Raw genomic sequence first — 68,662 nt, 5'->3', positions numbered from 1 at the left:
AGGAGTGCCACAGATTTCCTGTGGGCATCTCACAAGCTTGGGTCATCTCTCTCTGCCCAGGAGCAATGAACTGGAAACTATCTTCCTACCGCCACCTCTCCTCACCCCGTGGGGCTGCAGGGTCAAAAGAGCAAACAGTCCCCCACTCTGATCTCCTTGCCCCTTAGCTTGCAGCCTCCGGGTCTGGGTCCTGACACCCTGGGGTTACAGCTCTCCTGGCCAGCTCACTGGCTGCCCCTGCTATTCCTGGGGGAAGCCCCTGTCTTTTGTCTTGTCATGGTCCCTGGGGGATGAACTTCTTTTGTTTCTGCGGTCTTCTCTTCAAACGGGGAAGCCCCTGTCTTTTGTCTTGTCATGGTCCCTGGGGGATGAATTTCTTTCGTTTCTGCCGTCTCCTCTTCAAACTGGTCACAGGCGGCCTCTCTGTGTTTGTGCCTGTGTCCTGGGAACCTTTTCAGACTGGAGCTCTCAAAGGATAGTGGAGCCTCCCTGCTCAGCTCGGGGCTCCCGGATGAAAATGCTGCACCCTTCACCTCAGCCTGGGGATCCCAAAGGGTACGGCCAGGCCTCTCCTCTTAACCTGGGGTTCCTGGGGGACAGGCCTCCCCAAGGAGGAAGATTTTTCTCTCCCCTGTGAGGATGGGGCCCATGTCCCCTCTTCCTGGTGTCCTCTTCCACCTCCAGCCTCAATAACTGGCTCTGGCCTTTCTTGGGGTGTGTGGGGCCCATGTGGCTTGACTGGCTGCTAAGGAGCCATTTCCGGGGAGTGCAGATGATTGAACCCATAAAAAGGTGATTTGAGGGAGTCCTGGCTGTTCCATTTCAGAAAAGCTCTAAAAATAGCACTCACAGCCATCTGCCTGCAGGGGAGAGGGGCTGGGCCAGAGCCGGGGACCTGGACAAGGTAGTCCCTCCTGACCTCAGGGGCTGACGGGGCGCCTGGAGGCAGAGGAAGGGGAGCTGGAAAGGGCTTGATGGGGGGGCTCCCCAGAGGCCCTTTCTCTTCCCAGGGGGCACTGGGGGACCCCATGGGGCTGGCAGTCTGAGGTCCCTCTCAGAGTGGGTGGTGGGCCCCAGACTTGGCCTCTCCTCCCCTGCTTCTGAGCCCCAACGGGCTAGTCCAGGCACGGAGTCTTCCTGCCCTAACTGAGAGGCACTCACCCTTGTTTTCTGGTTTGAATCCTGAATGACTGGCTGCTGCCTCCCCTCTCAACGCTTGTTTCCTCATCTGGAAAATGGGGATCAACTCAGCCTAGCACCTGTGGTGCTGTAATCATGTGCCAGTGCACAGAAGGTGCTCAATAAATCAGTCCTTTTCTCCTTCCTTTAAAGCCCTGGGGCTAGGATGGTGGCATGTTTTTAGGCAACCCTGGTCACTCAGCCCCACAAGACAGAAGCGCCTTGAGTGACACTTGAAGGAGGGGTAGGGCTGAGTGCTTTGGGAGGGGGCTCAGCTGGCTGGACCCAAATCTGCATGTGCCAGGCGGAATACACAATGGCTAACTCAGTTGCTTGTGGGGAGGGGACTGGCTCCTGCCTCCTGCGTCCCTTTCTCCTCCATTTTAATGGAGAGAGGACTTAATGGGGCATCCAGAGAACTCATCCCCCCAGAATATCATAAGAGCAAGTCAGGAGCCAGAGCCATAAGTGCCCACCTTTGCAGCCACTAGAAAGGGACTTTCCCAACAGGTTCTGGTCACTCCTCTGCCCTTCTCCATGGAGTTATGGGGTGGGGGTTGAACAGGTGGCCTTTTTCCGGGGAAATGGGACCCTCCACTCACCCCCAGACACCCTTGGACAAGTCAGGGAAGATGGAATCTCATCCCTGGTGCTAGGGGCCGCCCCAGGAGACTGGATGCGAGTGCCTCACTTCCTCAGGAGGCCAGACCTGCTGTTGGGGATGCTGTGGGATGAAGCCGGGTTTCAGGCATCCATAGGGGCCTTGAACCTGAGCCTGGAGGCTGCCCCCTTCAGTTCCTGCAAGGTGGATGGAGACATCGCCACGCACTGGCTGGGTGTAAGCCTAGCGATCAGCGGGGGTGGAGGGCGAGAGGAGGAAGGGCCCTCCCGCGTCGGGCTCCCCCTCCCCTCGGGCTCCCCCTCCTTCCCCAGGCGGCATATAAGGCCGGCAGGGAGCGCCACAGAAGGCCGGCGGGGAGCGCGCTGAGCAGAGCAGCCCCACCCGCAGCAGCCCAGCCCTTGGGACTCCCCTGCCCTCTACCGCCTGCTCCTCTCTCTCGGGAGTTGGCGCTGTGAGTGGCGGGGGGCCAAGGAATGGTCGGGTGCCGGGGACCTCAGTTCTGTGGGGAAACAGGCGTGATGATGGTGGAAGCTGAGACTGAGTGGCGGGAAGCTGGATTGGAAGGGGGCCAGCAGAGGAGGAAGGGGAGACTCCCTGCAGCGCACGCTGCCAGCGGAGCCCTCTCCGCTCCATCCACTTCCCCCTGCAGCAGGGGTGGGGGAGTGGGGGGTGGCGTTAGCGGGCGAGGGCAGGCAGGTTTATGCCCCTCTCACAGACGAGGACACTGAGGCCAGATATAGCGCGGTGACCCAGGGCACGCAGAGAGCCGCCGCAGCCCGGGAAAGGCCGCAGGAGCACGGTCCTGGCGTCAGCGCAGCCTCCTGCCGTCGGGGGGGCGAGGCTCGGACTGAACCCAGGCTTCAATGCCGCCTCTCCAGATGGTGACGGCGCGCAGGCCGTGGCCCGCTATGGCCGCCAGGCTGCTGGCCCTGCTCGCCTGCCTGGGGGCGCTGGTAGACGCCTACCCCGCCAAACCCGAGGCTCCAGGTGAGGACGCCTCCCCCGAGGACCTGAACCGCTACTACGCCTCGCTACGCCACTACCTCAACCTGGTCACACGGCAGCGGTGAGCGCATGCGCCGGGCGGGCAAGGGGGGGGCAGCCGAGGCTCCCGCCCTCCGCCCCGCCGAGTCTAGAGGCGTGGCCAGGTCTGACCACGCCCCTCTCCGTCCCCGCCTTCCCAGGTATGGAAAACGCGACAGCGCGGAAGCCGAGCTGCCGAAACTGCCCTTCCCCGACGGCGAGGACCGTCCCGTCAGGTCGCGGTAAAGGCGCCCCCCTCACTACCCACCTTGCCTCCTAGAGCCTGGGCCTCCTGTCCCACGGCCCGCCCACCCCGGCGCCACTATTTAGTACTCCCACCCCCACTGTCACCGCCTCAGATCCGAGGCGCGATTCCTTTCCCTCCGCTCTCACAGCTCGGAAGGCGCCTACATGTGGTGATGGCCCTGAGGCTCCTGGGAGATGTGCTAACCACACCAACCTCATTTCCGTGTTTGCTCCTGACCCCTGAGCCTGGATCCCTCCGGTGCCAGCTGACTCTGCGTGCTCCCTCGTCCCCTGGGCTGGAGGGCTGGCTGTGTGTGGTCCTTCTCTGGTCCCAAAATAAAGAGCAAATTTCACCGAAATAGAATATGTGCTCGTAACTCCTGTCTCTCCTCCTTCGTGGAGGTCACATCCCTGTGGGAGTGGGGGGTGGAGGCACGAGAGCCGGGAGGGGAGAAGACACACCTCAGATCCCGGCCCGAGCGCCCAGTCCAAAGCTGGGGCGGAGGAGGGGCCTTACCCTTCTGGTGACAAGACCATGGGGATACCCTCCGGGGCTCCCCTTCCCCAGGACTAGCCAGCGAAGGCTGAAGGCACTGCGGATGTTTAACAGAGCCTAACCCAAATCCTTCACCACTCTTCATCTGTGAATGGGAGGAATCCCAGAGCCCCCAGTGCTCTTCTGGCACCCTTTCTTTCCAGCCCCTTCCTCCCGAAGTCTACTTTGATTGCCCCTGATCTGTCTAGTTCTCTCCCTGCCATCCCTATGCACCCAGCTCTAATGGCCACTGCTCTTTTTGCTGAGAGTTCTGTCCATGTCTCTGTGTCCTTCTCAGACTGCGGGCTGCCCCCTCAAATGTAGCCTTCTCTGTTTTGCGGCTCTCTCCTGAGCAACTAGTTTAACAGGCCCTGGCTGAGCCCAAGGTGGGGAGCTGCAGAATGAGCGTGAAAGAGGGTAGGAAGGGCAGGAAGGCTGGGCAGCTTGGCTATGGAAGGTAAGGGGCCTCTCTGGGAGAAGATGCTAAAACTGGCTATGCCATAGCTGCAAGGGAAGACACTTGTTTGGACATGATCAACCTTCTGGGCCATGGGGCTTTGACTCAACCCCTACACTGCCAAGGGCGAGGCAGAGGAGACAAGTGCTTGGCCTGAAGCTCTGTGCTTTGTCCAGGCCACTCCCTCTCTGCAGAATCCTTTCCTTTTCCTCAGTCTGCTGAACAACTTCAGGGTAGCAGTCACCTCCTCCCAGAAGGATTTCCTGATTTCTTAGGGTGATGTTAATTTCTTTGGTTCCTCTCCCCACTGTATCCAGTTTTGCTCTGTCTGTCTTCTCTTCTGCACCAGGGCAGGAGGGATGGGAGCCTGCAATGGCTGCCTTAAGCTTTGGCTCATTGCTGGGGTCTGAGGAGTGGGAGATTTTGTATATGTGTGTCAAGTGCCACGATCTGTTGGTCTGCCTGGGAGAACTGTGGTCAGTTTGAGGCTAATGGAAAAGAGACCTGAGATGAATTATGTATGACCACAGACAAGTTCTGTCTGGCCAGACTGTCAGGCTGACCATCTGCGAAATGAGTTTACCCGTGTTCACCCGGAGGAGCGCTGAGATAGTGGGTGGTAAAAATACTGCTGATCAGACTTGACCAATATTAGAGGTGACACGAACCTTGGATGTACTAATGATGATGAAATAGCAAGAGCTACCTTCTTTTAAAAGCACCTGCTTGTGTGCTAGCCACTGAGCTATAGCTTTATACACATATTGCTAAAGGTTCTTTTTTTAAGATTTATTTAATTATTTCTCTCCCCACCCCAGTTGTCTGCTCTCTGTGTCCATTCTCTGTGTGTTCTTCTGTGACCGCTTCTATCCTTATCAGCGGCACCGGGAATCTGTGTTTCTTTTTGTTGTGTCATCTTGCTGTGTCAGCTCTGCATGTGGGTGGCGCCATTCCTGGGCAGGCTGCACTTTCTTTCACACTGGGCGGCTATCCTTACGGGGTGCACTCCTTGCGCATGGTGCTCCCCTACGCGGGGGACACCCCTGCGTGGCAGGGCACTCCTTGCGCGCATCAGTACTGCGCATGGGCTAGCCCCATACGGGCCAAGGAGGCCTGGGGTTTGAACCGTGGATCTCCCATGTGGTAGACGGATGCCCTATCCATTGGGCCAAGTCCGTTTCCCTCTACTAAAGGTTTTGATTTGGCTTTTTAAACATGATAGAAATAATACTGGCTTAAACAAGACAGAAGTTCATTTCTCTCCTATATAAAGTACAAGTGGAATTCGGGGAGTGGGCAGCTCTGCTCCATGAGGGCATCCAAGAACCCAGGCTCCTCTTTTGTGACTCCCACGCCCTCATGCACACGGATGAAGATGGCCCACCATCATCACGTGTGTTCCATGTGAGGGAAGGAGGAAGGGATGGTGCTTGGTTACTATGGTGTGTAACAAATTACTCCCACACTTGGCAGCTAAACCATTTTATTTCCCTCACGATTTTGTGGGTCAGGAAACTGAGAAGGGCTCCCCGGACTCACTTGGAGTCTCTCACGGGGTAATAGTCAGAGTTTGGCTGGATGCGGTTAGCTGAAGTTTCAGCTGGGCTGATGCCCAGGATGGCTTGGTCGCACGTCTGGCAGCCGGTGCTGGCTGTTGGCTGGGAGCTCAGCCGAGGCTGTTGACCACAGCACTACCTGTGGCCTTCCCTGCACAATGCCCTTGGGGTAGGTGGGCTTCCTGCAAGGCAGCTGGCTTCCCCCAGAGCGAGCATCCCCAGAAGAACCAGAAGGAAGCCGCACGGCCGCTGATGACCTAACCCCAGAAGCCACATAGCATCTCTGCTCGGTACTCTATCATCCAAAGCAGGCACAGGCCCAGCCACATTCAAGAGAAAAAGACACAGACCCTCTTGATGGCAGAAGTGGCAAGGTTACACTGGGGAACTATGTGTGGGCTAGGAGGTGTTTCGGAGGCTGTCTTTGGAAAATAGAATCTGCCACAGGAGGGCACGCCCACTCCTAAAAACAGAATGGCAAAATCACTTCTATTCTCATCCTGTTGTTCGCCGAGTGGCCCCAGCCCATCTCCAGCTCTTTGGCCGTGGAAGGAGGAGAGAGTGGATTTGGGGGCAACTGTCACTATCTGCTACAAATGTGATCTCCTTCAAACTTTTAGAAATCATTTGATTTCACCTCTTCATTGAACACATGGGAATCCTGAGGCCCAGGGACAGGGAGAGGCTTGCAGGCGGCCGTGGAGTTGGGTGTAGGGCTAAGACAGTTTATTGCCAGTCAGTTGTGAGTCCACTAAACACTAAGGCTCAACTCTTCCACCCAAAACACAAAGCTCTCCACCACACACCCCTTCTCCTCTGGCAGCTTTGGCCACAGTTCCTCAATGTGTGTGCCCCTGAACTGCTCCATTCCCCCTCCTCTGCCCCGTCCCTGCTGCTTCAAGGCCACCTCAAGCCTCATTTCCTTCAGGAACATTTCTGCCGTGCCCTGAGTTTATTTGTAGCCTGGCCCTGAGCTCTGACACAGGTCTAATCCCACCACAGTGTCCCGGTATCCCTAGGCATGAGTCCTTCAAAGCCAGGAGTCCCACAGTTGGGGCAGTGGCCTCAGAGAGGGCAGACCCAGATTGGAGGGTTGTCTCTGCCACCCACAGGCTCTGCAACTTTGGTTTAATGGTCTCCCCTCACTGCATTTGCTTCCTTGTTGGTTAAACACTGATGGCAATACCTTAAATAACAATAACGGTTAAGTGCTTTACAACTGAGGACAGAAAGGCTCCGAGAGATTATGTAAATTGCCCACAGTCACACAGCTAGGTTTGGAAATTTCTCTCTTTCCATGCTCAGCCCCCATTTTCTTTCCTATCTACCTACCTCCCACCAACACTGTATTATTGGATTGGTTTAGCCTCTCTTTCAGCGAGAAGGAAAGCTCACTCTATAGGAAAAATTGGGGGTGGCAATTTTAGGATTTGCTTTTGCCAGCAAAATACTGAGCACTCATATATATAGTTTTGTCCTGTCACAGAGGAAACAGTCTTTGTCAGTGCCCAAGAAATAACAGGTACTTCATGAATATCAACCAAACCTACAGCTTTCCTTTTTCTCTTTTGAGAACCACAGATATCCTTTGTGACAGTCAAGGAGGACAGGTTGGGGGCATGCTTTCTAAATGGTATGGTGTATACAGATCTCAAGGGTGGTTCTTTTTTTAAAATAATTAATAATTAATTTCCCCCCGCCCCATTCCCCCCATTATCTACTGTGTCCATTTGCTGTGTATTCTTCTGTGTCTGCTTGTATTCTCATTAGGCGGCTCTTGGAACCGATCCTAGGACTTTCTGGAGTGGGAGAAAGGAGGCTATGCTCTTGTGCCACCTCAGCTCTCCTGTTCTATGTCTTCTTATTTTCTCTCTGCTGTGTCTCTTGTTGTGTCATCTTGCTGCGCCAGCTCTCTGTGTTGGCTGGCATTCCCGCGTGGGCCGGCACTCCGTGTGGGTCAGCTCACTGCATGGGCCAGCTTGCCCTCACCAGGGGGCCCTGGGCATCGAACCCTGGACCTCCTATATGGTAGGTGGGAGCCCAATTGGTTGAGCCACATCCACTTCCCCAAGGGTGGTTCTTGAGCATCTTCATATGTCCTCACGGTGCCTGACGTGGAGCTGTGCTTAGAGAAGGACAAGTACTTACATGCGGTCTGTGTGAACAGGACGGTGGTCCCTCTCCTCCTGGCCACCCCATGCCCTCTGGGTGGTGTTGGGATGGAGAAGAACACTCCAGAAGTGCCTGGGGTCACAGGGTGTATTTGGGTACACAGAAGCGAAAGGAGCAGCTGCCTGCCAGTCTTGGGAATGTGGCCAGCTGCGCACCGTCTGGCGCCCCCTTCTGGTTGGCCAACTGCAGTCACTCCACCACTTAGCAGTCACTTCTGCACATTTGTTCTGAGTCTAGCACCAAGCAGCTACTTACGGGGGTGGGATGGGAGGAGATGAAGAAGTGAGGATTCTGCAAGGAGCTCAAAGTCTACTGAGGAGACTGGGATACTTTTTTTTTAAAAGGGGAAGAAACGGAGGTTCAGAAAGGGGGAGGAGCTAGCTTGTGGCACGCAGCTGTTCCTCACCTGTGAACTGTACTGCAGGACCTTCCTTACAGGTGGCCTTACTAGCCCACTCATCATCTGGGGAAACTGAGGTTCAGCAAGATAGCTGGCTTGCCTAAGAGCTTGTGAGTCAAGGGATGGGGTGGCTGAGGACCAGAGCCTGGATCCTCGTGGTTCCAGGTGTCATGCCTGGTCTCTGCTTCCAGGACATCTCTGTTGGCCAGACCAGTCCCGACTTCTAGGCCGATGTCTTCTCCCTTAATTGGTGGCAGTAGCAGAAGAAGGGGAGCGGGGGGTGGGGCGTGGTGTTGTCCCCAGACGCCAGGAACAAAGAGGGTCCTCCTTCTCCTGGAGAGGCCTTTGGGCTGAGGATGGCTGTATCCTCCTCACCCACACAGACCTTGGGTCCCTTGTCCCGACCCCTCAGGACCAACTCAGGTCCACCCGGGGGCTCTGGCCTCTGCTATGGAGCCTGGGCCTGCCTCCACTTCCGTTGCCATGGGGATCCCACTGCCTCCAGGGCCCCTTGAAGACCCCCTGAGGCTTTGCCATGGCCCGGGCACCGAGTCCACTCCCAGATCCTCTGCCTGTCTGCTGGGCCTCAGCCCTGACCTGGGTATTGGCCAGTGTAGGTCCCAGCAGGCTATGGTCCCATGGAGACCAGACCTCTCCGGGTTGGGGTGTGAGCCTGGTGCCCCCTGGTGGCACAATCCAGCCTCTGCCGGCCTCCCTGGAGGCCCGCCTAGGACCAGCCAGGCACTAATGCACCCACCTGGGTTTCTGAAATGGGAAACTGAGGCCCACGGTACGGCCAGGATTTGCTGAGACAGAACGATCCCCATCCTTGCTCTGTGGAATGTATGTTGTTGCCGGGCGAAGCATTACTGTTCTTGGTACCAGAATTCGGAACTGAGAGGAACAGGGCAGGACACCGATGTTCACTGAGACCTCCTTCATCCTCATTAGGTGGGTGTGACTAAACCCATTGTACAGAGAGGGAAGTCGAGGTTCTGAGAGGCTCAAGGAATTACTTTTCCAGGCTCATACAGCTGAATTCCTGCAAGAACCTGTTTTAGAGAAGCAGAAACTGAGGCTCAGAGGAAAGTTACTGACCCAAGTCAGTGGGAGACCTGGCAGCTGAGTGATCATGGACAAGTGCATCCACCTTTCTGAGCCTTTTCCCAGTCAAAAAAAAAAAGAAAAAAAGGAAAAGGAAAATAACAGCAATACTTTAACGGCCCCACTTAGAAAAAAAAAACAAGTCCAAGCTTTAGAGTTAGACTTTGTTTCAAAACCTTGGATCTCTCACTGACTTGGGCCAGTAACTTGCCTGTGAACGTCAGTTTGTGCATCTGTAAAAATAGGTTCTTGTAGGGATTCAGTGAGGTGATGGAGGGAGGAGCACTTTGGAAAATTCGAGGCTTTACAAATGGTGCTGGCTTTGATCGCTTTCCTGGAAATGGGGGTGCTGGGAAGGTCTGGGATAGGAGGGGAAACAACTACCAGAAATTGGCACCTCCCATTTCCCCTAAATCCAGGCACTTCATTCCTCATTCTGCATCCTACACACCAGCCAAATGGGTTTCTCTCTTTGTGGGTCCACACGTTGCTTACGGATGGAAGGCCCCTGGCCCTGTTTCCACCTTATGTGATTCCCAAATTTGAAAGGTGGGCTTGAGGGTACAACCTTTAGTTCTACCTCAGAGCTGCAGCCTTGACCTTCTGCCCTGAGCAAGTGCGTCCGATGACTTAGGGTCACCCTGGGGAGGCGAGAGGGGCTGCTCACAGGCCCAGGACCAGAATCTGTTGGTCACCCTGAGGCCCCAGGAGCCTGCACTGGTGCTCAGAGGGGGAAGGGGCATCAGCGATGGGGGGGTCCCCAGAGACTTTTCTCAAGGTCCAGTTCTGCCCCTTATGCTGCGAGCTTGGCACACACACTCTGCCTTGTCCGCCTCCCATCCCTGGCCCCAGCACTGGCGTGTGGGTACCAAGGAGACGGTGGGAGGCGGGGGTGTGGGCTGGGGAGGGAGAAAGGCTGGTAGAGGCGGGGCTCTGGGGGTGCTGGGGAGTATAAAGGGGCCTGGGCTGAGGGCGGGGGACCCATCTGGTTGGAGCCAGGTGCCCGCTTGGTCCTGTGCCTGCTCACCCAGGACTCAGGGTAAGTGGGCTCAGCCTGCCCCGGACTCTGTGGGGATCTCCAAGTGGGGGGCTGGGGTGGTGGGCAGGACTTGGTGCTTTGCAGGCCTGGGGGCCCTGGGAGGGCCTGGGTCTGCTCTGTGCCTGGACAAACTTGCCGCCCGGGAAGAGCAGTCTTGCTGGCGAGAGAGTGGGCATGTGTGCAGGGAGGGTGTCGGTGGCTGGGAATAGAGGCGGCGACCTCATGAGTGACAGGTCACCAGGCAGTGCCGCTCTGGCCAGGTGGCGTGGCCAATAGTGTCTTCTCCAGGACCTGTGTGTCTGCATCTGGGGGTGTGCTGGCGAGAGGGCCAGATTTCTGTCCTTTGGTTCACAAGCTCATTCTCTTTCCATCCCACGTGAGCTGAAGCGCCCCGACTTCCCACCAGCCCCCACCCCAACACCTGCCTCCTCAGAACCGCCAGGCCCCAACATGACACCTGCAGCTCCTGCCCCTGCCCCCTCCAGGTTCCCACCTTCTCCGCGATGCTCTTCTGCTTTGCCGAGGCCCTGGCTGAGCTCTGACCATTAGGGTGCCCACGAGGAGGGCAGTGACTGGGAGGTGGGGTGGTCGGCAGCCAGCAGCCCTTCGCTCTGCCCCTTACTTGGCCCCAGGCTTGGAGAAATGGCATTGGCCTAAGGGGCTGGGCAGGTGGGTCCTGTGTTCTCTGGGCATCGGGAAACCTGCTCCCATCTTCCCGTCCTTGCTCCTTGTCCTCCAGTTTCCATCTTTTTCTCTCTTTTCCCATGCCCCAATTACTCCCCTTTTTCTCAGTCCTTCCTTCCCTTCTCCCTTCTTCCCTTTGCCCTCTTCATGCTCCTGCCTCTTTTTTCCTCTTCCTTTCTCCCTCAGCTTTCGCTTTGTTTCCTTCCTTCCCCTGCCCCGTGTCTCTGTCCCCCTCCTGTCTGTCTCCCTGTCCTGTGTCTCTTTGTCCATCCCTCACGGTCTCTGTCCCTTCCTGCCCCTCTCCCCATCTCTCCCCCTGCAGATGGCTGCCACGCGCCGCTGGCTCTCCCTGCTGGGGCTGTCCACCTGTGTGGCTCTGTTGCTGCAGCCGCTGCTGGGCGCCTGGGGAGCCCCGCTGGAGCCAGTGTACCCCGGGGACAACGCCACGCCAGAGCAGATGGCCCTGTACGCGGCGGAGCTCCGCAGATACATCAACATGCTGACCAGGCCCAGGTGTGTGTGGGGCAGGGAGAGAGAGCCCAGGGCCCCAGGAGCTGCCACTCTCCCTGCCACTCTCCTGGCCACCCCCCTGTCCTTGCTCTTGGGAACACAGAGTATCCCTACTGACCAAGCCGGGGGCCGTGCTCCCCAGGGCGGGATGGTGCTAAGGGCAGGGACGAGGCAGGTGAGCAGGCTCCTGGGTACAGTGTCTCTCCCCTCCCAGGTACGGGAAAAGAGACAAAGAGGACAGGCTGGACTTCCTGGAGGGGGCACCGCCATACGCAGCTGCTTCCAGGTGGGTGTGATTCTCTGCCCTGTCTGTCCCGCTTCCCCCATCTCCAGGGCTGAAGGGGGGAAAGGATATGAGGGGCTGCACCTGGGCCTGAAAAGGAGAAGAACAGGGGCCCCGTCTCCAGAGGGCACAAGAGCTGCTCCCCCATGCCGCCACGTCCTGCCTTCTCTTCACAGGGAGCTCAGCCCAGGGGACCTGTAGTGCCCCCTCCTGCTGACTCTGATTCCATGGGCAGCATGGCCCAGCTCCCTGCACCCTTGCCTCTGGCGGAAGCCTGCTCCTCCACTGCTCAGGCTAAATAAAGCAAAGCAAAGCCAAAGCCTCTCTCTATGTCTCTGTGGACCTCAGGTAGAGGCAGGAGCAGGCCAAGTACAAGAGAGAGAGGGAGGGGGAGGAGGGCCCCATACCATCCAGAAGGTCCACAGGGTCACCAGAGTTGTTCAGCTCACCTTCTCCATTGAACACCTCCAGACCTACCTGATTATCAGCCTGATATCAGCCCTGCCCCCAAACACCCCTCCTGTGTTCTCACTCCCCCACAGCCCTCCCTACTGCCCAGTGCTCAGTTTCACTGATGTCCTTGGTGCCGAGGCAGGGGGACAGCTCAGCTCCAAGGAACGACTCGGGCCAAGGTAGTCCCCAGCTGGGGCAGGTGGCATCACAGCTACCCTCCTCTGGGCCGGTCAGAGCACGTCTTGCTAGCTGCGGTCACAGGGCCTAGCTGAAGCATGGTGGGATTGGTAGACTGTGATGGGGGTGGATCTGGAGAGGGAGTCATGTGAGGATTGTTGGGGAAGGGAGCTATCATTATCGAAGGTCAGGGGCATCTAGCCCTCTCAACCACCCTGTGAGGGAGGTTTCAGGAAGGCAGATGGTAGAGCCACGTGTCCGAGGTCATGCACTGCCCAGCTATCTAATATGATGCCTGACAGCACGAGCTTTAGAGTTGGGATTTGAATCTGGGACCTGCCACTTTGGGTCTGTGTGCTCTCAGGCAAGGGGCATAAGCACTCTGAGCCTCAGGGTCCTAGTCTGTAAAATGGGAAGAACGGATAGTAGCCAGCACATCACGGTTGCTGAGAGTATGAAATGAAATCATGTGAAACAGAACAGCCCTTGGCCCAGGCAAACACTCAAAAAAATAGGGGTTTTGAGGAGCAGACTTGTAAGGCAGCCCCCCACCAACCAGCTCTTTCCACAGTGTGTGGGAAAGACACAGCAGACATCTAACAAGGTCTTCGGATGCTTGGCCGTATCCCTCGTGGAAGAGGGTTGTGGTTACTTCTGTGTGGCTCCAGGAGCAGGGCGGGCCCATGGGAGAGGGTTCTGGGAGGCAGGCTTGGGGTGACAGTAAGGAAGCATCTTCAAAAAGCCAGAAACTTGGAGAGAATGGGTCTTTCTGAGAGGTCCTGAGGCAGTGACGGGAGCCTCCATGGGAGGAGAGGTTGCAGGGGGAGCGGCTGTGGGGAGGAGGCTGAGTTAGCAGAGCTCCTTTTCTGGGCCTGGGAGAACCATGTGGGATGAGGGACAGTCACGGTGGGTTGGGGTGTGCAAAGTCAGAGAATTAGAGCCTGCCGGTTCCTGGGACGGCTTCCCGGGCCTCTCCCACAGGTTCTGCTTGACAGGATAGGATGCGTGGGTTTGGCGGTTGAGAAGATCCACTTCTCTGGGCTCAGCACCTCCCAGGGCAATGACACCACAAACGTGCTTTCCCTCAAGCCCTGGCTCTCTCTGGTATGTGTGAGTGACCTGGAAATGGAACTAGGCCCTAAAAAGCAAAGGACTTCGAGAGGACCCAACTGCTGGGCAAATCAACAGTGCAAGTTGGTTTTGAATCTGAATGATGGAGCCTGAAGCCCCAACATCCTTCTGGTGGCTAAGGGTCTGCGGGGGGGAGAAAGTGCAGACACTTGCCAGGATCAGGAAATATGGCCCTGCTCAGGTCGTGGGGATGAGATTTGGACCACAGGAGCTGCCTCTGCAGCTGAGCGGCTGCTGCCCTTGTCCAGGCCTCCCTGGTGGCTACTGGCCCCCAGGGGAGTGTGCCACCCTTGCCCCCAGCTTCTCAGGGATAGGCCCTGGCTGAGCTCCCACCCCTGCTCTGCTCTCTGCCAAAGGGGATGAGAGGGTCCAGGAGGTCAAGGTGGCCCCTTGTGCTCTGCACACTGAGGACAGACAACAAAGCAGTGAATGCTTGTTCCTGGGCCAACACTGATATCCAGGCTGGCATTTGAAGCTGCCCCATTTTGTGTAGAAATTTGGAGGGCGGTGTGTGGAGGAAGCCCTCCTCTGAGTTTTCTGGGACCGGCTTCTTGCATCTGTTCTCCTGTGGAGACCTGGCAGTAGTGAGCACGTGTGAGGTGGGAAAGGTGGATGGGTGCAGGGAGGAGGCAGAAAGAACCTGTAACTGAGGTGATTTTCCCCCACGGCAGGAGCTTCAGGGCCCCCTCTCCCTCTTGAGACAGGGCCCCTCCTGCCCATTGCCCGCACAGGTCACCACAGCAATAGAGACGTTCTCTTTATTGTGGGAGTGGGGAGGAGTTGAGGCACCTCGCAGGATAGGAAGGGGTTGGCAGGTGGGGGCCGGGTCGTGCATCTGGGGGTCAAGGTCCAGCCTGGAGAAGGGGGTCCCTGGGGACCTGTTATGCCTCCTGGGGGCTTCCTCTGGCTCCCACTCAACCTGCCCCCGGCTCTGAGGCCCTGACCTGCTCCAGCAGCGCCCCTGCTCTCCTACCTGGGGCCCAGGGAGGAGGTCTGCGGTGGGGGTTTCGGTGGCAGGGGCTTCGTGGCGTTCGTGGCGTTCGTGGCGTTCGTGGCATTCGTGGCATTCTTGCTGTTAACGCCTTTTGAGTTCTTGGTGTCCTTGGGCTTCAAGCTGGGGGACACATCCTTGCGGCGGTCACAGGATCGCTGTGCCCAGTGGCGCCCTTTCCGCTCCCGCCCCCTCCCTTCTTTGTCCCTCCGCCCCTCTGCCGGCCCACCTGGTGTTGAAGATCTTCCCCACGTATTTGTTGAGGTGGCCGAAGTTCGTGAGCCAGCTGGCGGCGCGGGGCCAGCGGGGCTCCGGCACTTGCACGTCCTCCCCTGCGGCGTCCTCGGGCCGCAGCAGCAGCGCCAGCAGGCAGCCCAGGGCCAGCGCGCACGCGCAGCGCAGAGTCGGGGTCTGCAGGGGGCGGGCAGACAGAGCCGCGGGCTGGTCACGTGACGCCCAGGGGCTGCTCGGACCCCCGCGTCGGGCGAGGCCCTGGCGTCCTGTGGCGGGATGGGCAAGCTGGGACTTCCGGGCTCTCACTTAGGCCAAGGATCGTGTCTGCTCCCGGGACATGCACAGGTGCATGAGCGCCGTGAGGGATACCGAGGTGCCCGGGCAGAATGGTGCACACCTGGACGTGCAGAGTAACGCAAAAAAAGCCCCAGGTAAACGGGGACGACGGTGCTGTCCGGTCACGGGCGCCCTAAGATGGACACTGGAGGAACGGCAGACAGACACTGAAACCTAAGACCTCAGCACGCTGCCCCCGACCGCACCGATCTCTCCCGCATCTCCCTTGCTCACGACACTCCAGTCACTCATTCTTCTTGCTGTTCCTTAGAAATGCCAGACCTGCTGTTCTCTGCCTGGGAGACTCTTCCTCCAGTATTTGCATGGCTAACTCCCACATCACCTTCAGGTATGAATGAGCTCAAGACATCTTTTGAATGGGTCCTGCTATTTGGAATTGCAATTCACCCCCTCACTTGCTCCACTTTTCTCCAATTGCACGGATCAACTTCTAGCTTATTATATTCTATACTTATTTGTCATTTGTGCCCTCCTCCGGCCCCGTGCAAGCAGGACGGGGGCTGTGCACTTTGCCTGCTTTGTCCACTGATATATCACCAGCACCTAGAATAATGCCCGACACTTAGTAGGTGGTCAATAATACATGTTAAATAAATGAATGAATAACACAGATGCCTATGGGAATGCCAGCCCAGGGTTCACACACACACCCCCAGTGATGCACAGAGATCGTGTGCCTGGAAAACACAGGCACACACAGTGGTTCACACACTTGATGTCCACAAACGTGACGCACATCCCTAGAGCCCCCAAGACCCTCAACCCTCCACTGACTGGGAATTCCCTTCATCCCACCACCCCAAGCAGGGACAGGGAGTCCTGGCAGCTGTCCTGGCCATCACTGGCAGAGGGGGCTCCCTGGCCTCGTTCCTCCACGTCTTTAGTGGACCTGGGGAGGGACCCTTGGTATGAGCCTCCATCCCCAAGGTCCTGGAGGACACAGCTGACAGGGTCCTATACTCGGCCACCAGACATTACCATGGTGCTGGGCAGGTGCAGAGCGGCACGGCAGTGGGTCTCTGGCTGGGACTTCTTAGCCCTTTATATTCCTTCCGTTCCATGTCCCCTTCACTCTGAGGCTCCGCCCCAGCTTGGCCTCCTTCTCTTGCCCCTACCAGTTGGGAGCTGGGAAAGGGTGGGGGTGGAAGCACATGGTGCCCAGAGGGCTGCCCGCTGTCCTGACCAGCACAGTCCCTGCCAGGGCACAAAGCGGTGGGTGGCAGAGGTGGGGAAAGTAACTTTGGCTCCAAGTCTGTAGATCCCAGAGAGGAACTATCTCTGCAGTTGAGAGGGAACTGTGCTTTTCCCAAGGGCTCTACTTGGGGTTGGGAGGGGGCCTGTGCTGAGAAACCAGATGCCCCCTCCCATTCCCCTGGGCCCAGGGCACCTCCTTTCCCTGTAGAGCTGCTGTGGTGCCCCAGTGTCCCCCCTCCCGACCTCTAGACCTGCTGGCATGGGGAGGGCTTGGAGTCGAGGTTTCTGCCTTCAGGCCTGCACGCCCCACTGCTCATCCTGGAGAATTCCCAGCCTGTGCTGTGATTTTGGAGCTCCCAACGGATGACCTGCAGAGCCTCCTGGAGGATGGGCGGGGGAGGGGTCTGGACTGCCTAAATGACAAACTCAAGGCTTTGGGCTCCCTCACATCACAGAGCCTGTCAGGGCCCCTCCACCTACTGTTTCCCAGGGCAAGGTTGGAAAACTGGGGCTGATTCTTCTTTGTACCCATCCCACCCCCCACAGAGGCACAGTAGGAAGAGCAGGGACTCCTGGGTAGGAATCCTGCCTAGGCAACTTTGGTTAAGGGACTTTAATTCCCCTGAGCCTCCATGTCCTCACCTGGGAAATGATGGCCACACCTATGGCACAGGACTGTCTTGAGATTCAATCTTGAATTGAATGCTGTAGCTCAAGCCCTTGGCCTGTAATAGTGGGTGACACATAAAAGCGCCTCTGTCCCCTCCCACCCTCTTCTCCTTCAGGGGTCCACTCCTTGTGAAAACCTACCCTCAGGGAAAGGGTGAAAAACTCAGTGTCACTGTCAATGAAGTTTTTGGGACAACTCAGCAGCCAAGTGAGATGAGGGCTGCATTTCCATGGGGCCAAGAATCGTGAGAGAAAGAAATGAAATTTCTGGGATGAAATTCCACATTACTGGGTGGGGGCAGATATCTGGGGGCCAGGGTAGCCCCAAATCCCAGCAGATAGGCTATCATTTATCTCAATCAAACACAAGCCCAGTGCTGGCCAACCCTCCACAAGAGTTCAATTGTTATATCTCCTTATGGCTTTGGATGTGACAACCTGGGCTGCACTCACAAACCCCAGGGCTCTTCTAAAGTCACTGAGGGCTCAGTCTCTCGCTCTTCTGGACTCACTCACTCATTCCAGAAAGTTCTGGGGTGGGGTAGGGTGGGTGTGCGTGGTGGTGCTTGGCTACTTTCTTTCCTGGCTCAAAACAAGAGGGAACTTTAGTTGGTTAAGGAGGCTCTGGAGACTGATGCTCAATATTATTATCAATAGTAATAGTTATAAGGGTGGATAGCTATAGACTAATGAGTGACTGCTCGGTTCCAGGTACTGGGACAAACCTTGTGTTGCATCTGTAATTTTGATGACACTTTGTAGGCATTATTATTATTGTTGTTGTCCAATGCTATAAGTATTTATTTATTTCAACAAATCAATTTTATTGGTACATATTAATAGAGCATATGATTCATCCAAAGTGTACAATCAATGGTATATGGTATAATCACATAGCTGTGCATACATCACTTCAATCATTATTAGAGCATTTTCATTATTTCAACAATAATAATAAGCAAAAACAAGTAAACAAGAAAATTCTTCACCTCTTTTTTTAAAATTTTTAAAAATTAAAATTGTCTGCTCTCTGTGTCCATTTGCTGTGTGTTCTTTATTTTTTAAAAAGATTTATGTATTTATTTCTCCTGCCCCAGTTGTCTGTTCTCTGTGTCCATTCGCTGCGTGTTCTTCTTTGTCTGCCTCTGTTGTTGTCAGCGGCACAGGAATCTGTGTTTCTTTTTGTTATGTCATCTTGTTGTGTCAGCTCTCCATGTGTGCGGCGCCATTCCTGGGCAGGCTGCACTTTCTTTCATGCTGGACGGCTCTCCTTCTGGGGCGCACTCCTTGCGCATGGGGCTCCCCTACGCGGGGGACACCCCTGCATGGCAGGGCACTCCTTGAGCGCATCAGCACTGCGCATGGGCCAGCTGCACACAGGTCAAGGAGGCCTGGGGTTTGAACCGCGGACCTCCTATGTGGTAGGTGGATGCCCTAACCACCGGGCCAAGTCCGCTTCTCTGCTGTGTGTTCTTCTGTGACCGCTTGCATTATCCGGTGGCACTGGGAAACTGTCTCTTTGTTTTTGTTGCATCATCTTGCTGGGTCAGCTCTTTGTGTGTGCGGCACCACTCCTGGGTGGGCTGCACTTTTATTCATGCAGGGCAGCTCTCCTTGTGGGGCGCACTCCCTGCGCGTGGAGATGGCCCTGCATGGCACAGCACTCCTTGATCACAGCAGCACTGCGTGTGGGCCAACTTACCACACGAGTCAGGAGACCCTGGAGATCAAACCCTGGACTCTCCATATGGTAGATGGATGCTCCACTAGTAGAGGTAGGTCCGCTTCCCTTCTTCACCTCTTAATCTCTCTATGCTTCCCTGCTGTACATAGCTGCTATTTCTGGCTATTCTTGCATTTGTTTGTTTATTTATTCAGCATTTTTATTGAGATATATTCATATATCATATGATCTATCCAAAGCATGTAATCAATGGCTTTTACTATAATCAACAAGTTGTGCATTTATCACCACAAAAAATTTTAGAGCCATTTTATTACTACAAAAAGAAAAACTCCACACCCCTTAGTATGTCTTCCCTAGTCCTACATAACCACTAATCTAATTTCATCTTTATAAATTGATTTATATTTACATTTTATACAAATGGAGTCATTCAATATGTTACACACTATATTTAGTTCATAATAGCACAATCATACAGTATTTGTTTTTTGTGTCTGGCTTGCTTCGCAACATAATGTCCTCCAGGTTCATCCATGTTATCGTATGTTTATGCCTTCATTTCTTCTTACAGCTGCATAATATTCCATCGTGTGAATACACCACAGTTTGTTTATCCATTCATTGGTTGATTGACACCTGAGTTGTTTCCAACTTTTGGCAATCATGCATAATGCTGCTATGAACGTAGGTGTGCAGATGTCTGTTCGTGTCACTGCTCTCAGTTCTTCTGCTTATATACCCAGTAGTGATATCGCAGGGTCATGTGGCAAATCTATATTTGGCTTCTTTAGGAACTGCCAAACAGTCCAGCACAAGGACTGTACCATTCTCCATTCCCATCAACAGTGAATTAATGTTCCTATTTCTCCACATCCTCTCCAACACTTGTAGTTCTCTGTCTTTTTGATAGTGGTCATTCTGATAGGTGTGAAGTGATATCTCATTGTCGTTTTGATTTCCATTTCCCTAATCATGAGTGATGTTGAACATTTTTTCATGTGTTCCTTTGCCATTTGTATTTCTTCTTTGGACAAATGTCTGTTCGAGTCTTTTGCTCATTTTTAAATTGGGTTGTTTGTCTTTTTATTGTTGAGTTGTAGTATCGGTTTTTATATCACGGATATTAAACCCTTCTTGGACATGCGATTACCAAATATTTTTTCCCAGTGAGTTGCCTGCCTTTTCACCCATTTGACAAAATCCTGTGAGGTGAATAAGTATTTAATATTGAGGAGGTTCCATTTATCTTTTTTTTTTTTTTTTTTTTTGATGCGTGTGCTTTGGGTGCAAGGTCCAAGAAACCACCACCTACCACAAGGTCTTTGAGATGCTTCCCTACATTTTCTTCTAGGAATTTTACTGTCCTGGCTTTTGTTTTCAGGTCTTTGATCCATTTTTGAGTTGATTCTTGCAGAGAGAGTGAGATAGGGTCCTCTTTCATTCTTTTGGTTATGGATATCCAGTTCTCCCAGCACCATTTGTTGAAGAGACTGCTTTGTCCGTTAACATGGACTTGGTAGGTTTGTTAAAAACCAGTTGGCCAGGGAAGCGAACTTGGCTCAATGGATAGAGTGTCTGCCTACCACACGGGAGGTCTGCTGTTCAAACCCAGGACCTCCGTGGACCTGTGTGGAGCTGACCCACGTGCAGTGCTGATACGTGCAAGGAATGCCCTGCCAAGAGGGGTGTCCCCCACATAGGGGAGCCCCACGCGCAAGGAGTGCGCTCTGTAAGGAGAGCCACCCAGTGGGAAAGAAAGTGCAGCCTGCTCAGGAATGGCGACACATACAGGAGAGCTGATGCAGCACAATGATGCAACAAAAAGAGACACAGATTTCCATACCGCTGACAAGAATAGAAGCAGACACAGAAGAACGCACAGCAAATGGACACAGAGAGCAGACAACTGGGGGTTAGGGAAGGGGAAATAAATAAATAAATTAATTAATTAAAAAAAAAAAAACCCAATTGGCCATAGAGGTGAGGGTTTATTTCTGGACTCTGAATTCTATTCCACTGATGGAAATGTCTATCTTTATGCCAGTACCATGCTGTTTTGACCACTGTAGCTTTGCAATATGTTTCAAGGCCAGGCAGTGAAAGTTCTCCCGTGTTGCTCTTCTTTTTTTAGAATGCTTTTGGCTGTTTAAGTGCACTTTCCATTCCAAATGAATTTGGTAATTGCCTTTCCTATTTCTGTAAAGTAGGCTCCTGGAATTTTGACCAATATTACACTGAATCTAAATCAGTTTGGGTGGGATTGACCTCTTCACGATATTTAGTCTTCCAATCCATGAACACACAATGTCTTTCCATTTGTTTAGGTCTTCATTGATTTCCTATAGCATTGTTTTGTAGTTTTCTGCATATAGGACCTATATTTCTTTGGTTAAATTGATTTGTAGGCATTAACTTCTTTTATGATTGAGGAAACAGAGAAGTTATGAGACCTACCTAAGGTCATTGGGGCTGGGATGGAAGGTCATGCTTGACTCAGGTTGGGAGAAGTGTTCCATCCTCTCAGAAGACTACCCCCAGCCAGTTACCTGCCTCACCACCTCTCAGGCCCCAGGCCACCCACGGTCCTGAGGGGCACCCCCTCCACCCCACACCCAGTCGCTCTTGGCCAGGTTGCACCTTATGGCAGCCCTTCCTCCCCTTATCTGCTCTGCTTGTCACAGGGGCCCTTCTGGATGAACTCTTTCCTGTGCCTCCAGGCCTGGGGGTCAAGATGCAGGCATTGGCATCAGACAGACTGAGCTTGACGTGGCCACTTTTGCTTTTCTGAGCACAGTGACCTCAGCTATGAAGGGAACACTAGAGCTAGGTCATGGGGTTATTGGACAGAAAAGCTGAGAAAATGCTGTTCTGGCCTTCAGCTCTGCTCACCACTGAGGCGGCTACTGAGCCCCAGTTGACTCCTAAATCTTCCCCAAGGCCCGTAGAGAAGTTTCTCTTTTCCTTAAGCTCATATTAGTTGATTTTTTTACATGCTACTAAAACAAACCAAAGCAAACCCCCAAATCCTTGACTACTCAGCCCCTCGTTACTTCCAGGATTAAGGCCATACTTTTTACATGACATTTAAGGTCCTTCACAATTTGACCTCAGCCTCCTTTTCTTTAATCCTTTAAAACCCAACTTTATAGAAGTATAATTTACATACAGTAAAGTTCATCCATTTGAATTTACAGGTTTGACAAAGATGTAACCACCCTCACAGTCAAATGTGGAACATTTCCATCATTCCAGAAAGTTCCATCTTGCCCCTTTCCAGTCAACCTAGAGATCAGTTGGGCCTGTTCTAGAACCTCACACAAATGAAATCAGTCTGTTCTTCCTGTGTCTGGTTTCTTTTGCTCAGACTCACGTGTTTCGTTCTTCTGTATTGTTAGGTGTCTCAGCCGTTTATTCCCTTTTGTTGCTGAGCAGGTGAACCATTCACCTGTCGTGGTCATTTGTGATTCAGTCTACTCCCTTTGGCTGCATCTCCTGCAGCTCCTCCCATGTCGTACCTGCCCCACCTTCCACCCTTCAGACCTCAGTGCCATCTTGAACTGTTGTGCACTTTTAACCCCTGAGCTGTTTCTTCTACCTGGAAGGTTCTGTCCTTGTCTAAGTTGGACCAGTCCCTGCCCTCCTCTGGGCTCCTGTGACTCTTGTTCCACTGAGGGGTCTGTAAGAGCATTTATCAGGTTCTCTGGCAGGTGAGGTCCGAGGCTGGCTCCAGTGATAGCCTGAGGTCCTGGAGAGGAGAGCAAGCAGTGCCTTAGCCACTCCGTCCCAGGGACTCCATGCCCAGCGCCTGCGCGAGAGTAGGCTTGTTGAGCAAACAAGAGTTAACTGTCTTGCCTGGGAATCAGGGTACACACAACCAGGGTGTGGATTTCACGCCCTTGAACTGAGTTCTGAGGGGACTGTGGGAGGCCAGGGCAGGTCACCTCCCAGCTTGGGTCAAAGCTACATGGGGCAGGAGAGGAGCGCCTGAGAGAAGGGAGGGAGATGGTTCCTGGGTCTGGGTCTCCCGGCTGGAGCTTGGGTGTCCAACACCCCTTGCACAAGCCTGGAGCCCCTCCCAAAGGAGTCAGGCAGGCCTGGGTCTCTTCTGACATCCCACAGGTCTCACACCTTTGCCCTCAGAAAGCCCTTTGACAGTTTAGGTTAACCCTCGGGAAGTTGGGGGGCTGTTCCAAGGCTCAGGCCCCAGGGTGTCAATCTTCTTAATGGCTGCACCCATCCCCCCTTCAGCCCGCCCTCACTCCCAGGCCCCAGGCCCGGCCCTGATCAGGGCTGATGTCCTCACTGGATTCTCCCCAAAGCAGAGCGTGTGTGTGGGGGAGCGAGTATGCTAAAAACAGCTCCTGTCTTTGCAAAGAGGAAATTGCAGACTGGGATCCCTCAGGGGCGGCTCACAACCAGAAGGCACTTGATTTGGAGCTATTCCACCGTTTGTCAAACACCTGTTACTTGTAGACGCTGCTCCAAGCACTAGGGATGCACCAGTGAGCACTGTAAACTCCCCTTTTCCAGGAGCTTCCTTCCACACCTCTTTTTGTATTTTGTAACAGCTTTATTGAGATTTAATTTACATACCATATAATTCACCCATTTAAAGTATACAAGTCATTGGTTTTTCGTATGTTCAGAATTGTGCGACTGTCACCACTATTTAATTTCAGAACATTTCCATCAGCCCAGAAAGAAACCCCATGCCCACAACAGTCACTCCCCATTTCCCTTTCCCCGGGTCCCTCGCAACCATAGCTCTACTTTCTATCTCTATAGATTTGCCTATTCTGGGTATTTAATTAAATAGAATCAATCCATATGAGATCTTTTGGGTCAGTGTCTTTCACTTAGCACATTTGCTTTTAAGGTTCATCCATGCTGTAGTGTGTTATCAGTACTTCATTCCTTTTTATAGCTGAATAACATTCCATTGTGTGGATAGACTACATTTTGTTCACCTATTCTGTGGTAGCTTGTACGTATGTACCCCAGAAAAGCATGTTCTCGATCTTAATCCATTCCTTTGGGTGTGAACCTTTGCAAATAGGACCTTTTATGAGGTTACTTCAGTTAAGGTGTGGCTCAACTGAATCAGGATTTTTTTTTTTAAAGATTTATTTATTTATTTCTCCCCACCCCCTTGTTGTTTGCATCTGCCGTGTCTGTTTGTCTTCCTTGTTTCTTTAGGGGGCACTGGAAACTGACCCCAGGACCTGCAATGTGGGAGGGAGGCACCAAATCGCTTGGATTACCTCCCTTCCCTGCTTGGTTGTGTCTCTCATTATGTTTTTCTTCTTGTGTGTGTGTTTTTTTTAACGATTTATTTATTTCTCCCCCCTCCCTCCATTGTCTGCTCTCTGTGTCCATTCGATGTGTGTTCTTCTGTGTCTGCTTGTATTCTCATTAGGTGGCTCTGCAAACCCATCCTGGGACCTTCCAGGGTGGGAAGGGGCGATCATTCTCTTGAGCCACCTCAGCTCTCTGGTCTGCTAAGTCTCTTATTGTCTCTCCTCTGTGTCTCTTTTTGTTGCATCATCTTGCTGCATCAGCTCTCTGCATTGGTCAGCACTCCTGCATGGGGTGGCACTCCACGTGGGCCGGCACTCTGCGTGGGCAAGCATGCCTTCACTAGGAGGCCCTGAGTATCGAACCCTGGACCTCCTGTATGGTAGACGGGAGCCCAATTGCTTGAGCCTCATCTGCTTCCCCTTCTTGTGTTTCTTGTTGCATCAGCTTGTTGCATCAGCTTGCTGTGCTTGCCTGATGTGTCCGCTCGCTGTTTTCTTTAGGAGGCACTGGGAATCAAACCAGGGAACTCCCCTGTGGTAGGCAGGAACCCAATTGCTTGAGCCACATCCACTTCCCCAGGATGGGTCTTAATCCAATTACTGGAGTCCTTATAGAGAATGTCACAGACAGAGAAGCCGCGGGGAGCAGCCGGAAACTAGAGGCATCGGAACCCAGAAGAGAAAGATGATGTTTCCATGTACAGTGCCATGTGACAGAAAACACAAGGAACCTCAAAGATTGCCAAGCAGTCAGAAGATGCCAAAACCCCAGGAGACTCTGAAGCCGTGAACCAATAAAGCCCTGTTGTTCAGCCAACCAATTGTGTGGTATTTGTTTTAGCAGCTGGGAAATGAAAGCACATTCTTCAGTTGATGGACAGTGTTCCCACTCCTTGGCTATCGTGAGTAATGTTGCTATGAACATTCTTGTACAAGTTTTTGTGTGAACATGAGCTTTCGGTTCTCTTGGATATATACCTAGAGGTGTAATTGCTGGGTCATCTGGTAACTCTGTTTAACCTTTCGAGGAACCTCCAGATGGTTTTCCAGTGCCTGCAGGAGGAACTAGTCAGCGGATCCTCACTTTTTCTGAAAAACAAAATACCAGTGATTTCCAGATCCACATTTCTTTTCCCAGCCTCAATTTAATACTAAGTTGTTTGCATTTTGTCATTTTAATATTTAAAGTATATTAAGGAGGGCTCGATATATAGGCTACTTAATTTCTTAACACTGTGTCTATATTTTCTCATAAAATAACACAGAAAACAGTTTCCTACAGAGCCCCCCGCCCTGGACTGCGTTCCCTGCCTGATGGGCTGCTCCGTTCTGGCCTCACGGTCAGGGTGAGCAGCGAGGAGCTGCCCGCAGACTTGCTCCCAGGCCTGTGCCGGGAGGGGGCAGGAGAGGAGCCAGCGAGGCGCACATTGTGTCACAAACTCACACGTGCCTCAAGTGCTCCTTTCCCACCCGCTGTCTCCGGCCAGGAGGGCCCTTTCTCTGAGACCTTTAGCCTCACACCAGACCCAGAAGCTGGAAGGAGTTTGGCCCTGACAATAAAAATGTCTAATGAAAAAAAGATGTAATATGTGTGTTTAAGAGTCCCATGAAGAAGCCTCTTTTTCACGAGGCAGGGGCAGGTGCTGGTCAGCAGTAGGGCTGAGAAAGGCCATCTGGTGGGGGGCTCTGAGAAGGCGTCTCTGGCTGCTGCGCGTCCCTTCGTGAGGACAGCGCTCTCCCCTGAGTGAAGAGACGGAGCCCGCTCCTGTGGATGGCGGGAGCTCTGGCCCCACCCTCAGATGCTGCGCCAGGGACGCCGAGGGCCAGAGACCCCAGAGCCCCCAGCCGGGCGTGGGCAGGCGGCCAGTCCCCGGTCTCCGGGCTTCCGTGTCCTTGGGCACCCGAAGGCACCCCCCTGGCAGGGCGGGCGCTGGAGAGCCCGGCCGGCCCCAGCGTGCTTGGCGGTGGTCTCTTCTCCTCCCTGCAGTCTGGGGGGCACACTCGTTTCCTTTCCTCCTCAGTTCCTCCTGGGACGGGCCTGGACTCCCCCTCACAGGCTGGCCCTGACTCCCCATGTGCCCTCCATGTCCACAGCCACCCTGTCAGGGAAGAGGCCTCGGGGCACTTCGCCCCCTGTACCTGGAGTTCTCCCCTCTCCACGCATCAGTTCCTGTCTAATGCTCAAGGCCTCGGGCTACAGCTCCCACCGATGAGCCCTCACGTGTACCTGTTCCCCACCGTGGCTCTGCAGTGGAATCACCTGGGGAGCCTTCCCCACTGCTGCTGCACGGCCCCATCCGAGGGGTTGGGTACCGGGTAGAGCTGGCAATGACAGCTAGGGGCTGGAGGTCCCACGGTCAGCAAGATGCAGTCACCATCCTCAAAGAACTTCACAGTCTAGTGAGAATGGGCGTTTATCAAAGGAATTAATTAATGCCTCGAGACATCTGCCAAAGAGCCAACTTCTCTGGAAATCCCTGTTGGAAAGGAAGGTTTTTATCTCCTTCATGAGCAGAGTGGGAATTTGTCTTCTTAGGTATGTAGATCATTGGAATTGGAAGGGAATTTAATAAACCAGTCCCTTTCCCCCAACTTCCCATTTTATGGATGAGAAAGCCAAGGCCAAAGGGCTGAGTTTTCCGCACTGGAGGAGGAAGGTAGAGACTGAAAGGCACAAGGCCTTGGCTTTAGGGAATTCTTTTTTTTAAAGATTTCTCCCCACCCCCCCCCCCCCAGTTGTCTGCTCTCTGTCCATTTGCTGTGTGTTTTTCTGTGTCCGCTTGCATTCTCATTAGGCAGTTGGGGATCTGTGTCTCTTTTTGTTGCATCATCTTGCTGCATCCTCTCTCTATGTGTGTGGCACCACTCCTGGGCAGGCTGTGGTTTCACATGGGCAGCTCTCCTTGTGCAGGGGCCACTCCTTGCACAGTGGACACCCTTACTCGGGGGCATCCCTGTGTGTGCCAGCACTCCTTGCGCGGGAGGCCCTGGGTATCGAACCCCTTGGACCTCCTTAATGGTAGGCGGATGCTCTATCTGTTGAGCCATACTGGCTTCCCTTTAGGGAATTCTTGCCTGCTGCTGGTAAGTGTTGCTAAGCTGTCCTCAAGTCCAGCGTCTGATGCCAGTAAGAGATGTAGGGCATATTAGTAAAAGTATTTTAGTCAAGTCTAGATAAATTTAAGATTTGTTTAAGCTGTGATGAATAACAGCTAAGGATTAGCAAGAAAGATTATAAACTGTGTCTAGGTGTTTATTTCTTTTAATGTGAATGGTTATAGGTATAGTCTTTTTTTTTTTTAAGATTTATTTATTTATTTAATTACCAACCCCCCCCCTTCCCCGGTTGTCTGTTCTCTGTGTCTATTTGCTGTGTCTTGTTTCTTTGTCCGCTTCTGTTGTCGTCAGCAGCACGGGAAGTGTGGGTGGCGCCATTCCTGGGCAGGCTGCACTTTCTTTTCACGCTGGGCGGCTTTCCTCATGGGCGCACTCCTTGCGCGTGGGGCTCCCCAATGCGGGGGACACCCCTGCGTGGCGCAGCACTCCTTGCGCGCATCAGCACTGCACATGGGCCAGCTCCACACGGGTCAAGGAGGCCCAGGGTTTGAACCGCGGACCTCCCATGTGGTAGACGGACGCCCTAACCACTGGGCCAAGTCCGTTTCCCTAAGTATAGTCTTAAGTCAAATTAAAATGTTTAAATTCAGCTGTATTTGAGAATTATCCTGTTTTTGTAAACTGAAGAGTAATTGATGGCAAGCTAAGCAAATCTCTCAACCAAATGTACTAAGTCTAGCTCTGCCAGGGATATTTAACTCCTCTGACCTCCAACTTCTTCATCTATAAAATTAAGATAATAAATATTAAAGCCTCCTCTCAATTGAGAGGTGGAGTGGGCATCGCCATCCCAGGATCCTCAGGATGGAGGAATAAAATACAGACTAAAGTGGACTTACTGGTATTCTACTATAGAATTATTGTGACTTGAGCACTGGAAGAAACTGTATCATTGATGTGGAGACAGTGGCCATGGGAGTTGATGAAGGCAAGGAGAGGGAAAAGGAGGTGTAATATGGGGCATTTTCAGGACTTGGAGTTGTCCTGAATGACATTGCAGGGACAGATGCAGGACTGTATATATCCTGCCATAACCCACTGAATGGACTGGGGAGAGTATAAACTACAATGTAAACTATAATCCATGCTGCGTAGCAGTGCTCCAAAATGTACTCATCAAATGCAATGAAGTGCCATGCTAATGAAAGAAGTTGTTGATATGGGAAAAGAGTTTTTATAGTAACATTTTGTATCTTTTAACAATCTTTTGTTATATATAAATATATTAAAAATATATTTAAAAAAAGATAATAAATAGCACCTATGAAGTGAGAGGCAACATCTACAGTGGAGCCCAAGACCAGGTGACGTAGGGTCAAATCCCAGCTCTACCACTTACTGCTTTAATGCCTTTGGGCAAATTACTTAACCTCTCCCGTGCTTAAGTTTCTTCATCTATCAAATGGAGTGACAGTATTACCTACCTCCACAGGTTGTTACGGAGACTAAATAAATTCATACACATAAAGATACTGGGCCTGGCAGAAGGTTCAGCAACAACAGCTCTGACGTTGGAGTTTAGAACCCAGAGCTTCACGCCACAGTTGCAGGATACAACTTTTTGGAAACTGAGGAATGCAAATCTAACCAATGGCGTAAACTGACTAGGCGAATGCCTCAGACCCAGTGGATAGGAAAGCTCCTCCCCACTTCTCCTAACCCCAGCAACCTTCTCTGGAGGTGGGTCTGTCTGGCCAAGTGAGCACATCTTTGCTGGCAGGGGAGGACACCTGTGGCTGGCACTTGTGGCCCAGGACACCTCTGGGTGAGCAGGCTTCATGATGTCAGTGGGACTCTGAGCATGGTGGTATGGGGAGAGCATTGGGCTAGAGTGCCAGGAGGGTTTGGGTTTTGTCACACTCTCCTGGGGAACTTTCAACACTCCCTGAAACTCATGTCATAGAGCTGGGAACAAGGATCTCTAGAGTCCCTCTGAAATTCTATTCCTTTGTTCTCTGGACCCTTTGCACGAGCTAGGGTGGGGAGAAAGGTGGAGGCAAGGGTGCCTGGCTGTGAACCTATAGAACAGGTTCTGCTGAAGTTCAGTGGCACTTAGGACTGACAAATGGGCAGGCCACTCATGTAGCAAAACAGTTCCAGTTTTTTACAACCTGGGAAGCTGGTCCTGAGTGGTTGCAGGATGTTCAGAATCACCCAGCGGGTTACAGAGGGTTATGTGGGCAGAACAAGGAAGGCACAGAGCCAAGTTGGGCTTCGCTAGATCATAAACATGTTTCTTTAAAGTTACTGATATGCAGAAGTGATTTAGTACAGGTAGCTATTGAGCATAGAGTGTGCTTTAGATTCATCGACAGGGAGAGTCCCTTATCTAGGAATTATGGCTTCTCTGGTTTATGGCCTCACAAGGAGACAAGAAAAGGAAGCTTTTTTGAGGTCCAGGAGGTCAGAAAGCAAGTTGACTGTTGATCTTTGGGCAGCAGTGGGCAGAGAAGGAAGGGGAGAGTGGGAGAAGGGAACAGGTGCCAGTAAATTGGAAGGAAGGGGAGAACCAGGGACCCAAACAGAGAAGCAACTACAAAGGGATTCTAGGCTAAGTCAAGCTGAGAAACTGGCTGAATGGAGTTCACATCCCAAGAGTACCTTGGGGTTGAAGATTCGGTACAGCAGAGAAGAGATCAGAAGAAAAGTTCGGGCCCCAAGGTCACAGTCATTGGAGAAAATCCATTTGGGCCCTTGGAGTCTGTCAACTGAGTTTCTGGTAGCAGGGACTCAGGGATGGGTGTGTGGGTGGGTGCTGAGTCTTTCTGGTCAACCCCACCTTAAAATAATTAAGCCCCTAGTGGATACAAAAGGGAAATTATGATGGAAACAGGGTTTGTGGGGGCTTTAGGAAAGGAGATTATCTCTACTGGGAAGGGCAGCAAGGGGCCCAGCTGAGACTTATGGGGGATGCTGGAGAGGCCTCCTCCTCCGTGTCTTATCCCCAACTCCGCAATACTCTGATCCATGTGCGTTTCCCACATGGCTCCCTCCCTTCTGGATGTTCCCCCACTCTAGGGTACTGGGTCAGGCTGCCAAGAACTCTGGAGTGGACTGGGGAGAGGAGATCTCAGACACTGGACAAAATTGTCCCAGATTTCAACTCTTACTAGGAATGAGTCTTTTCTGTGAACAGCAGCAGGGAAAGCAGGCTGGACTGCTGGGGAGGGGCCCAGGATCCCACAGTGGCAGAAGTCTGCGCTCCCCTATATTGCCCACATGTGCGCACATGCACACAAGCCCACACAGGCCATGGTGTCAGACACGTGCATGTGCATAGGCACAGCAGACAGCTGCCCACATGTGTGCACTCGGACACACACCACACAGACACACAAATGCATCACAAACGCTCTCAAGTAGACACATACCCAGACGTTCCCGCACACGCATACCAGGCACACATACAATTATTCTGGCTTTCACACTTCAGCTGGGCACACACTCATAGGATGTACGAGTGGGCTCCAGGGGCCTGCCCCCTGGCTCAGGAAGGCCCAGGGCCCTAGGGGGATACCACTGTGGTGTTCCCTCCATGAGCAGTGACCACACCTCTCCCCCTCCAGGGTCTGCACCGTCTTTTGCAAGCTCTCCCCATTCCTTGGCTGTGCCCCTGAGGCCCACGTCACCCACTTGGCACAGCCGTCCCCTTCACTCCGGGGATGGGCTGCCTGTTCCTGGCTCCCTCACGTGACACCCACATCAAAGCTCTCGGCACATCAGTGAGGTCACTGGAGGGAGAGGAGACTAAGAGAAGTGGGTGGCCTAGATGGGGCTGGACAAGATACCACTAAAGGGCGTGGGGGCAGTGGGAAGGGGACAGACTGTCCAAACCAGCTACCTGGAACTCCAGAAGCACTGGAGGAGACCCTCACCTCCCCCAGGAGAATCTGAGGCCAGACGGATTCTGGCACATCAGACAGCCAGAGACTGGAGCTAACGACCCACACCCCAGCTGGCATCTAGCCCGAGCCTGCCCAAACCTGCTCCCAGAAGGGAGCTGCAGTTATGGATCACCTTCAGTGGACCTGGCCCTGTGGCAGCCACTTTATATCTGCCTTCTCCCTGAACCCTCTCCATGGTGGAAGTTGTTGTCCCCATTGCACAGATGAGGAAATCGAGGCTCACAGAGGTTGTGTGACTGGCCTAAGGATACACACACCAAGTGGTGGAGCCAGGATTTTTACACAGAAGTGTCTGGCTCCAGAACCTCCCACCGTGATGGGGCCTGGGCCAGAGTAAAGCAAGGAGGCAGGCGAAGTGAATGTTGGCCCGGAGTCGGCTGAGGTGAGGAGGGTCAGGAGGACGAGGAGGCTGTTGCAGGGAGACGTTTTCCATTTCTCCACTCCAGATGGGCATTCTGACACAGGTACAGGGTGGTGGTGGTGGAGAGGGTTTCAGACCCTGTCTTGAGGTTGTGAGGAGAGACAGGGCTCAGGCCACTTGGTCCTCCAGGGAGAAGAGGCAAAGCTATGTATCTTAGTACCTTGTTAAGTAAGACTGGGATGATATATACTGCTGCTTTGCTTTTCAAGCAGTGGTTTTCAAAGTGGGGGTGCACAGTCCCTAGGGGGTACACAAAATAGTCCTTTGGGGTGTGGGAAAAAAATATTGCAACTTCCATGTATAGTTTTAAAAAATTTAATCCTTTTTAAATTTCTGTTGTTTTGGGGAATGGGTTTCTAATATATATATTCAAAAGCACAGATATAGTCATTTTATAAACAAATACATAATTACACATGTATTAGCCCTGTAAGGCTAAGAAAAACGTTTTCCAGAGCAAGGCTCTGACTGGTTGCAGGGGTGGAGGAAGCAAGCTCCGGTGGCAGGTATGGAACGATAGACTCAGGATATCTTTTGGCGGCCCCTGCTGGCCATTTTCAGAAGTACACCATCACTCAATGCAGAGAGGATCTGTTGGAAAGGCAGAACATTTTCAGTTTTACTTCGCTGCATGACCCGACTCTCAGTGCCCTGGGCAGAACATCCAACAGAGTAAAGCTTTGATTTTAGGGAATCAGAGACATTGCCTGCATCCTGTGACCTTAGGGGAGGGGGGAGGCAGGGAGGGAGACAGAGCTGATTACAGACCCCAGATGGGAAGGACTCATTGCCCCTCCCACCAGGGCCCATCCCCTAACTGCTATGGGATGCATAGTGGACCCCCTCAAGGTGCTTCCCTTTGCAGTTACTGTTTCCATCAGTAGCACTCCCATTCCTTTAGGGACCCAGCTGAGAACACTTCCTACCTCTGTTACGTCATTCAACTGTACCACCAGAAACAAAGTGCTTTTTGTGTCTACGTGACACCCCACCTTCCCCAATTACTCCTTCCATCGCAGACTGTCAGCCTATGTGACCATCTCAGTATCACCCAAGCTGGCACTCTGTCTGGAAGAGAATGGGAGCTCAAGAAATGTCTCTTCCCTACTCTGTAACCTCACAGGACTGTCTTGAGAATCAAACAATTCCTTAATTGTAAAACCCTGAACAGATGTGAGGGACTGTCATTCTGCCAGATGCTTTTCAGAGAGATTCTTGTTGAAAGACAAATGGTGTCAGACTGCAAGAATAGCTTAAATCTGGGATCCCACCTTGTCCTGAGAATCCTGAATGGAATGGAAGGTTTGTTGTGGGTTCCTCTGGGTTGGGTGACTGGGAAGAAATAAACAATATTTTGAAAGGATTCAAAATTCACTTCTCAAACAAATGCAAATAGCTGCTCTGAGGTGGACAGAAATGGAGGGTACCCTTCTTAATGGGAATGGGACCTCTTTTCCTGAGTTGGATTGGGAAGGTCTTCTGGCCTGAAAGAAGTGTGTTGGAAGCAGTGTGCTCCAGGAAGCCCCTCCAGTGGAAACCCAAAGCCTGCAATTCCAGTCCCCACCAACTGGGGGTGCTAGCTAACCTTTCCTTCTCTCTGGAAAGATCGAGAGCACCAAAACAACAGGGCTTTCAGCAGAAATAGACATTTGGCCCAGCTCAGTGGCTTTCTCCCTGGGCGAGCTGAGTCTCCTGGGACCCGGAGTTCCCCGGTGGAGCCCACATAAAACCCATTTCTGGGATTCCCAAGCGTGTTTCCAAGATGGAGTTAAGAAGAGAGAGAACCCCGCATATTCTTGCCGGAGGTCAGACAGGTATGGTGACTGGCCCTAACCGCCGGGCAGGGCCTCAGGCATTCTGTATCTTTCACTGGCAGGTGTGGGGTGGGGCCGGAGGAGGGGCGAAGGCGGGCAAGTGGGTTTAACCCTTTGTTTACTTCTTGAGATGGGGCACCTAGGAAGGATAACGAGTTGCTGTATTCCGTATTCCATGGATAGGGGCATGCACCAGCGCACCGTTCAGGCCTAAATAGGGTCTTGAAACCCATAGCGAAGATGTGTCCTCTTTTTTGCAAATTCTTTTCCTAGATAGTCTGGGATCCGGATAGACGCCCCTTCATAAAAGCTGTCCCTGAACCTTTTGCTCCTTCGGGGTCTTCCCGTTCCTTTTCCCTTTTGGTAAGTAGGATAACGAGGAAACTGAGGCACACCAGGGGACGGGGAGGGGGCGCAGTAATCGAGCTGGTCCCACTCGGCGCTGCGTTCACTATCGCCCTTTTAAGGGATCCCTGGGCGCTGCGGGACACTGGTGGGTGCCGGGCCCAGTCCCGTGCTTCCCCGAGTGGGAAGCAGGCAGGGGGTGGCGGGTCGTGCGGCGTTTCCCCAGCCACCATCTCCCCGCGCGTCCACCAGCTGCTCGGAAAGCCCCCCGTGGCCCGCGTGCTCCCGCGGCCTTGCTGCCCGCCCCCTCCGCGCTCCTCGCCGTCTCCGCCCCTCGCGCAGAGGAGGCCTCGCCCTTTAAGAGCCCGGCGAGCGAGTGACAGGCGAAGCCACGCCGCGCGCCGGAGCCGCCCGAGCTCAGGGCTCCCCGGGCGCAGGTAGGCGCCCCGGCCCCTGGGCCCGCCCCCGCCCCGGGGCCCTCGCTCCCCTTCCGGCCTGGCACGGCGCTCGGGGCCCTCTTCCTCGGGGCCAGCCTCCCCGGCCCCCCCGGCCCTCCATCCCCTGGGCCCTCTTTCTGGGGAGCCGGAGGGGAAAGACCGAAGCCCGCAGCCCGGGGACGCTGGCCCCGGCCCCGCGGTGGGGGCTCCAGGGTGACATCAGGCCCCGAGGTGGGGAGCCGTGCCGGGCCCGGGTCTCTGCGCGGCCTCCCCGGGGGCTGTGCGGATTCGGGGGGGCGCGGGGGGGGGGGACTTCGGCGCATTACGTAAGGCCCGCGCTGATCGCGCTTCCGGGGTGGCGGGGGGCGCGGGGCAGAGGCCAAGGACCCGAACCTTCCCCGGGCAGGGGCCCCGCGAAGGGGAAGCGCTGCCTTTCCCGCTTCCCAGGCTACTGGGGGTAGGATGGGTCAGGGTCGGGGGCCAGGACGAGGGCCTGGGGAGCCGGGAGGGGGTCGGCGCCAGAGGCGAGGGGCCAGGGGCCGAAGGTTGGGTCCCTCGGGGGGCTGGCGAAGACCGAGGGGGCCCCAGCGGGTGACCTCATCCCCGGGCTCCCGCGGGCGCCCGCAGAAAGCCCGCCTGGAGGGCTCGCCACACGCCCCCCTGCCCCCAGGTCCTAGCGCCCGGAGGGTTCGGCTCGAGCGGCGGGGGCGGCCTGATGGTCGGTCGGGGCAGGTCAGCTCGGTCTCCTGCTCCCCAGCCCCCGACCCCGTCTCTCGCCCACAATTCTGTCCCGTCCCTCACGACCCATCGACCCATCGGTCTCCAAAGCGCCTTTGTCAGACCTTTCTCCTCCTCCACCTCTTTGTACGAGTATTGATGGGGGGGGGGGGGGCGGTGGACGGGAGGGTGGAGAAAACCGCCCCCTTTCAGGGCTGGCCCGTGTCACCGGCGGGTGTTCTGGGGTACATAGCCTGGAGTTAGGGTGCCCAGGCTTTTGGGAACCCAAGTGTGGAGTCTCGGTATGCCTGGGTCCCAGAACTGGGCCCGGAGCCAGGCTGGCTTGCCTGGCACTGCCCTTCTCCTGTGGGCACAGCCCTGGCCCCGCCCTCGCAGAGACTTGGGTGGGGGCGGGGCAGAGCGAGCTGATGCCGTGGGAACCGCCTCCCCAGGGAGAAAGCCCAGCCAGGCTGGGCCAGACCTCTGGGAGCAAGGATTCCACCGAGACTCCTGCTTGCCTCTTCCCACCCTGCACCCTCTGGGGAAGGAGGACATCTGGAGTCCTCTCTGACCCTGCTGGCACCTCCATCCCAGGGAGCACTGTTGGCAGTGAGAAGGCTCCCATGTTCTAGGTCATCAAGACCCGGAGTGCGAAGGAAGGGATCCCTCCCCCCTGCTCTCCAGGAACAGGGGCAGCAGGGGTTGGCACAGGGCTGGGGTGGGCACTGGCTGGCACAGTAGATTCTGGGCATTTCTCCCAGCCTGGGTGCCAGCTTGACAGGGGGTGCTCTTCCTCTCCCTGAAAGCTCCTTTCTTCCATGTCATCAGGGACAGAGCCAGGAGGAAGGAGAGTTGTCCCCCTGGACCTGTGAAATTTCTGCCACCTGAGCTCAGGTGATCAGCTCAGTCCTGGGAGGGGATGGAAGCAAAGAGTCAAGTGGTGGTTCTTCTGGGAAGAGTCCTTTTGTGTGTGTATGCACGCGTGTGAAGTTGAGGTTCTCCCACCCTCAGGGCCCAGCAGGCATTCAGTCCTAAAGTGGGCACTGCCAGCTGCCTCTGAGTTTCTCTGCCTCCCCCCACTTTCCCACCCTGCTGTAAGCCACTGCCTCTCATTGTCATGGCAACTGGGAATCAGAAGGCAAAGGGAGGATGGGCGATGGGTACCCCCCCATGAGAACTGGGGAGACAACCCCAGCTTGAGGAGACCCTGGGCTGGGAACTGGGGTTCTAAACTCCATGCCTAGTTCCACCTGGAGCCCCTGGTCTCCTCCTCCCAGCTCTGGGCTAAGAAGAGGAGATGGGAGAGAGAGGAAGCCAGAGACGCCTTGGGGAGGACATCATTTCTCTTTGTCACACAGACAAATGTTTGTGGAGAATCTATACTCCAGGGATCCAGAGCCCAATAAAACAGATATGGTTCTTGCTCTCATGGAGCTTACAGTGTAGAAATACTCATTTTTCTTGCTTTTGATTCAAATCCTGAGCCCCCTCCCCAAGAGCACAGGCAGAAATATTTTTTATTAAAAGAGGATTTTCATTGTAGCTCTATTAGCTTTGTGACCTTGGACAAATCAACTAACCTCTCTGATCCTTAATCTCCTCCTTTGTGAAATGGGCTTATAATATCTGCCCTCCCTGCCTCCTAGGACTGATGGGATGATAGTTGTTATCCACTGCCCCCTAACCCCGGTCTCTGGGCTGTTTCTTTTCCTCTTACCCTGATAGGCAGGGGGCATCCTGAGAGGCTCTTCCTATTTCCTTCCCCTCTGTTTTGCTCTTATCCTTTCTCACTTCCTCTCTCCCCTCTCTACAGGAGAGACATTTCAAAGCCCTTGCTGACCTCACCATGCCGGTCGCTGCCACCAACTCTGAGTCTGGTAAGAAGGGGTGAGGAGGCCAGCTTATTACATGATTCAGAGGATGCCAGGCAAGGGCTTGGGGTGGGCAACAGCACTCCCACAGCTGCCCTGCAGAAATGAACAGCCCCCACCCAATCATTCAGGCAGTCCCTACAGCCGTCTCCCCTGTATGAGGCCCGGTGCTGCGGCACAGAGGAGTGGGAATAAGACCCGTATCTGCCCCAGGTAGGGCTGGAGACCCAGCACAACTCACTCCAAGGAGGGCAAGGGGATGCCAGGATGCCTGCCCTGAGGTGATCCACACTATGGGTGGTGGGCACTGGCATGGGGTCAGCCTGGTCAGAGAAGTGGCCCCCAAGAAGTGACCCAGGAGCTGGGCCTTGGAGAATGGTTTGGGGGTACAGGTAGTACGGCAGCACAGTCTGGGCCTGAGAAGACCATGGTGTGGTGTCCACTGGCATGGAGGTGGGAGACAAAGCCAGAAGCGGCGGGTGGAGGGGGGGTGCAGGGGCACCGGAAGCTGCATGCGGAGGGGGAGGAGTGCAGGTCCGGAAGCCTCCTGCACTTACTTCTGAAGGACAGTTTAGGGCTGGGGAGACGGCCACCTAGACTAGTGAGGAGGCCCAGGAGCAAGCTGCTTAACCTCTGAGCCTGCTCGGCCTCCTCTGTAAAAGGCGACACTAATGTTGACAGGTTGATGTGAGACTCAAGGCTGTAAGAGAGAGGAAATGAAAACACGGTATCTATTGGGAATGTTCAGCTCTCATGTCGCTGAATTTTCCTTATGTCATTAACCCTGTGGCCTTTTAGGACCTGGGTTTCCCTGTCTCTAAGATGGGGTGATGGCACAAGGTCAGAGTTCTTAACTTTTATTCTTCCTGGATCTCTTTGAGAATCTGATGATGGCAGTGGGCTCTCCTGGGAGAAAAATCTGCATTCCACTTTTAGGGGTTCAGGGACCCACAGAGGTTCAGTTCCCTGTGCTAGAGGCTCATTGCGGGTCCTGCCAGCTGCAACCTGCTATGGTTTTGCTCTGATCTATCTGATTCCACCCCCACTCCCTCCACACCCCTCTTCAATACCTGCCTCCCTACGGCCCCTCCCCTTGCCCTCAGCCCTGCTGCTGCCCCTGCGAGATGCCCCACTTCGGTTAGAATAACTCCCCTGTTCCTCCTCTCTGAAAAACTGAACCAGAAAAGTGAGGGCTCCTATGACAGTGATGCCCTTGTCACCCAGGAAAGGCCTCTTCTCCATGGAGTGTCCCCCAGCTTCTCCACCTTGGGGGATGCTGAGAGCTTTTACTGTCTGTCCAGCCCACCCAGCCCCCTGGGCTCTACCCCTGATCCAGCCTAAGCCCCACTCTAAGCTGCTTAGGGGTTAATTAAGTCCATCCCTGAGCCTGTGAATTACAGGCTCCTCAGTCGGGGCTGCCCAGTAAGCCCATCAATAGCGCCCAGGAGGGGAGTGGGGGGGGAACAGGCCCAGCAGCTCCGCTTCCTTGCAGCAGGCCCCTGACGGGGCAGGGCCGAGGGGGCAGGGCAGGGCTTGGAGCCAGGGGTGTGGGCGCTGGGCCTGCTTCCTCAAAGGACTCCCGGGGCCCCTGGGTGTTGTGCCATGGGCTGCTTTTGGCTTCCTGGATCCCCAGGAGGGACCACCAAGTGCCCCTCTTCCCTTAGGCTGCCCCACAGCCCCACGCCCCTGGGCTGAATTGGCTCCCTGCCTCAAAAATCTAATGGTGGGCTTTGGCCCTGGTGACTGAGTGGTCATTTCACTTTCCACAAGACCGATGGAGAGACAGCTGTGCCCCTGCCTTGGTGGTCAGGTTCACACTCTCCCTTTTCCTTCCTCGAAGAGCCCACCCCCTTGGTAAAGATAGCAAGTCCCTTCTCCCACCCTTCCTCAAGGATCAATTTGGTCATTGTCGTTTCGGAGGTAGGAAAATAGAGTAGGCAGATTCCTACTGCAGAAGGACCCCAGTTCTACTTCGAGTAAGGTGAGGGTTGGGGGATGGGTAGGGAGATCTGTGGGTGATGGTAGGAGCTGAGAGTTTAGAGATCTTTACCCCCTCTCCCGCCCCGTCACCAGACTCCCTCCTTTATTTGAATCTAGGCTGGGATGTGGGGCTTCTTTTAGGTGGGGCTGTCCCTTTAAATCTCTCTCAAGTCTCCGGGTTAATGTCCTGGTGTGTAATCCCGCCCGCTGCTATGGCAACCAGAGGTGCCTTGAGACCTGGTGCCACTCCTCTGGGAATGGCTGGCTAGTGGCAACCACAGTGTCCTGGTGGTGGCCTCATAGGTTCCCGGGCTCAGAGGAAATGGGGGCACTAGGCTAGGGTGGCTGCTGCCCTCCTGCCCACCTCTACCCCTGCTAGGGGAAGCAACTTCAGCTTAACCTCCCCAGTTCCAGGATGCCTAATTTACCCACGGGGCATCAATCCTTCCCCAAGGGAAGGCGCTAATGGGAGCTGGGAGCTGGGAAGAAACTGCTGCTGAGATGTGGGACCAGAGGGGCTTGAGACACGCTTCCCTGCCCACAGTAGTGCCACTACCCTGCTGTCCAGTAGGGGAAGGGATTTGGGGGTGTAAGGCATTTGCCCCATGCCGCAGGGGTGCCACTTCTCCTGGTGGAGTACTGAGAGTCTTTCTTGGAAGCTACCTTTGGTGCTCAGACTGTTGAGGGGGTCCTGGTAAAGGAAAAAGGGCCCGGGGAGGGAGCACGGGGCGGGGGGCAGGGGGAGGCCGGGGCATGGGGGTATATTGGACGTGGGAATTCAGAAGGGGGGGCAGGAACAACATGGGGCCAAGTCTTTCCCCCAGCTCCGGCTTCTTGCCTCTGGACTGAGAGGAGGGAAGGGTGTCTGGGGCACCGGGGAGCTCCTCAGTCCGGGAGGAGCGTGATGATTATTCTTCCCTGCCTCCACCTCCTCTCAGCCTCCCCTTCCCCACCCCCACTGCTACTAAAACGTGGGGAATCGGGCCAACCAGGGGACAGGGACTCACTCTTCCCTACCGCCTCCCTCCCACCGCTTCACCGCCCCCTCCCCACCCGCTGGCGCCTAGCTGGCCTTTGACCAATCAGCGAGGCGGTCAGGGCGGCTGAGCCTTGCTATTGGCTAATCCTGCGGAGGGCGCCCCCGAGTGCCTCCTCCTCCAACTCTGCCCACCTCGGGCAGGGAAGGCTGCAGCCGAGGCTCCTCCACGAGCCCCGGGGCCAGGGGTGGGGGAAGCCATGGCGGGCAGCCTGGGCAGCGTGGCCTCCCTGGAGGGTCTATCTCTGGGCTCCTCTGAGGAAGCGGAGCTCCGGAGGGAAGGTAGGGAAAAGGCGGGACCGGGAGGCTGGGGGGAAGGCGGCCCCTTAGCCTTCCCTCCTCAGCGGGGCTTCGGGGCATCTGGAAAGCCTGCCCTAGCTGAGGGCTCTCGGAGACGGAGGGGCCTGGGGGCATGGCCTGCCAGAGAACTGACCTGGGCAGAGGGCACCGACTTCACTGGCTCGGGCACCCGGGAGGCGAGGCAGTCTGTGTGTGAGGGGGAGCAGAGTGGGCAGGGCCCTGCTCTGGCTTCTTGCAGAGCCCACTAAGGCCTTTGCTGGTCCCTGACCGATGCCCAGCCCCAGGCCTGGGTGAGAGGGGTGTTGGGGGGCAGACCTGAATGCTGTTTTTTAAGAAGGTGGGGAGGAGGCCGGGAAAGTGAGTGAAAGTCCAGGAGTCCCCAGCCATCTCTGCCAGCTCCAGTTTCTGTACACTTTCCCCTGTGTCGTCCCCTGCCCCCCCTTCTGCACAGCTTGGGTGTTGTTATGCAGATGCATGCGTGGGTGGCAGGGTGGCGTGGTAATGATACCCCCTGCCCATCTCTGCCCCCAGCTGGTATGCTCTGCTTCTCCTTTCTTTCCCCTGGAAACTGTCACAGCCTGGAGCCCCCACCTCTGCCAGTGGGTGGCTGCTGCTGTGGCCCAGCTTCAGGGGTTCTCATGACCTGGTTATAGCCCAGGAAGAGGGTTTTCTGATCCCTGCACTGACTTGGTCTGACCTCTGCCCTTGGGTACCCACAGTCACCCCAGGCTCCTGGGTGGCTGTTTCCCCAGCTCCTGCCAATATTCTGATTTTCAGCATTGGCTTCCAATTATTCATGTTAATTTATCTATGATTATAGATCATTGTCTGTTAAAGCTGAAGACCTGGAAGCACCATCTAGTCCAGCCCACCCATTTTACAGGAGGGAAAGACTGAGGCCTGTGAGGGCAGTGACTTGTGCAGTCACACTGAGTTAGTGGTGCAGCTGGGACTGGATGCTTTTGACTCTGCGCCTGCTCCATTGCAGAAAGACACAGCTACATGCTAGACTCTGGACCTGCTCTCAGAGATGCTTCTTCCAAGCACTGGCTCTCCCATCCCTAAGCCCCACCAGGTGCAGGTGGGCTGAGTCCTGGGGCTGCAGCCCACCCAGAGGTTGAGTGTTGTCTGGCACCTGACACTTGCTTCCCTTCCTCCCCTCCTATCCCATTCCTGCTGCCCAGAGCCTCCCTGTGCCTGCCCAGGCTGGCGTTACCTAGTTCGGAAAGAAGCCAAATGAAACTGCCCCTTAGTGCTCCTGCCTCAGAAAGAGGCCTGAAGTGCCTGTGGTTGGCAGAGAGGGAGTGCTGCTCGGGAGGGTCTGTCTTCTGGGGGAGAGGGGGCAGGGCATGTGGTGTGTGTATGTCACCTGCCCGCTGTGCTCAGCTGGCACCTGTGTGTCTAATTGCCCGTTCCTTCTCCCCAGCCATGCAGCAAGTCCTGGACAACCTGGGGTCCCTCCCCAATGCCACAGGGGCCGCGGAGCTGGACCTGATCTTCCTTCGAGGCATTATGGAAAGTCCGATAGTAAGATCCCTGGCCAAGGTACAAGGGCTGTGCCTGGAGAGGGACAGTGGGTGGTGGGTGTTAGCTGCAGGGTGCCCTGGGAATGGGGCACGGCATGAACATCCACGCCCAGGTGATGCATTTGAGGGACTGCATGTCGGGGGCTGCCTCGCTCCTGGCTGGTGAGTGTGTGGCCATGCCCATGTGGATGACTTTGGTGGCATCTGCTTGTGGTGGGGTGAACGTGGCTGTGTGTTGCAATCTCCAGAGTTGGTTGTCCTCATCCCTCTGCCTTTGGGCCTTTTTGCCAGACCTCTTTTAAAGTCACCAGCTGCACATCAGGTGGGGGAGAGACTCACCAAAAGAGAAAATTACAAAACAATTTGGTAATGGCAGTGATAGAGCCAGACACACTAGACATTTGGGGAGCATAAATGACAGGTGTCTCCCCAGCTGGGGTGGGCAGGAAGGCTTGCTGGAGGAAGGGCCCCTTGAGCTGAGTCCTGACAAATGAGGAGGGGAGGACCTTCCAGGCCACAGGAAGAGCTTGAGCAGAAACGCAAAGGTGAGAGGGAGCCAGGGGTATGCATGGAACCAGAAGCCTTCGTGTGAGGCTGGAGTTCCAGGTACAAGACGGGGAGCTGTGGTGATGTCAGCAGATCGTGGCAGGCCCTGGGCAGAGCTCTGTGAGGTTCACCAGGTCTCGGTGGGCATGGAGCAGGAGGTAACAGTGGCAGGTGGGTGTTGCAGGAGCATCCCTTTGGTGGCTACATGGAGGATGGCTGGAGGGTCGCACCTGGAGTTGGAGACAGTTGGGGGCTGTGTAGTGGGAGTCCTGGCTTCTGAGGCCTGAACTGGAGCCCTGTAAAGGCACAGCAGGATGAAAGAAATGCTTTGGATGTCAGTCCGTGTTCGGGTGTGGAGGCAGCAGGAGAGTAACAAGGCACCTGGAAGTCTGCCCTGGGTGAGGCTGATGCCGCCTTCACTTGAGAGAGCAAAGGTGGGAGGGGGTGTTGAGGAAGAGAGGTGAATGGGGTGTGGTGACAAGGAAGTTGGTAAAGGCACAGCAGGGAGGGAGAGGGTGGTGTAGCCAGGTGGTGGGCGGTGGGCCTCCAAGGTTGTTGTTCAAGGTTGGTGCAGCCAGGCAGTGCATGTCTAAGGTTGTCCATGGAGCCGGGGTGGGGAGCCCAGTCACAGGGTGGTGGCAGTGGAGGGAGAGTGCTGGTGCACGGGACACTATGTCCCCCGACGCACCCGGTCACATTACCATTTGTGAGACGGGGAAGATGTTAGCCTTGGACAATGAAAAGGCTGAGAGAGTTTCTAGTGGGAGTTTCTGGGGAAGAGAAGACTGAGCAGATTGGAGGAGACTGGGGAAAGACAGGTTGCTTTTCATTGGGCGATCAAAGATTTATTTATTAAAAGTAAAAACAAAGAACTGTGCTAGTTTCCAACATGGAGAATGTCAGCTCCACGAGGACAGGAATGTCTGTCTGTTCCAGCCCCGGAACCTAGGACGGGGCCTGGCACACAGGAGGTGCTCACCGAACAGATGTTGAACGAATGAGTACAAAAGAGTGTAGAAAATAACAGACCTCTGGGTACGTTTCCAGTACGCTGGTATGTGCCATATTTGCTCTTCCTCTTTCTTTTTAAGATGTGAAAAGTACAGATACATCTAAAGCCTCCCCCTCCTCATTTCCACTGCTTTCCCTCCCATAGGTGACCACTGACTTGAAGCTGATGACATCATTTCCCTGAATGTTTGAGTATCTTGTCTACATATGTGCTTAGCAGAAAAGAATATACTCTTATATATGTTGTTTTTAATTTTGGCATTAATTACATTTACAGTGTTGTGCTACATTCACCATCCTATATCACCAAATGTTTTCATCACCCCAAACAGAAACCAAGCCCATTAACCAGTAACTCCCTATTTCCCATAATTATGATAGCTTTATGATAAGTTTTTTTTTTTAATCCCCCCTGCCCTAGCAATGGTTCCCTCGCCTGTCTGCGCGTCTTCTTTAGGAGGCACTGAGAACTGAACCCAGGACCTCCCATGTGGGAGGCAGGCACCCAATTGCTTGAGCCACATCTGCTCTGTATAGTAAGTTTTGATATTTGGAAGGCAAGTCTTTTCTCTTCATTCTCCTTTTCCTTCTTCTTCAAAATCGTTCTAGGTATTCTTGGCTCCTTACTGTCCCATATAATTTGTCACATTTTAAAAGACCACCTGGTGAATTTGGTTGAAATGGCATTGACTTTAAAGATAAATTTAGGAAGATTTGTCTTTCAACAGTGAGTCTTCCATGAATATAGTTCACCTCTCCACCTAATTTTTTTTTTAAGATTTATTTTTATTTATTTCTCTTCCCTTCCCCCTGTTGTCTGCACTCTGTGTCAACTTGCTGTGTGTTCTTCTGTGCCCGCTTGCACCTTCGGTGGCACCAGGAAACCGCGTCTCTTTTTTTGTTACATCATCTTGCTTGCCATGATTGATGAACTGAGATCTGAGGGGTGAGCTGACTTATCTGGGCAAAAAGTCAAAAAAGTGTCCCAGCAGAGGGGATAGTATGTGTAAAGTGGTGGGAAAGTGGCCTGGTGGGATGTAATTGGTTCAGATATTTTCTCCGTGGTATGAGTTGTCTTGCTACCAGAAGTGATTCAGCCTTGGTACCCTTACAAAGCTGATTTCAGAATTGGGTTTATTAGACCACATCGCCTCCAAGCTTTAGCTGGTGCGTCTACAGTGAGACAGCCAGTAAAATAAAGGGGGCTTTCAGACTGGAGGAATCTCAGAGTAGAAGGTCCCCTAGCCAGCCCCCTTCAAAGCATGACATTCCTCTCTGGTGCCTGTCCAACTGGCTTGACTAGCTCTTCGAGGATGGGATTGCTGGCTGGCTGGCTCCATCATTCATTCATTCTTCCATTCATCCGTTCATCCATTCTCTATTGCATGCTCCCCCTTTACCAGCCCAGGGCTGACCTATGACAGTGACATGCCAGATAGTTTGTTCTTCTGATGGATCCCAAGTCTGCCTCATATCTTCCTCTCAGGGGCACAGCTTTGTCCTGGGCCTGGGGCCTTACAGTAGAGCCTAATTGAGAAGTTACTAATGTGCTGTATCAGACTGTAAATAAAGTCCCTTCTTCAGAAATGTTCTTGGGGATAACCTGGTCAGACTTTCCTCCTAAGAAATCCCTGGTGTGGCTTTGGATACACAGAGCACATTAGAAGACAGTGTGCACTCTTCCTCAACTCTGAAACCCCCTGTCTGGCCAAGAACCTACAGAATAGGTTCCACCAAATTTCAATGGGCATTTAAGGTTGAAAAACGAAGCAGGCCACTCCATATTAGGAAAATCGTTGCAGTTTATCAGGGAATTTACAAACCGGGAAGCTGGTCCTGGGTGGCCACAGGATGTGTAGTGCTCCACGCCATCCAGGGGGTTACGGGGTTTATAGAGGCAAGAACAAGGAAAGCACAGAGCCAAGTCGAGATTTGCAAGATCATACCCGTTTCTTTGAAGTTGCTGATATGTAGCAGGAGTAGTTTAGTACAGCTAGCTATTGTGTTTAGGAATGTGTATGTGTGCTTTAAATGCACTACAGGGAGGGTCCCCCCCACTTATCTAGAGCTGTATGGCTTCTCTGGTTTATGGCCTCATACCCTCTAGTCAGAACCTGGTAGCCTGAGGGAATCCAGTGACTTCTTCCCTCCATCTGGTTGTGAAACAACCAGGAAATAATTCTTCATAAAGATCTGTCTGAGCTCAATAAAGATGGTGTGGTAGACTACAAAGAAAAATGGCCACAAATACCTCCCATCCCCAAACATATGATCCTTTCAGTGTAACTCTGCCACTCTTCCCGTCAGAAGGTATAGTCTTCATTCTGGATTGACCATATGACTTGCTTTGACCAAAGGATCCTGCTTCTTCCTACTTCTCACCAATTTTAATTTCTAACCTAATAGACAGATGAAGCATTTTGATCAAAGATCCAGCTTCAAAACTTGGTTCTTCTGGCAAAGTGGCCCAGAAATCTGCAGGAATTGCGTCAAGTTGGAGCCGCAGGTGGCGGCTGTTAACCTTCCCTCACCTTTGTGGAGTTGGGCTTGACTCTCTGAGGATGTGGCAGGTGGGGTGGGAGGGGCCAGGCTGGGTGGAGCTGGGACCAGGGAGGGGCAGGGCCTGAGGGAACAAACCCAGAGAATTAGAGTCAGATCAACTCCAGGGAGTTGGCTGCAGACGGCAGGTGGGTAGCATCTGGGGAAGCTGACATGGCTTGGGCAGCAGGTGTTCAACAGCCGGCAGGGCCAGCCAAGGTGAGGAATCCATAGCAGGTGACAATCAGAAATTTAGCGAACTCTTACTGGTGAGGTCGTCTGTCTGCTGGGAAGCCTGTGAGGGCAGCATGTGAACTAAGCCACATAAGATGGGAAAGAAAGAACATGGGGTTTGCAGTCAGAGGACTTGTTGGCTGGCTGATAGGATTTATAGTCTGTTTTTTTTTTTTTTTTTGAGAAGGAAAAATGATTTATTGACGGCCAGCTGGACTCAGGAGTTTTCTGTTTCAAACCCGAGCCAATAGTCTGTTAATCTCTCCGAGCTTCGGTTACTTCTTCCAAGAAGTGGGGGTAATAATGCCTGTCTCTCAGAGTTGTGGTGGCAATAGGTGGAGGTGTTTTTTAAGCCATAAAGAGTTGATGTCATATCATCTTGGCGGTTAGACTAGAGTTCACAGGGAGGACTCCAGTGCTGTGTTGAGGCTGGGGTCGGATACCTGGCAAAGCAGACAGCCCTGAAAGAATGAAGGTTCAAGGAGGTGACTAATGGGCTCTGTCAAGCAGAGGCTCCAGTGGTGGGGAACCCAGTGTATCAGTTAGCTTCTGCCGCATAACAAGCCACACCACAATGCAGTAGCTTAAAACCACAGTGATTGATTTATCTTTTTTTCGGTGAGCTGATTGCCTGGTTTTTCGGGTCTGGACTTACTCACCTGGGGCTGGCTGGTCTTGGATGGCCTCCATCACATGTCTGGAGTCTTAGCTGGGATAGCTGCAGCATCTGGGATGGCCGGGCCTCTCGCTGTGGTCTCTAATCCTCTAGAAGGGGGAAATGGACTTTGGCCCAGTGGTTAGGGCGTCCGTCTACCATATGGGAGGTCCGCGGTTCAAACCCCGGGCCTCCTTGACCCGTGTGGAGCTGGCCATGCGCAGTGCTGATGCGCACAAGGAGTGCCGTGCCACGCAAGGGTGTCCCCCGCGTGCGGGAGCCCCACACGCAAGGAGTGCGCCCGTGAGGAAAGCCGCCCAGCGTGAAAAAGAAAGTGCAGCCTGCCCAGGAATGGCGCCGCCCACACTTCCCGTGCCGCTGACGACAACAGAAGCGGACAAAGAAACAAGACGCAGCAAATAGACACCAAGAACAGACAACCAGGGGAGGGGGGGAAATTAAATAAATAAATAAATCTTAAAAAAAAAAAAATCCTCTAGAAGGTTCTTTACAGGCTTCTTTACAAGGTCTCAGCAGCAAAAGAGGGTCAGCCCCAGTGCAGAAGCACTTTCCCAGCCCCTGCTTGCATCACATTTGCTAGTGTCCCCTTGGCCCAAGCAAGTCATGTGGTCAAACCCCGCTTGAAGAGTGGAGAGACTCTACCTTTTGATGGGAGGATTGGCACAGTTACATTGAATTGGGCTGTGTGTACAGGAATGGGAGGCATTTGTGACCTGGCCCTCTCTCTTTCTCTTTCATTCACCATACCAGGCAAGGCCTGCCCTTTACTTTCCAGCACACTGCTCTTTGGGACTTGTCAATTTTTTTTTTTTAGGACATACTGGGGATTGAAACTCAGGACTTTGAACATGGGAAGCAGGTGCTCAACCACTTGAGCTACATTCGCTCCCCTCTGTCAGTGTTCGAACAATTTAATTATGAGCAGGGGCTTCAAATGAGGATTCCCTTTTTCTGCCAAGATCAGAGGGGTTGGAGTGGGGCAGGAAGAGGGAGAGGCTTTTCGAAAAATGTTTGTGTGATATTTATGCATTTGCAGTCTACCTACAGGTCTGGATGGGGACCTGGCAGATCTGGGTTGAGTGCTAGCTCTACTGTTAACTTGCTGTCTAGTTAACTCTACTATTAACTAACTAGTTCTGATCCTCAATAGGTGTGGGCCCGTGCTTTGCTGTGGATGATTTTCAGAGAAGAATTAAACAAATTGCTACCACAGAAATTCAGTGTCTCTCTCCTGATTCTGGGGCCTGGTGCTTCTAATACTGCAGTGTGTGTGTGTACTAAGAACATGCTTTTTAAAAATCAGTGCCCAGATAGTGGCACGACAGCTGTGGAGGAGCTAAAAGAGTGGGGGACCTGTGACTGGAGTTCCTGGTGTACACTTACAGACTGTGTGCTGTTAAGGAATTCATTTTACCCCTTTGAGCTTCTGACTCCTTATTGATAAAATGGACTTAAAATTTACTAATCTCACAGGGTCATTGTTACATTTATTTAGATGTTTTAAAAGTGCAGGGCTTTTCCTTGGAACACGCCCATGCCCCCTGGCCTGGCAACTTTGCTCCTGGGGGAAACTGTGTGTGCCATGGGCTAGAATGTTCAATAGCAGTACAGGTAACAATGGCAGAAACTTGAAACAACCCAGATGAGTCTTCCAAGGGGAAAGGAGGTGAATAAAACAGAGCAGATTCACACAATGGAATATAATACAGCAGTCAAAATGAGTGAACCCCATGACCTGGCAAAATGAGAATGAAATCACAGGAAAATAATATTAAATGAAAATAATATTAAGAGAACTAAGGTGAAATAATTTTCACTTATTAACATGAAAAATAAGGGGAAGCAGACTTGGCTCAACTGATAGAGCATCTGTCTACCATATGGAGGGTCCCGGGTTCGATCCTCAGGGCCTCCTGACCTATGTGGAGCTGGCCCATGCTCAGTGCTGCCACACGCAAGGAGTGCCATGCCACACAGGGGCGCCCCTGCCTAGGGACACCCCACGTGCAAGGATTGCGCCCTGCAAGGAGAGCCTCCCCGAGTGAAAAAAGTGCAGCCTGCCCAGGAGTGGCGTCACACACATGGAGAGCTAATACAGCAAGATGACACAACAAAAAAGAGACGCAGTTTCCCAGTGCTGCCGAATAATGCAAGTGGACATAGAAGAACACACAGCGAATGGACAGAGAGAACAGACAATGGAGGGGAAGGGAAGAGGAAAAAAAAAACATGAAAAGTAAGAATGGCTTTTAACAAAATAATAGTAAGTAAAAAAATAGTAAGTGAAATGATTTTTCACTTAATCAGATTAAATGGGAAAAGAAATCAAGTCCCAAGGATTATTTATAGCATGCTATCCTTTTTACAAAAGTACCAAAATACATATTCATTTTAGGAATATGTAGGGTACATACAATAAAATAGGAAGCCAGGGAATGATGGAACATGGAATGTAGATGGTGGTTTCCATGAGTGGGAGAGGTGGGTGGGTAGGTGAATGGGTGGGGCAGGCGGTTGGATGTACGTAGGATATTGTCAAGATCCTTGGTTTTGGTTTGGGTAGTGGGTTCTCAGATCCTTATTATATTATTTAAAATGTCCAATTTAATAGCAACTAATTAAAAGGAAGCCATGTACCAACCCATGATTTCAACCTATCACAAGTAAGAGATTTTGGTTAATACAATTCAGTGATGCTGAAGTCCCCCAAAAAGGTGTTGCAAATTGTGACAACCGTTGACATTCTCAGCACTGGTCTATCAGCTGTTTAGATCAGCAGGTTTTATGTTTTTGTATTTGAATAATTAAATGTTTAAAGTTTCCTTTGGGCCATGGGGTTGAGATTTGACAGTGGCGCTTTCATATCTGTTGGCAGGATGCCAAGAGAGGCCACAGGAGGAGGGGATCAGCCTTTGGGTCATTAAGTCTGGGAAGTGCCCTGGATTCTCCCAGGATCAGGAGAGGCCTCCTTCAGAAACCTGACCTTCAGCCTTCAGTAGAGTAGAAGGTGTAAAGCCAAAGTGAGCAACCCCTCTAGGCTGATGTCACCTGGGCTAGAGTTGGCTGTGGTTTACCTGAAGGATCTCCAGCTAGGGTCGCCCAGGTGAGATCCTTGTGTGCCTGAGTGCCTTTGTGGATTCTTGAAACAGTTCCTGGGGGCCCAGGGCTCCTAGCATTAGCCGAGGCACAGGGTGAAGAGAGCCAGGGAAGCCCTGTCCTGCACTCAGGGGCGCCGCGGGCTGTGCTGAGCTAAATGACTGAGGCTCACGTCGGGCTCGGTGAAAGGACAGTCCTTCCAGGGCACGCCCTTGTCCTCCAGGCTTTGAGGACCATCAGCACCTAACAGGTCTCTGAGCGCTGCTGCTTTGCCTCTTCAGTGGTCTGTTTCCTCCAGCAGGTACACTCTGCCCGGCTGTGGGACGCAGTTTGAAATGCTGTCCACCTGGCGGAGGAAGGTTTAGGTGACTGTGGGGCCCGTGGGGCCTCCCCAGGTGGACTGCTGTTCCCCTCGCTTGCTGAGGAAGAAAAGGCAGAAAGGAGCTAGGCGTTACTGAGCACCTGCTGTACTAGGCAGTGGATGCCTGTCTCCAAATCCTTATGGTATCCTTAGGAGGAGTTTTGGTGTTTTTTTTGGTATACATATTTTTTTATCCTCCCCGCCCCCTTTGCGGCTTTTTGCTTGCTGTCTGCTTTCTGTGTCTATTCGCTGTGCATTCTTTCATGTCTGTATTTTATTTTTTATTTATTCCCCCCCTCTTTGTGGCTTACTTGTCTGCTCTCTGTGTCCATTCACTGCGTGCTTTTCTGCGTTTTTGCTTGTCTGCCTTTTTGTTGCATCACCTTGCTGAGTTGGTCCTCTGCGGTGCTTGTGGGCCGGGTGGCGCTCCGTAGCATGCGGGCGAGCCTGCCTTCACAAGGAGGCCCTGGGACGTGAACCCAGGGCCTCCCATATGGTAGACGGGAGCCCAATTGATTGAGCCACAGCTGCCTCCCTTCTTATTGATTTTTAATAAATGGTATTGGGATATCTGAATAGCCATTTGGAATGCAATCAAAGTGGATTAAATCCATACCTCACACCACCCATCAGAATAGATGCCAAGTGAATCAGAGATCTAGATGTTAGAAAAAAAAACAAACCAAAAACAGAAATGTACATGCATCAGAAGAAATCCTGTGTCTGTGTGTGGGGAAAGCTTTTTTTTTTAAGGCCATGCCTCAAAATTCAGATGACATAGAAGAAAAGATGAGAAAAACTTTTGCATGGTGGACAACACCATAGCAGAAACAAAAGACAAAGGACTAGCTGGAAGAAAATATTTGTAAGAGACATCACAAAGGGCTAATCTTCCTAATATATAAAGAACTTTTAAAAATTGGGAAAAAGAAAGGACCAAACCTGATAGAAAGCTTGGCAGAAAACATGAATAGATAGTTCACAGGAGAAGATTTACAGAAGGACCTTCAACATATAAGAAGATGCTCAGCTTCACTCAAAATATGCAAAATGCAGATTTTTACCTACTGAGAGGTATTTTCTCTGTTCCTAAGCAGGTGGGGGGCTTCCAATAAAGTCTCTCTGATATTAGTGGGAAGACAAAAGGGCGCAAGCCCCCTGGAGGGAAATTTGTCAGTATCTGATAAAAACACCTGTGCTTTTACTACTCAACCCAGCTAGACTTCTAGGTATTTACACAGAAAAGCTCCACAAATACAGAACAACTTATGCCGGAGCTGTTCGATGCGCCTACATTTGCAATAGCAAAATACTCTTCCAGAGAAAGCTGGTTGAATAAATTGTGGTGTTTTAGTCATGCAATGGAGTTAAATTCAGGAATTAAAAAAAAATAGGAGAGAAAATCTCCATGAAGTGGCATTGGGTGATTTCCAGTACATGCTTTTAAGTAAGAAACAAACACACTAGACCAAACTGAACAAAACAAATAAGCAAAGACTCAAGGTATCAAGGAGTATAGATATAACAAATTAAACATTTTTTTAAAAAGATTTATTCATTTCTCCTTCCCCCCCCCATTGTCTGCTCTCTGTGTCCATTTGCTGTGTGTTCTTCTGTGTCCGCTTATATTCTCATCAGGTGCCACTGGGGATCTGTGTCTCTTTTCGTTGCATCATCTTGCTGCGTCGGCTCCCCGTGTGTGTGTCATCATTCCTGGGTGGGCTGCAGTTTCGCACAGGGCGGTTCTATTTGCGCAGGGGCCACTCCTTGCACAGGGTCACCCTTATGCGGGGGCATCCCTGCATGGGCCAGCATTCCTTGCGCACAGCAGCACTGTGCATGGGCCAGCTTACCACACGAGTCAGGAGGCCCTGGGTATCGAACCCTTGGACCTCCTATATGGTAGGCAGACGCTCTATCTGTTGAGTCACATCCACTTCCCACAAATTGAATTTAAAAACTCATAATGATACTGAGAGAGTAAGGGAGAAAGAGATTGGGGGAAGAAAGAGAAAGCTTCCTTATAGTGGAAGGCCAGCTAATCAATGTAGATGGAATGATGGAATTAGATAACCATGATTTTGCAACCCGCATGTAATAATTGTTCAGGCAAGGATCATAAAAAGATGCTAAATATTTTGGTGAAAAGTTGTTGGGGAACTGGAGACTCATGTGGTCTCAAAGTATCACCCCTTGGATTTGTGCCTTTTGTAATGCAGTAGCAAAGACACAAGATCACACAGGTAGAATTCTTGCCAAAATGATTAACCTGAGTCTAGTCAGGAGGAAACTATCAGATAAACCCACGTTGTGTGACATTCTACAAACTACTGGCCTGGACCCTTTAAAAATGTCCTGAAAGACCAAAAGTTGCTAGGGTCTGTACTAGATTAAAGGAGAATAAAAAGATTGGCAACCAAATGCAACAGATGATCCTTGATTGCATTTGGGACAGAGAAAAATCCACCAAAAATTATAAAGGATATTTTGGGGAAACTGGGAGCATTTGAATATGGATGTGACATTATATCAATGTTAAATTTCTTGGCTGTGATAATGGTATAGTGGTTTATGTAGCAGAATGCCTTAGTACTTAGGAGAAACACATTGAAGTACTTAGAGGCAAAGTGATTTGTGTTTGCAACTTTTTCAAATAATTCAGAGAAAGACATATTCCTATATATCCCTGAAGTGGGGCTTCTTTCTTCCTAGCCCAGCTAATGTATGTGCCCACGTTAGGCTGGGCTGGTCGCTTTCAAAGGCGTCCGTTTCCCTTATCACGGGAGCCCAGAGTCGGTAGAGCAGGAGACAGTACAGGCCCTCTCCTGGCACCGAGCCATGATTTTTGTCCTGTCCCTTACAGGAGACGCAGCACAGAGCACCAGGCCAAGGGCCTGGAGACCCAAGTTCAAGTCACTCTGACCTTAGGCAAGTTATTCCACCTCCCTGGCTTCTTTATCCTGAGCTACAGGATCTCTAAAGCCTCACCCAACCATGATGTCTGGTGGAAGAAGCTGTCTTTGAGCTCAAATGTTTACAGGGTCCTGGGGGCCGGGGACAGTTTGTTCATTTTTGACAATGCTCTGTGGGAATTAAGGGCTGTCCTTTGGATTCTCCCTTCCCTAAAGGGTGTCCTCCTCATCACTTTGGGGGAGGAAGAGAAAGCCAGGTGTGCATGGCGTGGGTGTGCTTGTGTATGGATGAGGACCTGAAGTGGGGCGCCAGTGGGCGATGCTGTGGCAGGATCTACAGCTAGGATCCTGGGCTGGGGGCTGTTATGGTGCCAGGGGCTGCTGAGATGCCCGGGAGCTCGCAGGGGCTGCTGTTTGGTATCCTGGGGCTCCGGCGGGGAGCTGGAGGCCTTACCTGTTCTGCCTCGGCCCCAGGCCCATGAGCGGCTGGAGGAGACAAAGCTGGAGGCGGTGCGGGACAACAACCTGGAGCTGGTGCAGGAGATCCTGCGGGACCTGGCGCAGCTGGCCGAGCAGAGCAGCACGGCTGCCGAGCTGGCCCACATCCTCCAGGAGCCCCACTTCCAGGTTTGGGGGGCCAGGGGTGGGGCAGCAGCTGGGGCCTGCGGGGACTTGGAGCTGGGGCGGGAAGGGACTGCAGGGCATGACTCCATCCTTCTCTCTCTTCCTACCCCCAGTCACTTCTGGAGACGCACGACTCTGTGGCCTCAAAGACCTATGAGACGCCACCCCCCAGCCCTGGCTTGGACCCCACGTTCAGCAACCAGCCGGTGCCTCCTGATGCTGTGCGCATGGTGGGCATCCGCAAGACGGCTGGAGAGCATCTGGTGAGGGGGCCGGCACAGCCCGGGGGGGCCTGGCAGGGGGAGGGGTTGCAAGTAGCCAGGGCGCTGAATCCCGTCCTGAGAGGGCTGAAGACTAACCAGGGGGCAGCTCAGTCCAGGGAAGGGTGCCTGCTGACCCCGAGCCCAGGGCCCTGCATTCTGTTCACTGGCCTCCCCCTCAGTACCTCCTGTAAGTGAAGAATTTGGGAAAGAGGATGGAAGAAACCTGGGGAGGGCCAGGAATAAGGGTTAGAAACCCTGTTTGAAGATTCAGTCCAACTTGGTGGGTCCTGGAAAAGCTGCAGCGCTGGCCTCTTCATACTCGCCCTCTACCACCCCACAGGGCGTGACGTTCCGTGTGGAGGGTGGTGAGCTGGTGATCGCACGCATCCTACATGGGGGCATGGTGGCCCAGCAAGGCCTGCTGCATGTGGGCGACATCATCAAGGAGGTGAATGGGCAGCCCGTGGGAAGTGACCCCCGCGCACTACAGGAGCTCCTGCGCAGCGCCAGTGGCAGCGTCATCCTCAAGATCCTGCCCAGCTACCAGGAGCCCCATCTGCCCCGCCAGGTGGGCCCCTCTGCCCAGCCCCTTCCCCAGCACAAGGCCCGAGGGATGGCCGAATCCCCCAGCTGCCAGGGCCACGTCCACGGCTCTGCGTGTGATGCATGTGTGTGCCCTCACATTTGCTGGGTGCCATTCTTGGGGGCACTTGGGTGTGTGCAAGGGATGTGCACACATCCATGGCCTGGGGTACCTGAGAGTACAAGGGAGTGCCTGCATTGCACAGTGTATGTGTGTGAGCAGCGTGTGTGCAGGTGTCCTGGACAGTGGGTTGCAGATGGCAGGCTGCTCTGCTCACCTCTCCTCTGGGCCCTCCACAGGCTGCTGCCAGAGCCCTCCCCCCACTGACTAGGGGTCAGTCTCCTACAAGACCCCACCTCTCAGTGGGTGGGGCCGGGGACCCAGGCCCGCCAGATTCCGCATCCCTCTATCTGAGTCCCTTTGTTGTAGGTGCCAAGGGAGGCTGGTACCAGGGAGGCAGCCAGGCGGGCCTGGAGACATCACCCCTCCAAAGGGGCAGTGCCGGAGCCTCTTGCCTCTCTCTGTGGGGAGGGGACAGAGGGTGGGATGTGTGGCCCGCCTGGGATGGGAAGGGCACCATCCCCTCCAGCCTCCCCTGCCCCTTTTCTTGACTCTTCGCTAATCCCTGGACCCAGGTGTTTGTGAAATGCCACTTTGACTATGAACCCGCCCGGGACAGCCTCATTCCTTGCAAGGAGGCAGGCCTGCGCTTCAATGCTGGCGACCTGCTGCAGATCGTAAACCAGGACGACGCCAACTGGTGGCAGGTGATGCCCCCACTCCAGGTGCCCCTGCAGTGTCTCCAGGTGTGGTCCTGGGGGGAGCGAGGGTATGGGGAGGGGTTCTCCAGGCTTAGGCAGATCTTTGTCCGGTGCCCATTCCAGGCATGCCATGTGGAAGGGGGCAGCGCTGGGCTCGTCCCCAGCCAGCTGCTGGAGGAGAAACGTAAAGCCTTCGTCAAGCGGGACCTTGAGCTGACACCCACCTCAGGTACGGCGTGCCCCTGCCCCTGCCCCTGCCAGACGCTCCTAATCTGGGACCTGGAGCCTGCCTGGCCTCACCCGCCATTTTCCTATGACCAGGGACTCTATGTGGCAGCCTTTCAGGAAAGAAAAAGAAGCGAATGATGTATCTGACCACGAAGAATGCAGGTGGGTGTTAGCCCCCTGCCCCGTTCTCCTGTAACATGGCATCACCCCCACCAGTGCCTCGCGAGTGTGCTCTCCTTGCTCAGTGCTGCCAGCCTTGCCCCTAGGCCCCACCCAGCGCCCCCTGCTCCCTGCCTGCCGCCCTGCACCCAGCCCTGTCCCCCTGGCCTTCCTAAGAGCCCCCGCCCCGTGCGGCCCGCTGAGCGGCGCCGTGGTCCTGTGTCCAGAGTTTGACCGCCACGAGCTGCTCATTTACGAGGAGGTGGCCTGCATGCCCCCGTTCCGGCGGAAAACCCTGGTGCTGATTGGGGCCCAGGGCGTGGGCCGGCGCAGCCTCAAGAACAAGCTCATCATGTGGGACCCGGATCGCTACGGCACCACGGTGCCCTGTGAGTGCGCTGGGCCCCGCTGGGTGGGCAGGGAGCAAGGGCTGCTCTAGGGAGGGCTGGCCCCTTGAGTGGGATCGGGGCACCCCATGCCTTGGCCAGGGGCCCAGGCCTCACTGGGTTCTGAAGGACAGGAGGCTCTAGTGTTGGAAGGAGGGAGCCCAGCAGGGATTCTCAGCCACACCGTGTGGGTTCACATGCCTGCTGCGCCACAAATTTGCTGTGTGCTTTGTGCCTTAGTTTCCTCATCTGCAAATCACTGCTGACTTCCAAGGTGTGTGAGGATTAAATAAGCTAATACACTGTAAAGTCTTGTAGAAGAGTGACTAATCCACTGGAAGTGCACGGAAAGTGCCCACTCTTACCCATGCTTAGTATTGCCGTCTGAAAAGCAAGAAGGAGCGGCACAGGCAGAAGAGTGTAGCATTCGTTAGCGAGGGAGACCGAGAGGAGCATTAAAAAGGCGGGACGGTGCCAGGGTGCCAAGGGAATAGCTGGATCCTGGGAGTGGGAGAGCTGTTGGAGGCAGCCGTGCGCCCTCTGTGGGTAGGTGAGGGAACTGCAGGCGCAGGAGGTGGGAGAAGGGCAGCAAACACCACCCCAGGTGGGCGGGACTGGCCTCACCCTTTCTCCTATGTTACTTGCCAAATCCTGGTCAGTGCCCCCCTGGGGACCCAAGTGAGACAAGGCTGTGTGTGGTCTTATGGAAGACTGGGCTTTTCTGCAACAGAACTATCTGGGGTGGTGGAAACTTGGAATTCCTGGAGGTAGCAGGCCTGAGTGCCCTTGCTGTGTAGCTTTGGGCTGCACGCTGCCCTCTCTGGGCCTCATCCTCCTGTCTTTGTATACTGGGTTGGACCAGGTGATCTTTGAGGATCCTTCCAGCCTGGACTTCTTGGGGCTTTGTGTGTGCCAGTGACGGTGAGGCAGGATGTGTGGGAAGGCACGGGGCCCCGGGCCGAGTGGCACATGTATGTCTGAGGCCATGTGGCCTGCCTGTATTCAGAGTCCCTCTTTCCCCTTAGATACCTCCCGGCGGCCCAAGGACTCGGAGCGGGAAGGCCAGGGTTACAGCTTTGTGTCCCGGGCTGAGATGGAGGCTGACATCCGTGCGGGGCGCTACCTGGAGCATGGCGAGTACGAGGGCAACCTGTATGGCACCCGTATCGACTCCATCCGGGGTGTGGTTGCTGCCGGCAAGGTGTGCGTGCTGGATGTCAACCCCCAGGTACTGCCCCAGCCCGCGCCTCCCCAGCCTGCCCAGAGTCCTCTCCTGGCACCCTGCTCCCCCCAGCCCTCCCCCATCTATTCCCGGGCACTTATTCCCTAAGTACCTTCATTTGCTCCGGCAGCTACTGCTACGGACCCACTCCCTGCAGAACCTCTCTCAGCCCCCAGCTCCCCACCCCTCCCCTAGTCTCCTCCAGGTGCCCCACCCCCCACCAGCCCCTACCAGCCCCCTCCCCAGGACTCATGTCCCGAAACCCCCCAGTAGCCCCTGATCCAGTCCCAGCTTCTCCCCCAGGCACCTCCAGCTAGCGGACATCCCGGGCTGGATGGGGATATGCTCTCTGCACCCCGCTCTTCTCCTGCAGGCAGTGAAGGTGCTGAGAACAGCTGAGTTTGTCCCTTATGTGGTGTTCATCGAGGCCCCTGACTTTGAGACCCTGCGGGCCATGAACCGAGCCGCCCTGGAGAGTGGGGTGTCCACAAAGCAGCTCACGGTGAGGGGGGCGGGAAGGACCAGAGGTAGCCTGGGGCCCCAGCTGATGAGAGGAAGGGGGCAGGGTCAGGGAAGGGGAGAGGCTCGTGTGAGCCACCCACCCAAGTTGTCAGTAAGGTGGGACTTGTTCTTCCTACTTGATGGATGGGGAAATGGAGGTTTGAGAGAAGAAGGAAAGTGCCCACAGTCTAAAGAGTCAGGGACACAGCTAGCCTGGAACCAACGGGAGTTGCCAAGGGCCAGTAGAAAAGCCGGGGGCTGAGGTGGAGTGCTGTGGGCTCCGGGCCAGTGGAATTGCTGGGGGGGGGCTGAGATGTGGGGTGAGGCAGGCTTGGGGCTCTTCCCAGCTGGGAAATAGGAGGGAGGAAGCGAGCAGCTGGAAGGCTGGGAGGAGGGGCACGGGGGCAGAGGGACACTGTGCCTGGAGGAGAGGCTTCAGGGCCCTGTGCTGCCTGCCTCAGGGCCTCCCAGGCTGGTTCCCCCGCTGCCCTCCCCAGAGGCTGCAGGGTTGGCAGGGCTGTGAGCTCAGGGTCCCTCCGCTGGCTGCGCCTGGTACTGCAGCTCTCGGCCGGGCTGGCTGAGCCTGGCTCCTCTTTGCTTGCTGGCTGCCCGCCCCCCAGCGCTCTGGGCACCTCCGCCCTGGCAACAAACAGCAGACTGGAGCCGCTGGGAGGCAGCTGGGCCAGCCCCAGAGCTTCTGTCTCGGCTTACTTAATTCAGGGTTCAGGTGCCCTTCCCCATCCCCACCTCTGCCTGGCCAGCTGCATCCTGGTTGGGGTAGGGGTGGCCCGGGCACTTGTGGGTTGTCCTGGGAGTCCCATGGCTCCGCCAGACTGTGGAGGGCATCAGCACTGGCTTTGGAGTCTGCAGACGCCGTCCAGCCTCTTTGTCTCTCAGTTTGCTCTGTGCGGAATAATAATTCCCATCTTGCAGGGCTATGGCGAAGGTCCCTGGGTTGAAAAGCGTGGGGTGCCGTGCACACAGCAAAGGTCTTTCTTCCCTCCCTTTCTCTCACCAGCCATCCGTCCATGGTGGCAGGAGAGCGGCCACAAAGCCCGCTCTTGTGGTTTTTGGGAGTGGGGCTGATCCCCCGATGCTTGGGTGAGTTGTGGGCACTGACTGGCAGGAGGTCCCTTGTGCCTGGGCAGGAGGCGGACCTGAGGCGGACCGTGGAGGAGAGCAGCCGCATCCAGAGGGGCTACGGGCACTACTTTGACCTCAGCCTGGTCAACAGCAACCTGGAGAGGACCTTCCGCGAGCTCCAGGCAGCCATGGAGAAGCTGCGGACGGAGCCCCAGTGGGTGCCCGTCAGCTGGGTGTACTGACCTCTGGTCACCAGCGTCTCACCCCCTCTGGGTTGTGACCCAGACCCTGAGTCCATCCCCTTCCCCCACCCTGGCCCTAGCCACGATCCTTAGCCCGACCCTGGCTCTCTGGCTCTCCTGGGAAATGGTGCCCAGTGGTCGTCAAGGCTGGCTCCAGCCCAGAGGCGTGCTCTGCCGGGGAGGTGGGAGTTCACAGGGTCTCTGTGCCCAGGTGCTGCCCACCCCCAGTGCCCGTTGGCCACCAGACATCCCTCTCTGAGGACCAAGCTGTGCCCAGGAGTGTGTCAGTCACCTCCATAATGCTCAGCCCAGAGAAGGGAAAAGCTGACCCTGCCACCTCTCTTCAGCCACCTTTTCTCCTCTGGACTGGCATACCCACCTCTTCCTGGGCCCCTTCCACCTCTCACCCCTGTGTCCCAGGAGCAGGCCTTGGGCTGTTTCCAGGTGGCCAGGGGAGTGCATGGCCCACTGGGAGCCAGGCAGGCCTGGGTGGTGGTGCCAGCCTGGTGCCTGGAGGGGCCACAGCACGGGCTGGTTGTTGTGGCTCCTCGGAATGGGGCGGGGGTCCCAGGAGTGGATGCTGCACGTCCCTCCCTCATCTGCAGCTTTTCACTGCCGAAGTCTCTCCACGGACTTCTCCACTGTGCCCCTGACCGGTCAGTGCTGCTCACTGTGGGGCGAGGCTGCAGGGGCCAGCAGGCTCAGGCTGGGAGGGGCGGGTCTGAGGGCTGACCCATGCGGCCAGGAGCCTGCTGCTACTCACCGGAGGCCTCCGAGTTCTCCAAGGCCGTGGTGGGGACTCGTCTGAGCCCAGGCCCATGACCATTGTCCGTTTTGGTCTTCTCTCTGGCCGAGTCCAGGTGCCACCTTGCCTCAGGGTGCCTCAGGGCTGCTGTGGCTCCTGGCCCAGAGGGGGCCGCAGGGGCTATGGAGAGGACCCAGCAAGCATGGGTCAGGGAGCAAGGGCTTGCGGGAGGGCGTTGGCACCCTGCCAGGCTCCTCGTTGTTCAACCCCAGGGGGTGCCGTTCATACTGTGGGCTGCACAGCCTGTGGTTCCACAAGTCGTGGCCGCCTGGTCTGTGTTTTTTGGCACGTGTGTGTGTGTGTGTGCGTGTTGGGACTGGTTTTGGGAGAGAGGGAATAAAGGGTTGTTTTGCTTTGGAGGTCACTCTTTGGGGTCCCTTGTTGGTCCCCACCAGTCCCCATTTCTTATAAGACCCTTCTCCCCAATTCCAGGGCCTTGGCCCTCCTCAAATGTCTTCCTCAAACCCTCCTCTTCTGTTGTCCCCTACCTAAATGCCAGCCCCCAGTGCTTGTTGGGGAGGGCAGTTTTGTAAAATAGGAGCTTCCCTTTTCAGAAAAGAACACCGCCCTAGCCTTCCCCAGTCATCCTAGCCCTCACCCTTCTCTGCGCTTCTTCCAAGGTGAGCCCCGTCCTCCCAGGGGACCCCTCTCTCACCCCAGCCCCTGTGCCTCCCAGTTCTTCTGAGTGTCTCATCGTCTTCGCTGCAGTGTCAGCCAAAGCTGGCCCCGCCACCACTGTGTGCCCATTTCCTAGGGGAGGGGGGGAGAGGAAACAGAATATTTATTACAAATGCTAGAAATATATTTATTATATTAGGAATCTCATTCACATTTGCATACAATATGCAAATGAGATGTAAAGGGCAAGCCTGCTCCCATCTCATTCGCCTAGCTCTGCATATACTATGCAGTCATCTCTTTACTCTTCCTTTGCCTTTAGTCTCAGTCCTTATAATCCTTGATGCAGCTCTCCCCTGCACTGCCCACCCCCTCAGCCCGTCAGGACTGGGAGTGGGAGGAAAATGGGGTGTTTCCCCACCAGCCTGAGGCCATGGCTTCCTTTGCCTGTCCCCACCTCACCCTGAGGACTTGGGAGTAGAGGCAGAGAAGGATCTGCTGTGACACCCCCCCACCCCTTTCCCAAAGGACTGTCACGATGGGGTGGGGCTGGGCACAGGTCGCCCTGGGCAGTGTCCAGGCAGCGTGGGCGCCTGGGGGGGAGTTGGTTCCCGGCTCTTTTCTGTAGATCCCTGGGTTGATGCTGTCCTGGTGCCGCCGCTCCAGGCACTGCCGAGGGGAGGACTGGGCCCCTCCGCTCCTGCCTCTTTTCAGTCCTGACCCCCCCCCTGGCGGCCTCCTACCTCCCCTGCCTCTGCCCCACTCTGCGCCCAGTCTGGGCTCCTGTCTGACGGAAGGCAGGCTGTCAGAGTCCTCAGCTCCCTGGGACAGGGGCTGAGCTGGAACCCCACGCCGTTAGCTCCGTGGCTCTGTGTCCTCCCTCTCCCATTGTGGACTCTGTCCTTGAGGGGCCTCAGGATAATGAGGACCCTGCCCCCCTTGCCCACACTCAGCCCCAACCCGAGCCCCTGTTACCTCCCCAACCTCACCCCCCACCCCCGCCATCCAGTCCTTAAGCTTTCCCTCTGGTTTTCTTTCTTTTCCTTTGATTAAATGTCAGTGCAAAGGCTTCTGGGCTCTGTTTGTCTTTGGGTGGAGATGGGGTGGGGGGTTGGGGGGGTGGGTAGATGGACTCCGAAGAGGGTGGTACAAGGAGCCCTGAAAGTTGGGGAGCACAACACAGGTGATTCTGGAATGGATGCTGGGCAATGTCCTGTGTTCTGTGCTGTTCGCCTTTCTCCGGTCTTGTTCCTCTGCACTCCCCATCCCCAGAAGTGGCTCTTTCTAAATGCTTGTTCCCAGGCACTGTGAGCATTCACGGGCTGAGGACCTCCGGGCCTCCGTGGCTAATCCACTCAGCTCCACCTGGACCTTGCTGTGTGGCCCTCAGCAGGTCTCTCTAGCTCTCTGGGTCTCAGGTTCATTCTCTTCAGAAGCGTTGGGGACTGTCTCGGGTAACACTAGGATTGGTTCCAGATGGTCAACAGCAAGGCCATAAGGGGTTGAAATGCCACCCAGATATCACCTTGGGGAGTGTGGCAAATCCTTCCCTCCCTGACTTTTTGAGGGGAGCCCAGTGTGCATGCCACACCCCCAGTATCACTGAGGACTCTCAGGAGGAGGTGTGCGCTGTTCCTTTCTCTCTGTGGTGACCAGGAATAGACCTGACCCCCTTTTAGCTCTCCAGTGTCCACTCAGGGAGGGAAGTAGGACTGGCTGTTAGGAGGCAGCTGTAGGGGCAACCGTCAGCCCCTACGCAGCCCTGATGAGAATCTAGAATTGAGTATTGGACACCCCTAATCTGAAATGTCTCCTGATCATTACCACCCCACAGAACATCTTCCTGGTTAACTTTTCTCTGGGTCCCCCTGACTCCCGCGTGTTCTGGGCCCCCTCCCTCTTCTCTCATCTCTGAGCAGACTTCTCTCCATCTCCTGAGGTGCCCCTGGACACTCACTGTATCTCTACCTAGCAACTCTGCACTTCTATTTCTGTCTTAATTCAGTGGTTCTCACCTCTGGCTGCACATTAGAATCACCTGGGGAATTAAAGAGAAAAAAAGACTATTGTCTAGGTCCCACAACAGATCAGTCAGATTTGAAGTTCTGGGTATACTAATTAGAAACGGATTATTCCTGTAATTAACAAACACAACATCTCAGCAACTTGACATCTTTATTATTATTATTCATTTCTTGCCCATATCACAACTGATGCAGGTTGGGTGACTCTCTTAGGAGTGACACAGGGATCCAGCCTCTTTCCATCCTGTGGCTCTGCCATTTAACCAGTGGTCTCCACGTACATGGTTGAAAAGGAAGCGAGTGTGAGCAAAGGCTCAGGGATTTTATGTACTCGGCCTGTCTGGGCATTTCATTGGCTAGCAGCTAGTCACATGGTCCCAGATAACTGCAAAGGAGGCTGGGAAATGTAGTCTTCCTTTGTGCTCACATTGCCTGGGCAGCAGCTTTCTCGCCATGCTTTCTCCCAGAGATAACGGGGGTTGACTAGAAGCAGGATGTGGGAGGCTTGGGAAGAAGGCATTGTTGGAGGAGGAACATGGGGATGCAAAGGGGATCCCCAAGGGAGCGTGTGGGATACCGGGCCACCCCCATTCAGCTCCTCACAAGACCCAGGGACCTGAGGTGATTGAGGGCACCAGGAGTCCTGAGCTCACACTGGAGGCCTGCAGCCCTGCCCACCTCCCTCAGGGCTGGTGGTGGTGGTGCCCACAGGCCGTGTGGGTGAGCAGGGAGGATATCTAGCTTGTTTTTGGTTGATTTATCTAGTCTAATTACCGTCATCACAGTTTTAAAGGTTTGTTATATTTATGTATTTCTCCCCGTCCCCCTCTTTGTTTTGCACTTGTTGTCTGCTCTCTGTTCGTCTTCTTTTTAGGACTGGGAAATGAACCCATGTGGGAGGGAGGCGCCCAATCACTTGAGCGACCTCCGCTCCCATCACAGTTTTAATTAAAATATCTGTATTTTACCTCCTAGTAAGGAAAGTTTCCAACTACTCCCTTCATTATTATTTTCTTAGCCATGCTTTCTTGTTTGTTTTAGAAGGTGAACTCTAGATTCACCCTCTTTCCATTGGGCTCTTGAAAAGAATTGCATTAAGCCAGTATATTAATTTGGGAAGAATTTACACTTGACAATGGTTAATCTCCCCACCTGGGACTGTGGTCTGTGTAGGGCACTGGGATCCCTATGTGCCAGTCAGCCGAGCAGCGCTGCTCAGACTCATGTGTCCTCCAACCAGTGGCAACAAGAGAAAAAGAAAGATAACACAGTGACTGTCTTATAAAGCAGAATTCATTCCTCATAAAGAACTATCCTTTAGCCTGAGACTCTCTCTACCTCCCTACTCTTTTGGGGTTAAAATGGTCTTCTTTTTATAAAAGGGGTGTGATAATAGAATTCATTTTTGCTCATTTCTAAATGCATAAGTTGACAATATATTTAGGAAATTTTGCTGATTTGGGAAACCTTGAAGTTTAGATGAGATCTCTCAGGTTTAATTCCACAGGTGCCCTTTGTTGGGTATTTTGTATTGGGGTTGCTACTATGGTTGGGGTCCTTTTCTATTATATCTTGTAATAAATCATCCAGTTCCCTGAAAAATTGTAACATTCAAAAACCAACCAGTGAGCACTTTTAAGAAGACATGGCCCGTCTGTCCAGAGCCCTGGAGTCTACCAGGGGAGATGGGGAGATAGTCTCTCATCACAACACTGTAATGAGAAACCGTTAATGGCAGTGCCAAGAAGGGGCTCCTTAGTGAGCCTGTAGGGGATCAAAAGCATGTCCAAGGGATGCTGATGCTGGAGTGAATTCTCAAAAATAAGTCTGGGGAAGCGGATTTGACTCAATGGATAGATCATCTGCCTACCACATGGAAGGTCCAAGGTTCAAACCCAGGGCCTCCTGACCCGTGTGGTGAGCTGGCCCATGCGCAGTGCTGATGTGCACAAGGAGTGTCATGCCATACAGGGCTTGCTCTGCAAGCGCTGCGGAGAGGCAGCTCAGCAAGGTGACACAAGAAAAGGGAGACAAGCAAAAAAAGTGCACAGCTAATGGACACAGAGAGCAGACAGCAAGCAAGCCGCAAGGGGTAGATAAAAAAAAAGTGTTAGGGAAGTGGATATGGCTCAAGTGGCTGAGCACCCGCTTCCCACATGGGAATCCCAGGTTCGGTTCCCGGTACCTCCTAAAAACAAAACAACAAGCAAAACAAACAAAAAAGCCAACTCAGGGAAGCCAATGTGGCTCAGTGATTGAGCTCCAGCTTCCCACATGTGAGGTTCTGGGTTCAATCCCTGGCCCCTGGTACCTCAAAAAATAAAAAAGGTGCTGGTTACACCCAAGTGGACATCTTGTAATGTGGGGTAGAACTGTAATTATAAACAATAGATTTGGCTTCATTTCCCTTTATACCTTATATATATGTGTGTGTGTGTATCAACAATTTTCAGAAGCTTCTTACTATGATTTCCCTAATTTAAGCCAAATTTACCTTTACCCTTTTGTATTGTTCCAGAGAGGTCACACTTCAAGACATCCATAACATGGACTTATGCTGAGGGTCAACTAAGCTAGTGGCAAAAGAGAATTAAGCCTCTCCTGCTAAATGATTACAGGTTCAGAACTTCTCCCACAGCGTCTACTTCCTCAGTGTAAATAAGGGAAGTCACACTGGGCCTTCTAAGGCCCTTTCCTGCTCGGAAGTTCAGAGAAAATTGCCCCCTGAGACATTTTTAAGGGATAAAAAGTCAATGGATGTAACCTGATTGTATTCCGTTCATTGTATTCACTTGTTCAAAGACGTCAAAGTAAGATGAGAAAATCAGAGCAAGGCTCTCTTACCAACTTGATAATTTGTGGATGGTGGGTGGAAGGGCATCAGGTGATCCATGCCTTAAGCAAGCACTCCATGACCTATCTATGATGCTGCAGTAGACAAAAAAATGCAATACCCCAAATGCCAAAGTACCAGTTCTTTTTCAAGGTGCAATAGGCATTATTTTTTTTTTAAGATTTATTTTTATTTATTTCACTCCCCTTTCCCCACCCCCCAGTTTGTCTGCTTTCTGTGTCCGCTTGTATTCTTGTCAGAGGTACCAGGAATCTCTGTCTCTCTTTGTTGCATCATCTTGCTGTGTCAGCTCTCCATGTGTGTGGCGCCACTCCTGGGTAGGCTGCGCTTTTTTTTTTTCCGTGTGGGGCAGCTCTCCTTACAGGGCACACTCCTTGCGCATGGGGCACCCCAATGTGAGGGTGCCCCTGAGTGGCACAGCACTCCTTGTGCGCAGCAGCCCTGCGCGTGGGCCAGCTCATCACACAGGTCAGGAGGCCCTGGGTCTCGAATCCTGGACCCTCCCATATGGTAGGCGGACCTTCTATCAGTTGAGCCATGTCCACTTCCCTAAATGCACCTTAAGTGGAACTGGCTTCAGTATGTAAGAAAGAAATCTTCTGGAAGAAAATAAGGCTCACCCGATTGTGGAGAAGAAAAGAATTTATTTTTAATCTTGCAAGAAGGGATGCACAACCAGAAAACATGGCTAAACATGGCTGGTGCCCCGAACAAAGAAAAATGAACAATTTATACCCCTAAACCTAGCATGCAAGCCCTTCCTGTTTCTCTGTAGATTAGATACTTCAGAGGTTACAGCCTAAATAAGAAGTCTTACCACGCAAGTTTCCCTGTTTTTTTTAACCGCTTCCCCCATCACATTCCAGCCGTTTTAGCTTTTACCTGCTCCTTTTGCCAAATAAGGTGTAGAATTTAGTGCTGAATTGGTATTGACTTAGTTCTTTCTCGTGCATCCTTTTTACTGGCTATAGCTGGTTTCCTTTGTTCCTGCTTAACCTGGGAGTGGGAGACTGAGGCAATAAGCTGCTAGGTTGCATTAATTAATATTTTCTGGGACGTGGACTTGGCCCAGTGGTTAGGGCGTCTGTCTACCACATGGGAGATCCACGGTTCAAACCCCGGGCCTCCTTGACCCATGTGGAGCTGGCCCATGCGCAGTGCTGATGGGCTCAAGGAGTGCCCTGCCACGCAGGGGTGTCCCCCGCATAGGGGAGCCCCACGCACAAGGAGTGCACTCCATAAGGAGAGCCGCCCAGTGTGAAAGAAGGTGCAGCCTGCCTAAGAATGGTGCTGCCCAGACGGAGAGCTGACACAACAAAAAGAAACACAGATTCCTGTGCCGCTGACAACAACAGAAGCGGACAAAGAAGACGCAGCAAATAGACAAGAGAACAGACAACCGGGGTGGGGGGAAAGGGGAGATAAATAAATAAATAAATAAATAAATAAATAAATAAATAAATAAATAAATCTTTTTAAAAAATTACTATTTTCTTTCTTTATGTGAAAACTAAACTAATCTCTGTTTCTTATAAGTATGAAGACTGCTTTTGTAGAGAAGACAGGCTTGGTAGATTCCTTTGGAAAATTAATCGTCCCTGAGAGAATTTGATCACAGCTGTGTCAGAGGTGGTTCTGCCAGGCCATGAGCAGACTATGGAGTCTTAATGTTTGAACCAAGGGACAGTTAGGGGAGGAGGGCAAGTGACATCAGATACTTGCTGCCACCTGGGGGCTTGCGTTGGTGGTATGGAGGTGGAGGTGGGCTGCTTTCTGGAAAAAAAGGGACGTTGACCTACCATTTGGTTGTAGGATAAGTCTTTACCGTTCTTCCAGCCAGGTCCCACTCACTCCCCCACCCCAACCCTCCTCTGGCCAGGCAGTTTCAGAAACTCCAGACTAGTCTGAGGGTGCCCCAGAAAGCAAAACACTGTAAAGGTAAATTATTTGGCATGGGGCACGCACAAATTTGTAAACTCTGGTTTCTTTCCTTGAGGAACTTATTGTCTGGGGATGGAGAGACATGATCCAGAGAGTGACTGCACCAAAACATCTCTAGTTTTGACTTAGTTGCTTTAAGCCATAGGGGAAAGTCCTAGAATTTTCATGGTCCTGGGAGCCTGCCCTGAACACTGCAGGCATGGGGCTCTTTCCAGGCTCCCATGTGCCCGGGGAGACAGTGGTGTTGCTCTGCCACAATCTGCTGCCCCTGGCTGTTTCCCTCTCTAGGCTGTGTGTGTCTTGAGGAAAGGGACTCTATCTTGTACTCCTTGGTCTCCAGTGTTTAGTACAACACCTGACATCAACAGGCACCCAGTGAAAACATGGGAATAAATTAATGCAGACATGTTTGTTCACATGCCCATTCCATTCATGGCACCTATCTCTGCCCATTGCATGTGAGAAGTTTGTCATACATGAAGCACCTGTCACGGGTGTCTCAGGATAGACCTGGTGATGCACACGATTAAAGTTGGACTAACAGGTGATGAACATGTGAAAAATATGGTCCAGAGATGTGTAGGCAAAATGATGGGCATTTAAAGGAGCGATGGTTCCTCCTTTGTCTTGTTTTGAAAAATAAATGAGTCAGGTTAGGAATCGTGAGGGATGGTGAGTTGGGTGCCAATTATTGGAGGCATCTGGAATCGTGACAACTTACATCACAACAGCAAACAAAATTAGAAAGGACATATTGAATGAGTAAGTTAGGAAACAAGGTGATCCCATTTGGGTGATAAAGTACATGTGGGCATGTACATCTGGCCGTGTGAACTTACTGGAAAAAGCCCAGAAGGAGACACAACGTTGCAAGTTCACCCCTGGACAGGGGCGTGGGAGTCAAGGAGTAGGGAGGAAAGCTGGGCTGGGGCAGAGACTTCCAAGTAAAGTCCAGGTAATTATGCATAATGAGAAAGTATTAGCATATTAATAGCAGTTACTCTTGGGTAATTATGAATTTGAAAATGTACTATGTATCTTTCAAAGAGGACACAGAATAGGCAAAGGAAAATGAAGAATAGTTTCTTGAGAAACTAGGGCGCATCGGTAATGCAGGAAACATCCCCTCAGGTACGCCGCCTCCCGTCAGGCCCTCAGGCCACACACACACCTCTTAGCTGTGGCAACCCGCCCTGGCATCCCTCGGCCAGCTAGTTGGATGTTTAACAGTGCTGACTAATTTCAGTTTTGACTGTAAGAGTTGTGAAATAACAGACTGATAGCCATTGTCAGAACTATTCTCATCAATGAGTTAGAAAATCATTTAATGCTAGGGAGTCAAGGAGAAACTAGACAGCAAAGTGAGCGTGAGCCTAAGGGAACGTTTGTAGAACATGGCCAGAAGATGGAGCTGATAATAGAGGCGTTCCTGGGTCCCCTTAACAAAAGTCATCTCTCCGGCTGCAGGGTGTGAACTCATGGAAGCAGCTAAATGTCCTGAAAGAGGACCCTGCTGGAGCTACAA

The 68,662-nt window shown here is 53.4% G+C and overlaps 2 protein-coding genes and 1 long non-coding RNA gene across 15 annotated transcripts; all 3 read left to right on the top strand.

Annotated features, from left to right (window-relative positions):
* The first annotated feature begins 2,159 nt into the window (after window positions 1–2,159).
* PYY (peptide YY) lies at window positions 2,160–3,424 on the top strand. Of its 2 annotated transcripts, XM_004451593.2 has the most exons (4): window positions 2,160–2,252; window positions 2,680–2,867; window positions 2,986–3,066; window positions 3,220–3,424. In XM_004451593.2, the coding sequence occupies exons 2-4, from the start codon at window positions 2,680–2,682 to the stop codon at window positions 3,242–3,244; spliced, it is 294 nt and encodes a 97-aa protein (XP_004451650.1). In that variant the 5' UTR covers window positions 2,160–2,252; the 3' UTR covers window positions 3,245–3,424. The 2 variants fall into 2 exon arrangements, with proteins under 2 accessions (XP_004451650.1, XP_058139230.1); XM_058283247.1 differs by lacking the exon at window positions 3,220–3,424 and having other exon boundaries at window positions 2,986–3,070.
* A 29,606-nt stretch (window positions 3,425–33,030) lies between these two features.
* Window positions 33,031–61,387, top strand: MPP2 (MAGUK p55 scaffold protein 2). Of its 12 annotated transcripts, none has more exons than XM_058284334.2 (15): window positions 33,031–33,257; window positions 33,531–33,620; window positions 35,585–35,650; window positions 36,570–36,633; window positions 41,370–41,488; window positions 53,318–53,470; window positions 53,581–53,730; window positions 54,071–54,298; window positions 54,949–55,080; window positions 55,198–55,303; window positions 55,396–55,464; window positions 55,689–55,850; window positions 56,873–57,075; window positions 57,443–57,571; window positions 58,719–61,387. In XM_058284334.2, the coding sequence occupies exons 4-15, from the start codon at window positions 36,603–36,605 to the stop codon at window positions 58,893–58,895; spliced, it is 1,659 nt and encodes a 552-aa protein (XP_058140317.1). In that variant the 5' UTR covers window positions 33,031–33,257; window positions 33,531–33,620; window positions 35,585–35,650; window positions 36,570–36,602; the 3' UTR covers window positions 58,896–61,387. The 12 variants fall into 12 exon arrangements, with proteins under 12 accessions (XP_058140317.1, XP_058140316.1, XP_058140320.1 ...); XM_071210696.1 differs by lacking the exons at window positions 33,031–33,257; window positions 33,531–33,620 and adding exons at window positions 33,954–34,039; window positions 40,932–41,018; XM_058284339.2 differs by lacking the exons at window positions 33,031–33,257; window positions 33,531–33,620 and adding exons at window positions 33,954–34,039; window positions 40,932–41,024.
* On the top strand, window positions 42,969–43,279 carry LOC139437169 (uncharacterized). The gene is made up of 2 exons (XR_011646896.1): window positions 42,969–43,050; window positions 43,172–43,279. It is a non-coding gene; the product is annotated as an uncharacterized lncRNA (long non-coding RNA).
* Window positions 61,388–68,662: the final 7,275 nt, after the last annotated feature.

The sequence above is a fragment of the Dasypus novemcinctus genome, chromosome 21 (assembly GCF_030445035.2).
Source record: "Dasypus novemcinctus isolate mDasNov1 chromosome 21, mDasNov1.1.hap2, whole genome shotgun sequence".
Lineage (NCBI taxonomy): Eukaryota > Metazoa > Chordata > Mammalia > Cingulata > Dasypodidae > Dasypus > Dasypus novemcinctus.
This window is presented reverse-complemented; position numbering and strand designations above follow the sequence as displayed.

What these genes read in the sequence shown, in the direction of transcription:
- PYY (XM_004451593.2), top strand. Translation starts at nt 2,680, where the DNA reads ATGGTGACGGCGCGCAGGCCGTGGCCCGCTATGGCCGCCAGGCTGCTG. An exon ending in AACCTGGTCACACGGCAGCG is followed by an intron (nt 2,868 to 2,985) that starts GTGAGCGCATGC and finishes CCGCCTTCCCAG; the next exon opens with GTATGGAAAACGCGACAGCG. An exon ending in GACCGTCCCGTCAGGTCGCG is followed by an intron (nt 3,067 to 3,219) that starts GTAAAGGCGCCC and finishes CCGCTCTCACAG; the next exon opens with CTCGGAAGGCGCCTACATGT.
- MPP2 (XM_058284327.1), top strand. Translation starts at nt 39,844, where the DNA reads ATGGCGGGCAGCCTGGGCAGCGTGGCCTCCCTGGAGGGTCTATCTCTG. An exon ending in ACGACGCCAACTGGTGGCAG is followed by an intron (nt 55,081 to 55,197) that starts GTGATGCCCCCA and finishes TGCCCATTCCAG; the next exon opens with GCATGCCATGTGGAAGGGGG. An exon ending in TCTGACCACGAAGAATGCAG is followed by an intron (nt 55,465 to 55,688) that starts GTGGGTGTTAGC and finishes TCCTGTGTCCAG; the next exon opens with AGTTTGACCGCCACGAGCTG.